The sequence below is a fragment of the Eleutherodactylus coqui genome, chromosome 4 (assembly GCF_035609145.1).
Source record: "Eleutherodactylus coqui strain aEleCoq1 chromosome 4, aEleCoq1.hap1, whole genome shotgun sequence".
NCBI classification, from domain to species: Eukaryota; Metazoa; Chordata; class Amphibia; order Anura; family Eleutherodactylidae; genus Eleutherodactylus; species Eleutherodactylus coqui.
In genome coordinates, this window is record NC_089840.1 from 271,008,545 (window position 1) to 271,080,633 (window position 72,089).

The following is a 72,089-nucleotide window of genomic DNA, read 5'->3' on the forward strand; positions in this document are numbered from 1 at the left end:
CACCGGTGTTACCTGTGCACTTCCAAAGCAGCAGTGGATTTAAAGCCTATTGGGATAGGTGAGTTTACAATCCTTCTAGTTTTATTGCATAGAATCTACTATCGTGAGTTGTTCTGACAAAAGAAGTCGGTCTGTTGGTTCGGTGGGATCATAAAAACTGGCTTCTGACTTCGGCTTATGACATAGGTTACGGGTAGAGATGAGCGAATCTACTCATTTCGAGTATTTACTCGATCGAGCACCGCGATTTTCAAGTACTTCAGTACTGGAGTGAAAAGATTCGGGGGGCGGGGGAGGCGTGGCGGTGCGGGGGGTAGCAGCGGGGAACAGGGGGGAGCCCTCTCTCTCTCCCTCTCCCCCCCACTCCCTGCTGCAACCCCCCACTCACCCACGGCGCCCCTCGAATCTTTTCGCCCGAGTACGAAAGTACTCGAAAATCGCGGCGCTCGGGCGGAAAAGGGGCGTGGCCGAGTACGTTCGCTCATCTCTAGTTACGGGCAGTCCTTTTCTGGAGGAACCAGTCATTCTGGGACATCTGGAAACATTAATTCCTCTGGGCAGTCGAGGAAATTTGGGAGTCAAAAATCTGGTGTGTGCTGGCAATTCAATGAAGGCCAGAGTAACTTCAGCTCTAGATGTAAATTTAAGCATCTCTTCCCCTGATTGGATCCATGAGGGCAACTGAAAATACTGACCTCAGTTCTCCGTGATGTCCTGCAGCGATCTGAACCTGCTGTGGGCTTTTGTGCATAAGCCGATGCAAGGCGCATGCACAGAAGGCCGGAGAGCCCGGCAAATTTAAAATCTCCCTATACCCGGCTGTCAAATATAGCAAAGTGCAGGTAGAGGTCACCAGGGAACGATCCACTGCTTTGTATGTTCCCAGCTACGTGATCACTGTTATCCATTGGATAACAGGGATCATATAAAGTTTTAAAAAAAAGTTTAAAAAGTTAAGTTTCACCCCCCCTCTTACGGATTGTATCCATGTGGGGAGATATTATATATCTAAGGTCCTCTGATTTGTCCCACGATGGGATCTTTATCCATGACCACTACCAAGGCTTCTGCGCATGCGCCCATCAGCAAAATGGCAGACACATGCGCAAATATCAAGGATTGCCCACAGAATTTTAAATCTCCCTGCAGCTGAGAGCCTGGAGATTTCACATGGGGCCGCGGTAAGCAGTCCCTGGTCATGTGATCGCCATTATCCATTGGATAAGGGCGATCACGTAAAAGTTTTTAAAAAAAGTTGACGTTTCATCTCCCCTCACCAATGTGATCAGTGAGGGGAGATGAAACATCTTATCGGAGGCCTCCGCATTTGAATGCAGAGATAATCCTCCTCCACGGACCTTCCCCAGCTTCTGCACATGCACCCGCGGGCAATATGCCAGACACAAGCGCAGAAGCTGGTGATGGCATGGGAAATTCAAAATCTTCTTTCTCCCAGCTAACAAGGGTCGCTGAAATCCCGAAGCAGTGACTAGAGTTCTTGTTGAGTGGTCCCTGGTCACGTGACAAAAAAGGTAGCGATCTACCTTGGTCCAGTCTCACAAGAGCGGATAGGAATTGCGGATTCCGCAAGCGTTTTATCCTCGGCTCAATCAAATGCATTCAATTACACCATTCTGCTCACATTAGGGGGTCAGAATTACATAATGCACTCTCAACAAAAACAGAACACAAAATGTTTTATTTTACTGCGGATATCCGCAACATAAAGCCCATTGTGCTCTATGGTCAAGGATATACCCGCAGCCCATACCAAACTACATTGTGTACGGGTTGCGGGTACCCGCATCATAATTATGTGACGTCGTGGGAAATACAAACTTACAAAAAAAAAAAAGTGGTGTACTGCGCATGACCACCTGTGTGAGTAGGCAAGGCCACGGCCGGCTCACAGCAGGGATCCGGTATAGGCCTCCACATACGGCCATGTGAGCCCAGCATTATTCATATCGCTACCTGTAATGCCTACATAATTTACACGAAGGCCCGGGAACGCTCATCTTCCTGCAGTTCCAGGAAACAGCATGTTAAGCGCCTTCTGTGTCAGACCACCGCACCTCAACAAGCTTACGAAGCCTCAGAGCGCCACTTTTTACACCCCTGCAAATGAAGTCTAGAAATACCCCCAAAAAGTGCCACCGAGGAGGAGGGATACCCGGTTTTATTCCCCATGTGCCCATCCCAACTGGGCCTCCGTAATTACCCCTATTTTCAGACATACCACACAGTTTATATTACTTTTATCTAAGATTTAGGGAATGCCAAAAAGGAGGGGGGATTTTTTTTTTAGGGAGTCAATTTTGTTCTGTGCAATGGGGCCTGGAATTTGTTCATTTGTGCCCTAAAATCCAATGGGTGTTCCCTCCATTACAGGCCTAGCCATGTGTCCTATATGTAGATTGGGGCTAAAATGGGTATGTTTCTGAAAACAGGACAAACAGGGGTATCTATTTTGGGTTGAAAGGCTTCATTCATATGTGAGCTGTACAAAAAAACAACTATTTTTAAAACGACACAATTGCCAAAAAATGAAAATCGTAATTTTTTTCCTTTGCTTTGCTGAGATTCATTCAAAAAGTCTGGGCTCAAAATAGGCATTGAATTAGTTGAGGGGGTCTAGTTTTCCAAATGGGGTCATTTGTGGGGGTTCTACATTGTTTTGGCCACGTTGTGCATACAGACATATTAGGGCCACAATGGGTATGTCTCTGAACACAGGACAAACAGGGGTATTCATTTTGGGGTATACATCCTCATTTTCATGTGCACTATATAAAAAGAATGGTCTTTAAAATTACATTTGAAAAAATATGAAATTTAATTTTTTCACCTCTAAATTGCATTAAAGGGGTTGTCCCGCGAAAGCAAGTGGGGGTATACACTTCTGTATGGCCATATTAATGCACTTTGTAATATACATCGTGCATTAATTATGAGCCATACAGAAGTTATTCACTTACCTGTTCCGTTGCTAGCGTCCTCGTCTCCATGGTGGCGTCTAATTTCAGCGTCTAATCGCCCGATTAGACGCGCTTGCGCAGTCCGGTCTTCTCCCTGGTGAATGGGGCCGCTCGTGCCGGAGAGCTGGTCCTCGTAGCTCCGACCCGTCACGTGTGCCGATTCCAGCCAATCAGGAGGCTGGAATCGGCAATGGACCGCACAGAGCCCACGGTGCACCATGGGAGAAGACCCGCGGTGCATCGTGGGTGAAGATCCCGGTGGCCATCTTGCTAAGGTAAGGAAGAAGTCGCCGCAGCGCGGGGATTCGGGTAAGTACTAAACGGTTTTTTTTTTTAACACATGCATTGGGTTTGTCTCGCGCCGAACGGGGGGCCTATTGAATTAAAAAAAAACATTTCGGTGCGGGACAACCCCTTTAACTCCTGAAAAAAAAATCTGTGGGGTCAAAATACTCCTCACCCCTCAGCGAATACATTAAGAGGTGTAGTTTTTAAAATGGGGTCATTTGTGGGGGTATCTATCATTCTGACACCTACGAGCTTTTGCAATCTTGGCTTGGTGCAGGAAAACAAAGTGTTCCTCAAAATGTTGATAACGGTAAATTTCTACGTCTCCTACATGGTTAAAAAAAAAAAAAAAAAAAAAAAAAAAGCTAAAAGTTTTTCAAATGTGCATCCAGAATAAAGTAAATAGATGGAAATATATATCTTACCAGAAATTTGTACAGTGTTTGCACATATTTAAGACGTTGCAATTAAAAATGTGAAAAAGATGACAATTTTTTCAAAATTTTCCCAATTTTGGCTGTTAAAAAACATACACACATTCTGTCTATTTTTACTACCTAAATGAAGTACAATATGTGACAAAAAAAAAAAAAAAAAACCTGTCAGAATCACTTGGATATGCAAAACCTTTACGGAGTTATTCTACGATATGTTAAAGTGACACGCAAGATTTCCAAAATTTGGCCTGGTCATTAAGGCGTAAACAGGCTTGGTCACTAAGGGGTTAAGGCAGCCATTGTGGTGGCTAGTGGTGAAAAGACAGGTGAAGGTCACCACTAGAGATGAGCGAGCACCAAAATGCTCGGGTGCTCGTTACTCGAGTCGAACTTCCCGCGATGCTCGAGGGTTCGTTTCGAGTAACAAACCCCATTGAAGTCAATGGGCGACCCGAGCATTTTTGTATGGGACCTATGCTCCGCTAAGGTTTTCATTTGTGAAAATCTGGGAAATTCAAGAAAGTGATGGGACCGACACAGCAATGGATAGGGCAGGCGAGGGGCTACATGTTGGGCTGCATCTCAAGTTCCCATGTCCCACTATTAAGCCACAATAGCGGCAAGAGTGGGCCCCCCCCAACAATTTTTACTTCTGAAAAGCCCTCATTAGCATGGCATACCTTAGCTAAGCACCACACTACCTCCAACAAAGCACAATCACTGCCTGCATGACACTCCGCTACCACTTTTCCTGGGTAACATGCTGCCCAGCCGCCCATTTCAGTAATAGTAGCAGTCAAGACAGGCCCCGGTAACAATTCTGAAGCAGCAGTATAGGGGGAGCACAGTATTAGTTCCATTTCAGTAGTAGTAGCAGTCTAGACAGGCCCCAGTAACATATCACTAGCAGCAGTATAGGGGGAGCACAGTATAGGGGGATCATGTAACGGACACAGCAGAGCCAGGAAACAATTATGCGCAAGCCTGTAGTGAGACCTAGGTGCGTATGACTGAGCTACTGGAATTCACAGCGCAGAACCAGTCAAGTGGCCAAAGGCCAGTGGTAGGCCTTAAGTATTTTGCTTCAATTTTTTTAAATGGTGAGGTGAAAAACCAGACAGACACCGTATGCAGCGTATATATGTATACTCTTTCCGTCTGGCGGGATGACGGAGACCATGTAACGGACACAGCAGAGCCAGGAAACAATTATGCGCAAGCCTGCTGTAACGCTTAGCTGGGTAATAATGAGCGACTACTACCCCCAGCAGACACGCAGTAAACTGAAGACAGTCACAGGCAGCCCAAATATAGTATTTTTTTCCAATTTTTGGGAAAAAGCCCACTGCCTATATAGCCTGTATATGGATTTCCTTGTTGGAGGATGACTGTGGTTATTGAAAGCACAGTGCAGCCAGAAAAAATTATGCGCAAGGCTGCAGTAACACCTATCTGGGTATTAATGAGCGACTACTACCCCCAGCAGAAACGCAGTAAACTGAACACGGTCACAGGCAGCCCAAAGATTTTTTTTTCCAATTTTTTTGAAAAAGCCCACTGCTTATATAGCCAGTATATCTCTTTCCCTGTACCACTGTCCCTGCCTCACCAGTACTGCCCCTATACTCAGTAAAATGACTGCAGACTGAGGACGCTATGGTCTGCACACCCGATATACAAAAAAAAAAAATTGCAAAAAACTGCTAAAAGCAGCCTCAACAGTACTGCACACGGTCAGATGTGGCCCTAAGAAGGACCATTGGGGTTCTTGAAGACAAAGATAACAGCCTAACACTCTCCCTATAGCAGCTACAGCAAAACGGCACTTTCTCTAATGTCTCTCAGCGTGCATCTGTGGCGAGCCGCGGCCGGCCCCAGTTTAGATACTCGGGTGTCACCTGATCTCCCCAGCCACTCACTGCAGGGGGGTGGGATAGGGCTGGAACTTCACAGGAGGAAGTTGTAATGCCTTCCCTGTGTTTCTATTGGCCAGAAAACGGCGCAAACTTTTCTGGGAAGAAAATGGAAGTGACTCGAACACTGCGTGGTGCTCGTCTCGAATAACGAGCATCTCGAGTACCCTAATACTCGAATGAGCATCAAGCTCGGACAAGTGTGCTCGCTCATCTCTAGTCACCACCTTTTCAAGATAATTTGTTTTTTACCTAGAAAAGCCGAAACTGTCATTTTGCCTTTTACAGTTCTTTAGTGTAGTGTGTAGTAGAGCTCCATCCCTCACACAGGTGCACACAGATGTCGGAGAGCTGTGTTGGCTCAATTAGCAGACAGGAACAGTCAAGCTTCTCAGTCTGCCCTGAAATGAATGGAGCAAACGGACAGCACTCGGCCTGACCCAGGCACTGCAAACCTGATGGATTGGGTCCATGGGCAACCAATTCTTACAAAGAATGGGGAGGGCAGAAATAAAATTTTGCATTTTTCATGTACTGTAAAATCAGAGGTGAGAGAAGAAAAAAAAAAGGAAGCCAATAATGCAACACCTGATAGACTGCAGGCCAGGCTCAATCGCCGTAGACCCTAGTAGAATGCAGAGAGCTGTACTATGATATGGAGGAGCTACTTGTTCAATGCAGACTAATGCTCACTCGACCCAGCCCAGATTAGGGAGGAGTTACTACAAGAAAAAAAAAAAGTCTGCACACGTGAACGATACCCAAAAGTAGTCAATCACAGATCAGTGCGCCACACTATACAGGAGCGCGACCCCCTTCTGGTAAAGCAGTGGATTGCCCTGTATCTACACAGTGGGCATATTAGCCAACATCTTGGGCTACCCCAAATGTATAGCAAACGACATGCAAAAAATAGTGATACGGGGTGTTAGTTCTGCATTATGGCCAAGACACACAAGCTGACAGGCCATCGGCAAGGCCACCAACGCGTCCATCAATCTACGCCATCTCACTGTTAGATACAATAAAATCACAGAGGTGAGAGAAAAAAATAAGGACATTATTCACTGAAAAGGAAGCCAATAATGCAACACCGGATAGACTGCAGGCCAGACTCAATCGCCGTAGACCCTAGTAGAATGCAGAGTGCCATACTATAATATGGAGGAGCCACTTTCTCAATGCAGACTAATAGTGCAGCCACTCACTCAATGCAACCCAGACTGAAGAGGAGCGACTGCAAAAACATAGTCTGCACATGTGAACGGATACCATAGACAGCGATTGAGTCTGGCCTGCCGTTTATCAGGTGGTGCATTATTGGCTTCCTTTTTACAACAACTTATAAATAAAATGCTAAATCTGTTTGCGCCATATACACATCCACAGTTCAGGTCCAATTTGAGTGAAATTTAGCACCCGTGTTCTTCAGCCCCAGGTGACGAATACTGGAGTAATTAAAAAGCTAAAAACTTACCGACTTTTCCTGTGATTTCTGTTACCAACAGCAACCAATCACAGCTCAGATTTAATTTTATACTGCTGAGGTAAAATGAAAGCTGCACTGCGATTGGTTGCCATTTCTTATAATGCCGAGTTAAAATAAAAGCCGCACTGCGATTGGTTACTAGAGCTCAGCTTTCATTTCCTACACAGCTGGCACTTATGTAGCAGCTAAGGACATTTCAGCTAAAAGAAATATTACTGAAGAGGACTTCACGTAATGTTGATGAGCAAATTGCGCAGCGCCTCAGTCAAATTTTTTGATGTACTAATGATTTGGGACCCCTGCAGAATGCTATAGTAACATCAGTTACGTAGAAGGAGGAAATAACTTTGAAAGCCAAATTTTCAATAAACAATTCCTGTGCTCAGAGCGCCGTGCAACTGTTCAAACTGGTGAGCAGCTATAGTTCGACAGTAGTCTAGCACTACCAGTGCACTGTGAGCATAAGGTAGTCTGAAGATTGCATCGGCCATTTTGAACAGTTGAAAGCCGGACCAAGAGGAGTATCAACACGGAAAACCCACAGCAGGTAATTTAACTGCCCCTTCGGGTCCCAGGCCAAGTTTGTTCCTAAAACTGGAAGGATGCTTTAAAAAGGTCAATGGAATGCAAAATTAAAAAACAAAAAATAGTTAAGGCTGCATTCCCACAAACGTATATCGGCTTGGTTTTCACGCCGAGCCGATATACGTCGTCCTCGTGTGCAGGGGGGGAGGATGGAAGAGCTGCAAGCAGGAACTGAGCTCCCGCCCCCTCTCTGCCTCCTCTCCGCCCCACTGCACTATTTGCAATGGGGAGAGGCGGGGCGGGGGTGGGGCTAATTCACTGAACTTAGCCCCGCCCCTCCTCTCCCCATTGCAAATAGTGCAGAGGGGCGGAGAGGAGGCAGAGAGTGGGCGGGAGCTCAGTTCCTGCTCCTGGCTCTTCCATCCTCCCCCCCCCCTGCACACGAGGACGACGTATATTGGCTCGGCGTGAAAACCGAGCCGATATACGTTCGTGTGAATGCACCCTAAGGATGTACAAGTTTCTCTGCACAGTTACTAAGGCCAATTGTGCAAAAAATGCAATCGTCAAGAGAGGCAACTTCCATAGTCTTCAATATAACCATCTAATTACAGCTTGTTATAATTACGACAAAACACAGTTTTTTTTTTTTAGAAAATAAAAATTTTATTAACAAAAATAGCATTTCATGGTTGAGAAGAATTATAGTGCAAAACTGAACAGCATTGCTTAAAGTGTCAACTGTGCGCCATGTTTACAGGACAGTAAACCCTATATGAGGATAGGAAAGCTTCTGGGAAAGCAGAGTGGAGTTTCTGTAAGTGAGAAAGACCCTGTACATTCAACAATTCTTATAGAGTTCTAAAAAAAACTTCAGAACAAGGGAGGGAAATGGAGTCTAATGACCTCCAAAAAGGTCTGCCATGGGGATAGAAAATAACCTGCAATGTCTCCACTATAGTCTGGACTTCTAGCACCTTTTAAAAAAAAAAAAAAAAAAAAAGGTGGTAGAACTAAAGACCCCCATACAAAGTGTTTAGTTACCCGAACCCTTCTGATAAATGCGGGGCTGGATGAGTCCTTAAATGGGTTATCCCACTTCTAGCTGTTTGCAATCTTCACCTACTACTACTATTTGATCTGCATAGTGCAAGGCTAGTGTTAGACTACCAATGGTCTATATCTGCTCTTTGATTGGCCAGGGCTGCTCAAATGATCAGTGATGGCAAATCACAGAAATCACAGTGATAGGAAACATCTAAATCACAGAACAGCGCACAGTGTGCACTAGATACTTAGAAAATTGATGTATCCATCTTGAACGACCCAAAAATGGGGCATAGAACCGGCATATTAGAGAAGTGGTAGAGAACAGCAACTGCATTAGTCCTTTCCTGGGACATAATTTTGTCCCAAAACCAGAGGGTCACTTTAAATTTCAATGCCTGATCTTTTTATTCCCCAGGAGCAGGAGCCTAAAAAATGGCTGCAGCAGATCAAGTCACACCCTGGTCCTGGAGCTTTATGTAGTCCATAGCGTTTCTGTTCCACAGTTCGATCAACGAAGCTTTATAATCGGGGGTCCCGGTCACATATTTTGCATTGGGGCCTAGAAGTTTCATATAACACCTTTGAGTGATAAGCCATCCTCAGAACTGTCTGACTAGAGCTTACCCCCCTAAACACATAAGCATTTAGCCAAGCCAAGTGTTTATGTGTATGGGGGAATCATGAAGAAGAGCTGTAGCCCAAACAATTGTTCAGCCAACAGCTTTTGAAGGTGTGTGGGCATCTTAAAGTTCTTCGAGTCACCCTGCTGGCATTTAGTGGGGTCATTTGATTAGTTCAATTGTGCCCACTGGTTCAGCCTAGATAGTATCTCAAACAGATCTCCTAATCCAAAAGGGAACCCTGTCCTGGTGGCCTTTAAAGATGATGTTCTAGTATCAACATTGCATAATATCCATTACAGAACTTTAGAAGAGAGTACAAATATCAGAGCAGAACAGAAGCAAGCAGACGTATTAAGCTAAGCCTATGATATAGTGAGTCATACTACATTATGCATGTATAGACAGACTCAGCCAAGATCAATCTGTTCAGAAGAAGCCCAACAAAGATTTAAGCCAAGCGAAGAAAAATACTGAGATTTATTGTATAATAATAAGAAGAGCCATTTGTAAATATTAGCTCTGGGTAGCACCATGTACGGATTAGTAGAATCATTCTTCAATAACTAATCCATGACTACAAACACGAGTCAAGAATTAGATGTACAAACAACACGGATGAGTGCACCACAAGACTGCAAAAAATGCTTAGACAATGCCCTTATACAGCAATATTGCTTATATACTGATCAAGTCATATTTTTTTGTTGAAATCCTACACTATATCATGGCACCAATGGTGAACATATGAAAAAAAGGTATCCCATACGACTGGTATAGGATCTATGTAAAGGGGGGACAGTGGTCAGGTTGGCTCTAATCACTTTTACCTTTTCTGCTCAGGACCAATCCCCTATATATATGCTTATATCTTTCTAAAAAGAATGATTAGACATAGGAAATTTTTGGGTGCACCCAACTCCTCATGTCCTAGAAAACAAATATGTGTATTGGGTGGTACAGTATGAACCACTGACTCCTTGATTAGCCTAAATTAATCACTTCAAGATTTTAAGCAATTGACATAAAATTATTTTTGCATCAGCTGAGACCACAATTTTTTGCTACATATGAATATTTCATTTTAGAACACTATAAAAATATATTTTATCAAAAAGTGACACCAAGTGACTTGGATATCTGAGGTTGCCTTCTAAAAACACCGGGGCCTCAGATTATTCATTAGTTATTTCAGTCAGTTACTTGCATAATAAAAGGCAGTTGAGTAATCTGGTCTAAATTTCATTTACATGGCAGTGTTTGCTAACAATACGGAAATCAATATATCAATCATGTGGAAGCCGATGTCCATTCTAAAATTCAACCTATTTTTAGACGTTGAGCATAAAAGACAGTTAGAGTCATAACTTTCAAGAGAACATTCCTGATGGAGAGTTTAAAGTGCTAGTAAGCCAAGGCAACATGCCAACCTAAGATATTACGGCCAAGTCCATGGATTACAAGTGCCGATGGAGGTTTACTCAACCATGATGGCAAGACTGTGGCGATGAAGAATTCATGTACCTTCCCAGCTTGGCTGTATGAATAAATCCATTTGTGAGGTAATTAAAAAAAGTCTTCTTTAAACAGAGTTTATATTGCAACCTATTTAATCAACGACTGGATTAGGATTTGGCCATCTGTCTGGGAGAAGATCAGATGCTCCATTGAAGCAAAAAGCCAACATCATATCTATATAGAATTAATTCTATCATGATCTTCAAGTAACCAACCAAGGTTGATGGATCACATCCTGAAGTCATGAACAATTCAAGATTGATGAGACGCCCAGTTGTCTCACATTGACTGAAGGACCCGAATTCCAAGTATGGATCCGTATTCCTTGTATAACCCAAAACAGATTAATCCTGGATCCAACAGGTCTTCGAGTTCAGAATAGAAGTAGTCATCTTCACCAGCTTACACGTCATATACTTCCTCAACAACGTCAAGTGCAAGGTTGACTCTGCCTCTTAGTTGGTCAAGTGTAGCTCTTTTAAGAATATTCCACTTGCTCGATTTCCTCAGTGAAAGTTTTCGGAGAAAAGGAGGCGTTTCACATATAGATACCCTCTTAGCTTTGAGCTTATTTTCAGGAAAATCCATAACAGTATTGTCATCATCATCATCTTCTTTATTCTGAAAGGCATCTACAAAGCCTTTAGTCTTAGGTTTATCTAAATCCTTGCGTTCCTCAACTCTGTCAAACAAGAAGAGGACAAATTTAATTAAAGTCTCCAAAATGTTTACTGTGTCGTTATTTGTAAATGAAGACATTCCAACAAGAAAAAGAAATTCCAAGAATTGAATTAATTTTTTTTCTAGATTACATTTAGGACTAAGGCCCTGTTCAAATCTGCACTGGAGGCAACATTCAGAATACTTCATTGTATTTAGCAGGAAATATACAGCAGCAGGCAGCACTTAGTGTCCCGGAAAAATGAAGGGCACTTCAGTGGGACCCAACGAACCTCATTTTAAGTTGTTGGAAGTTATTTGGGTGCCTTAGATGTGACGAATGTTGCAGAGCATTGTGGTTTTTGTCATTGATGGAAAAACCTCAACACAAAAAGGTCAACATAGCCTTATAAAGACAAGTAAAACATTTTGAAATGGGACACGCATCTTATGTGCAGGACCAGGATATATTTTTAGGAGAGCAAAGGGTAAGTACTGAATTCACTTATTGAGGCTGGATATTACACAATTATCAATACACATGGTATAGATATGTCCAGCCACTGCCAAAGGTGGTAGTCTCACTGAGAGCAATCCCTGGTGAAGCCTTAAGAAATGGATGCAGCAGACAACTGCTGCAATAGGCACAGGCCAGATGAAAAACTCAAGAACTCAGGATATGGCAGGAGAAGTATTTTTTTTAACTTTTAGGTTCTTTTTTCCAAAGAACTAGCAATACTATCTTGTTAGAGTCCTTGCTCAACCACACACAAACATGTTATGCAATAAGATATGATTTTTCTTTTGCATGGATGGTAACGAACCTGAGGTACCACGAGTCTCCTAAACCAAATTCCTTGCCACTAATACCGATACGAGGCCAAAGAGCCTTTGGCATCTTTCGTTCAAGCATAAGAGTTGTGGCTACAACCTGTAAAAAATAATAAATAATAATATATTATACAAATCATTGAATTTATTAAGGATTTTGCCTCAAGTTCCAAATTTTGACGCACATCGTTTTTGCAAAAATGTGCAACTTTTTTATTTTACGGGGCACTCCCCACCTTCCAAAAGTAGATTGGGTTTGGCAGAAGGAGTCAGGGCCTCCTGCGACCCAACATATTTACTATAATTTACATCAGGTATTGGCGTAATTATAGAGCAAATCTACACCCGCTCATAGCTACCATAGATTTCACTTTCTAGCACATGCACGGCCAGAGATATGCCAAGTTATTTGGTCCATCTTACTGGGCGAACTTCAGATTAAGATTCTTTGAACAAATCCACAAGAAAGCTCATCCAACTCTTACCGTGCAAGACCCCTTAATGTTTTCACTCTGGAGAAACCCCCAACCCTCTATATTTTAGCCAAAAATAGATACCTGCTTTGCCTATCCTCAATACCAAGCACACATTAGTTTGCCATCCTTCGTGTAAGTAGCAGGAGTAGTTGCAGTTTTTGGAGCCCCTGGCTAATTGCTTGTTCACGGCTCATTTTTTATTCTATCCAGGGGTTTAATCAAGCTTTATGTCTAAATCCCAGCAAATGGCACCGCTGGATGGAATCATTGACCACCATTGATGAAACCTGACATTTCAGCAGTTTTCCTTTAGTTTATGGCAATTTTCCTTACCAAAACAAATAATGTGGACCGTTTGCATCTTAAACGGGAAAGAACAACATGGTCCATGTACCAGAAGCGAATGGAAAGCTTTCAAAAAGGAGACCTTTTGGTCTCAGTAGGTTTCATCAAGGAGTGGCCGATGATTTAGACATAAAGCTAGATGGAACCAGTAGACAGAATAGAAAAAAAAAAAAAAAAAAAAAGAGACATGAACAGGCCTTGATTCTCAAGGAACCCTGGATAGAAAACACTAGAAATAGAAGCTCCATATAAAGTATGCTACACAACTCTCACTTTACTGAGGTGTTCTAATCAAGGAATGCAAACATCCATTGACTGATCTCTTCGATTAGATTTTTCTGGCCATATTGGAGGTCAGTACGGCGGCTATTTTAATATTAATGCCTTTTGCAGAAAATGCATTACATTTACTTAGTGTTTTACAGAGGTCATCATATTTGATTACAGGTTTTTAATCAAGCTGGGTATGATAGCCAACTGCATAACAGACTAGTCTTAAAATATATAATGATTGGTCACATCTGAATTATCTGTAGAATATATTTGTATATTGCACCTTTCTTATTTTTGGTGTAGCTATAGGGGGTGCAGTGGTAGCAGGTGCATCATGGGCCCACAGGCCCTTCTCTCACATAAGATGATGCCAGTATTGTAAGTGTCAAAGCAGATGGAAGCCACTTTACAAATGTTAAAAAGGGTTATGCCAACATGCACAAACCCTCAATGAATGCTCTTGGTATCCCTGACAATCAGCTGATTTTTTGGTGGGAAATTGTGGGTGTCCAACCATTTTCCCTGCAGGGGAAATGTAGGGTTACATCATGGCCTTTCACATGAAAGGTCATCCTGTAGCAACAACATGACACAAGGTCTGCCAGAATGGGAGCCACTCTCACCAAGTGGCCCTGCGTTCTGGATCATCAAAGGGCTCCTGAATGGTGACCCCTATTCTTTGACATTCATATGCTTTAATAGAATATACTGTATGAACAGGGCATGCCATCTTGGTACAACCTCTTTAGGCCTCTTATGTCAGAGACTGTATGGCAGTGCACAGATTCCCTTCATCTCCATGCTATAAAGAATATATAACAGCAATATAGAGGAACCTACCTGAGCTCTCCATAATTCATCTCCTTCATGAGCCACACGAAAGTGTGTGTCCCCCATCATGGCAATTAGAAGATTCAACATTAGAAGTGCGGCGACAATTCCAAATGCAGAGTACATGAAGCTGTACATGACTGGCTGGTCTACGTCGTAATTTGCTGGACCATCAATGAGTGTCAGGAAAAGTTCATATGTGCTGAACAGGGAGATGGGGTAGGTCATAAATTGACCCAGATTTTCAGGGTTTTCAGTTTGAAATATCACATAGAAAGCTGTGGAGAAAAAAGAATTAGGTTATTATTTTTGAGTTCTACTATTGGGTTGTTCATTGATGGTGCTGATGCCCAAATTCAACTGGTGACATATTTGCATGCAGTTGGTAGGTCTCGCCTCCCCATACACAATTGCATTTTTTCCCACCTTTCCCATTTCAAAGACATCCTCAAAAGACATTTAAGGACTATCCATATAAGAGGTGATACGTGTCTGATTGCTGAAGGTCCAACTGCTGGAATCCCGATTAGCACACCCCAAATGACCCCCATCAAGAGTGCCGGTGTATGCATGACCACTGCTCCATTCAGTTCTAAGGCACAGAGAGAGATTGATTTGCTCAGCCATCTTCCTCCATCCCATAAATGTGGAAGAACCGGTGGTCAAGCAAGCACACCTCAACTTCATTTCAAACGGGGCATTTGGGGTATGCAAGTCTTAGCATCAATGAGGCTTCCGGAAGGTGGAACCCCAGGGATCAGACATTTATTTAGTGGCAAAAGCCCTGTAGGGTAACCACTGTTTTTCAGGTTTAGAAATGTGTTATAATGGACTTCCCCAACACCCCCCTGGTGTGGATGAGTTGGTTCAGCCCTGAACTCCTGGACACCCTGAGATTGGGTGGAAAGCTTGATCTAAAAGGAAGGGGTTGGTCTACAGCACATGGGGATCTAAGTGGAAGCTGCCCCTTTTAGTTGGGCAAATATTGTCTAGCAGGCAAGAGGGCTGCAGCATAGTAGCAGGGGTCCATATAAGTAATAGTTATCAGCACTAATTTTTTTAATATATATGTAGGAGATCCCTGTTATTAGTGTGTTGTGATGGAGGTTGGTTTCTTCTTAACCCCTGCTTTTGGGTTAATGAGGAAACCCCATACCTATAATGGGGGCTGGTATATAAGAGTGAGACCTGTCTACTCCAGGCAGATCCAGACCGCATGGGAAGTAGGAAAGGAGCTACTCCCAGCTTCCTAAATATTCCCTCCAGAAAGCCAAAGACCTTCTTCAGACTAGCTGTAACCAAGCAGGTATCAGATCTCAGCCATACCTGTAGAGGGGCTGAGATCCCACTTTACTGAAACAGCTCTGCACTGAACTGAGTGTCACCTTCAGTTTCCCTTGGCAGACCTGCCACAATTATCTCTGCTACATCATTGCGGCTTTCAGCTGTAGTTCTCCATGCTTGGTGCAGTGTATTTCTAGTGCGGCCTGCTTGGCAAATGCTGGAGTCTGAAGCAACTTTGGCTGCTCCTCTTTGGCTCAGTAATAGCCCCAGCCTGATAGTTTCTAGTTAGTGTTATAGATAGGGATTGGTGTGCAGTTCAGGCACTAGTGGAAGGTTAGGCGACCGACGACCCACAGGCAGATTAGTGGTCCAGTCACATGGATAGGATAGACTAAACTAGGGACTAGTATAGTGCAGTCAGGCTTGTTCCTGGATTCAACCCCCTATGTGGAATTGTTGGACCAGAAGAGCTGCTGCACTACTTATCATCATTCTTATCCCGACCTCCTTCGGAACGCTGTTCACACCCTGCAAATCCCACTATCTACAATTAACTACAGAGGGGTCCCCTGTAACGTGACTCTTCTTAGTCTGAGGTATCGTGTCTGAGATGCCATGCACATTTATATATACACATACCCGAGTATATAGTGACTGCGGTTAAATACTATTGGGACTGCTATAAGAACGGAAGTATTTGAGCTATATCTATATTCTATATGCATACTTATTGTAATTCTGGTTCCCATATTATAAAAATGCTATTCCTCTTCCGTTAGTTTGGTATACTTCCTTCTTTGCAGACAAGTAGTATTTCAAATGTCTGCTTATCCATATGTATATGTATAGGTTATTCCCAGGAAGAGACCCTTGTTTTATTAAGGGCTCTATCCTGGGTGGAGGCACTGATTGAAGAAACTCAGTATTATGCCCAGTCTTCCATTAAGCGAAGGTGCCAGGTCCCCCTGTCCCATACAGGTTAGCACCAGATATTGTTCGGAAAGGTCATTACTCATACCCTCCCCCAAGCAAGGTTATACATACTACAGCTATAAATAATTTATATTATATATATATATAATTTATTCGGTGTTGTATGTAAAACTATCGTAGAGCAATAGATACTTTACTTTCAGTTTCTCTGTGCAGGGCTAGTAACCTAAACTCTACTACGTATACTGTTGCGGATCAGTTCTTTTAGGTTACCACTTATTAATGCTTTTCAGGGAAGGGCTTATATTTCAAGCCCTTCCCCGAAAATCATTCTGCAGGGTTTGCTACAAACCACTGCTTTCAATGGGACCGGCAGCAGCGCCGATCCCATTAAAAGCAATAGGATGGCATGCTGCACTTCTGCCACAGAAGTCCGCTGGCCCCATTGAAAAGACTGGCAATATTAGGCGTCTTTCTTGCGCTGCAAGAGTTTTCACGTGTTCTCGCAGCGCAAGAAAGAATATATAGCCAGTGGGTGTCAGCCCTAATTCTCGCATATTCTTGATGTGTTTATCCTGGACTTTAATTTCCTACTGAAAAGCCTATGGAAAAAAAAACCAAAAAACAAACAAACAAACACCAGATCTAGAACATACTATCTTTTGACAAAAAAAAATTAAAAAAAAATGGCATGGATCCAGAGAAAAAAAATGCAGAGAACTTCTTACTGTTTCTCGTGGAAACGCATAAGGAAACATCTAAAATGAAAGCTCACCTGAACCAAACCCAAGAATAACCACAGCCATCAGCCAACAAAAACGCAACAGGTCTCCAAAGATCATCTGAAAAAGAAAGAAGATCGGAATTCAATATCAGGAGACATTCATTGTACACAAGATGATATTTTTGTTATTTGACTGTCCCAGAAAACCATTTCCCTGCTCTGTACTGATGAGGGGCGATAACCCCGAAGCAGTCTGCCTAGAGATGGATCTTTGGTTTGGGTGACATGCTCCATTTGCATACTTTCTCCCATGGTGCATTGCCTTAAAATAAGTCTTCACTGGGTCTCGTCAAGAAGAAACAGTACCCGCTCCCCCAAGCTACTTTGTAAATTGGAAACCTGACCATTGACGTAAAAAACATTTTGGACAGGTGTTCATTTCTTCTAAGCATTATTTTTCTTGCACTATTGGTGAATGCAATGAAAAAAAATGAACATTTCAAGACTTGTGAGGGGGTAAGAGTTTATGATATAATATGATCTTGCATGATCTATTTGATCCTTTACCTTTTGTATCATGATTGTAAATGGTCCAAGCATCTGAAAACCACGTGTGAAATACATGATGTAACACCAACCCAGCACCAAAGCTATTGACATAGGAACTGCTTCCCCGTCACTGTCTCCAGCATGGTTGGTTAACCTCATGACCAGAACGGCCATCACCATACAGGCAAAAACAATTCTACAAAAAGGAAAAAAAAAAATTCAGATATTAAAGCAAAATACAAAAATCATAAAAAGGACAAAAAAAACAAAAAACATTATCACATTCAACTATAATGTTCTTACATGATTATATGAAATGGACCACCAAGAACAGTTTGCCCAAAATATCTTGTGGCTCCAACCCTAAGCAGATCAGGAATCTAGAAACAGAAAATACATTTATTTAGAAGAAGTGACCGCAAGCCAAAGCCGTAAATTGTGAAGATTTGGAGGATTTCTTACCATAAGAAGCAATATAACAATTGCCCCCAAAACGCTAATGAGCTCTCCAACTAGACGGAGGTCATCTTCATAGGTTTCGTATGCTTCCTGTTAGGAGTCAATAAAAAGAACAGTCAAATAGAAGGACATTTAAGTAATAGTTTCCCCCAAAAAACCTCCGTCCATTTTTTGTTCACTTACAGTAAGAGATTTTTGCATTAAGATGGTTGCATCTCGAGAATCATTCTTCGGATGTGGAATAGCTTTAAGAGGTCTGTAAGTGCAACACATGGTCACGCAGATCATATACAGGACATAGATTGCCGCTAAAAACCAAAAGTATGGTCGACCACACCGCCTCCACTTCAGACTGACAAGTTCTTTCACGGGTGTAAAGTCAAGAATATGGCGAGCCTACAACAAATATAGGGTGAAATGACCATATTAGAGAATGCACACCACAGGAAAACAAATGTGCAAAACCTCGTGAACCGATACACTTACCGCTCTCTTTCTCGAAGACACCACAAGTTCTAGCACGGACTGATCTTCATCCCGAGAGTCTATACCCGAAAGATCATATAAGACAGAATTCACTGGGCCAAAACTCCACTGGACTTGTTTCCGTTTATTTAATAGATGCTCAAACATCTGAGACGTCAAAAAGAAATATAAAAACCGTGAAATTTAACTTCACATACAAAAACAAGCATGTTACACGACTGAAAAGTGCTTTTAAGATCTAGACCAGAATTTTCAAAAGGTTCTTCTAATGGATCATGTTAATTCTTAAAGGATCGCTAAACCTATCAAATGCATCTCCGCTAACCCTGTATCTCTCCATTTCCTTTGATCCCCTTCCTCATCCTCATTGCCCTGTGTCTGAATGTAAGACAACTGGCTGAAGCAGGAGCTAGCACAGTGAAGTATTCCAATATGTGCCCATGAGAGGGTGTATTTCTTTGAACATGGACAAGAACCCATGGTGTTCCTATCCTATAGAAGATCATCATTAGAGAAGTCCATACCAGAGCCCCAACATTTTGATGTTAGAGGTTGGTTGAGGCCCCAACTAGCCCCTATAGAATTATGCGTATTTCCAAGGAACCCTTGGTCCCCCACAAGTATGGTTCTTCAGTATCACAAGAAATAAGCTGACTTGCTAATTGGTGAGGGTCTGACCACTGAGACCAACACAGATCCTGAAAACAGGGGTCCATTGCATCCCTGAATGAATGGGCTGTCAAGCATGTGCACCTCTGCTCCATTCATTTCAATACGACTGCTGGAACTAGCCAAGTTCAAGCACGAATAAAGTCTCCCAGCAGTACCATTGAGATTAATGATCAGCAGTCCACATGCTAGACCACCACTATCAGTGGGGGGTCCTAGGGATGAAACCCTACTGATCAACAAGTTATCTTTTATCAAAAGGGCAGGGGAAAAAAAAAAATTCATGGGGAAACCCATTTAAGCCCAACCCTTTGGCTAAACCATACCCTTACACTCAGGCTTGGAGTCAGCACCCAGCTGTTCACCACTGACTTTCACGTCATTCGATCATGTGACAAACACATGATCACTGTAGTCAATTCCTGGCCTCACCATTAGTGAGGAATGTCTGTGGCAATCATATGAAAGTGAAAGTCAGTGGTGGACAGCAGCACCTATTACAGCAGCCTGAAAGCGACAGTGTAGGGGAGCATGTACGGTCTTCTATTTTTTTAAATAGAGGAGGGAGCTGGGAGAATAATAATGCCCCCTCTGAATAATAATAATGAGGCAAATGGTGCAAAGGAGAACATTATTTCTGAAAGGGGGCACACAGTGGTATTATTTCTGAGAGGGGATATTAGTGAATGGAGACATAAATCACTTAAATGTTCTGCAAAACACCTATGTGCAGTCCAGTTTCTGGACTCTTTGTCTATGTATCTCCCTATCGGTATATGTTTATCTTGTATGCCCTTTGCTTTGTGCTTCTGCCTCTGTGCATCAGTTCATTTGCTCCCAGTCTTTTGCATCATTCCCATCTCCTTGGCAAGTCTGTCCTGTTTTGGGTCCCCTGTGTTCACTTCATTGTCCCAGTTACCTGTCAGGGATAGTCAGCCCTGAGGTTCCAGCACGGGGCCATTCTTATCAGGATGATCGCCCTACTTGTAGGCAGAGGTCTTCTCTTCCTTATCAGCTAAGGGCTAGACTCCTCGTCTAACATTACCTCCCACCACTGGGGTCAGCTGCCAGCCACACCATTTCTGGTCTAAAAGCCAGGCAGGTTGGTTAGCACAATGGGTCCAACCTCTCAGTCCATAGCAGAAACAATACAGAAGAGGCCTACTGAGAATTTGTCACCCAAGGGCCCACATAAACCTTGAGTCAGCCCCACCTCCATTGTTCCGGTGCTGAAAATGGAATGGATCTGCAGGAGCTTAACCCTAGTGTTCTCTGACTGAGCAGTACAACAGACTTCAGCCCTATGCATTAGCCCTTAGATAGACTTGGGGCATTGTAAAAGTTATACTTACAACTGTATTTCCCTCGGCAGCAGATAATTTGAAGGCAGTAAGACCCATGTAATTAGTCATCATTAGGATGTCGACATCGTTATTTTCTGAGTCATCATAGGACAATAGAAGATCAAACATCTGGCAGGAAAAAGTCTGGTTAGGCTGTAGAGCCAAGATGTGCAGTATGGTGTTACCTACCAAATAGAAAGGCCACAATTAAAATACTTCTTATCAATATTCATAGTAATTGGTGGAGACCAGCCAAGGACATGTTGGACACCAAAGTACCAGCTATATGGAAACCACCCATTTCCAAGAACTGCAGCTAATTAGAAGCACCAATGTCCCTACGATGATGTACGTGGACAATTATTTCATAAGATTGTCAAAAACTGTCTTGACGTCAATAACGTATTATAATAAATTCTTAACATTGGCTCCTACCATAGGAATCTTGAGCCCGAATGCTGGCACCATTCTCAATAAGCAGGCAGACAATGTCCTCATTGCCAGTGCAAGCAGCAAAAGACAGAATATGTTCACCTAAAAAAAAGAAAGGGTCAGAGGGTTTTCGTGGAAGGGGAGATTTTTTTGTTAAATCATGTTCCTAAAAAGTGTGGCTCCTGATAGTTGCACTAACCAAAGTAAAATAGGTTGTCCGGGCTGTGAGAGAAGAAGCTGCCGATGGCTCGAGGAGAACAGACGTCAGCACCTTTTTCAATGAGCAATTTCACCAAGTTCAAGTTCTGATTGACAGCAGCAATATGCAATGCAGTTTGTCCTACGAGCAGACAATATATGATAAAGATAAATATGTAAACTTTTACAAGAACGAGTTAAATACTGTATTCCATGGTGGAATTTAGCAGATCGTGCTAGAAATCCACACCATAGCCTTATGATAGATTTATATGGCTACCTATAAGGGGTTAACACAACCTCGATGTAGTCACCAGCTCGGAGTCAGTGGCCATAATGGATATTTGTAGCTCCCATTGATTTTAAGGAGACCCCAGCCTGCAATTATGAGCGCCAGCCACTACACAGGGATCGGAGCAGCGGCTCCCACTCCGATCCCGGTGTAGCCTGTCACTGACAGCCGGCGCTGCCTGGAAAACCTCTTTAATAAACCAGTTTTGCAGAATACATTCACAATAATCTAGTGGAGGTAAAGAAAAAGCTCAGGGAAAGTCAAGTCAATTCTATATTAATCTGTTAGGAGGAGTTAAAGTTATAAGAGGGGACTGCTCCTGTAGAGTGATTGAAGAGTAGGGCATGTAACTCATGTGAGCAATACCTACATATCCCATTTCTGGGAATGAAAAAGCAATTGGAGCCCACTGAAAAAAAGACTGATAAGGGGCGACCAAATAACTATGTATAAATACATTAGGGGACAATACAAGGATCTCTCCCAGGATCTGTTTATACTCAGGACTGCGGCGGTAACAGGAGGGCATCTGCTACGTCTAGAAGAAAGCAAGTTACATCAGCAACACAGAATGAAGTTCTTTACTGTAAGAGCAGTGAGACTGTTGAACTCTCTGCCTGAGGAAGTGGTGATGGCAAAATCCATAGAGAAGCTTAAGAGGGGACTAGCTGTCTTTCTAGAGCGCCATGATATTACAGGATATAGACATTAGGTGTCCAGCAGGGTTGCTGATCTCAAACGTTGATCCAGGTATTACTCTGGCTGCCATTATGGAGTTAGGAAGGAATGTTTTTCCTCCAAATGAGCTAAATTGGCTTTTTTCTGCTTTCCTCTGGACCAACAAGAAGGGGTGGGGGAATTGAAACAGGCTGAACTTGATGAATATTGTCTTATTTCAGTCTAACATGCTATGTTACACTATTGCAAGACCCTAAAACTACAGAAACTGATACTTCAGGGCAGAGTCAACCTAAAAGGCTAGATAGCCAGAAAATCTACAATATGGAGTCAGTGACAAAACCACCAAAACAAGGAGAACCCCATAGGCTGTACCAGCAAGAACTACCTGAAGTTGGACAGGATAAAGATAGTAACCCTCGGTGAAGAGTAATTACATACACTGGGAGGTACAGTAGCACAATAGTTTGAGTGAAGGGAGAGAAACAGCCCCCTGCACTACCTGTGAAGCACAGTGTTGAGGTTTCAGGAAGTCAGCCACCTGAAACATTGTCCCCATTCCAAGTCATCACTAGCAGGAATAAAGAGTGGCTTTGGAGGGTGAAGGTGTTAAAGAAACCCCTCAATCTCAGTTGACCAAATTGATCAACCACCACAAAGCACCCACAGTCCTAAAATATCTCCTTAGTAGAAATGCATGTATCTGACCTTCATACAGAGCAGAGGTGACGGGTTGGTTGATGAGGTCTGGTGCAGCTTCTAGAATTATTGTGGCAGCCTCCAGGCTATCATATGTAACAGCCACATGAAGTATGGTCTCTCCCACGGCTCCTGATAAACACAGAAGGATAATGCTATGGGTATGAACCTAGGAAGACTTCAATAACTCATTACAGTCAATATAAATTTTTGCCTTTGCACCTGTTTTTATATAAAGCCCACCTCGTGGTCACACTCTTAAACAGTTCTACCCACCTACCTCTTACATATAGATCAGTTGATGCACAGTCCAGCAGTTTTCTAAGAGCCCCAATATCATTGTCTTTTACAGCAGTGAGTAGAGGACACTCTCGAATCCTGAGAAATAATAAGACACATGCATCACAAGAAGTAATTTAAACAACCACAGAACTTAAGAAACCATTACTGAATAACTTGAACCCCTAAGAAGAGAAGACATTCTAGAGGCTCATCACTGATATGGTCATCAAGAATCCTGCAGGTGTTGCATTTGACTCCACAAGGATCTAGTCAATGGGGCCAAATGTGGGAGACGCATGGGTTCTACAAGCAAAATGGCATATTTATAAAAATGTAATTGCAATATTCAGTCTACATAGCCCCTACAATGTCGATCCTTGGTGGAGGTGAGTTTAAGAAGTTTTAATGTTTAGGTGTTGGTAAATCTGTGCCGAAGCACTTCCCTTTGAGTGCCCACCCCTGCTTAACACACATGCAATGAAGTGGTCAGTGAAGCCACAGCAGCCAGTCATTAATTTTCACACCATATTCAGTACAACTAGCCCAAGACAGGCAGAGATTTTTCTTAAGTAGGACTCAAACTTGACTCTCTGATTTTGGAGGACATTTTAATGAAAAGACAGACACTTCGCAAAATCCCAAATATAGTAGAATCATAGGGTATGTAAACAATAGTAAAGAATCGAATTTTTTAAAATTTTATGCAAAAAACATATTAGAAAACAGATTTTCATCTGATATTTCATTTATGTGTCAAGTTTCAAGAATCAGAATATAATCAGTTGAAAGTGACCTCCAGGGTCATTGGGTCCAAAGCAGGATTCACTAAATTATCCCAGACAGATATTTGTCCAACCTCTGTTTGAAAACGTTCATTGTGAATGCGAACTCACCACCTCCCGTGGTAGCCTGTTCCACTCATTGATCACCCTCACTGTCAGAAAGTTCTATCTAATATCTAATTTGTGTCTCCTGCCTTTCAGTTTCATCCCATTGCTTCTAGTCTTTCCTTGTGCAGATGAGAATAGGACTGATCCCTCTGCACTGTGGCAGCCCTTCAGATATTTGTAGACAGCTATTAAGTCTCCTCTCAGCCTTCTCTTCTGCTAAACATTCCCAGATCCTTTAACCGTTCCTCATAGGACATGACTTGCAGACCGCTCACCATCTTGGTAACTCTTCTATGAACTTGCTCCAGTTTGTCTATTTCTTTTTTAAAGTGGGGTGCCCAGAACTGGACACAGTATTCCAGATGAGGTCTGACTAAAGAAGAGTAGAGGGGAATAATGACCTCACGTGATCTAGACTCTATGCTTCTCTTAATACATCCCAGAATTTTCTCAACGAGGATGGAAGTTTTTAAAGAATTTTTTTGCATACATGTTCTCCGTAATTACATCATTGTAACATGCTCAGTTTTGAAATAGTGCCTGGCATTGCTCCAAGCTCTATGATACAGCCTTAGGACAGGATAAGATAAATTAACCCCCTGTGGGCTTATTCTAGTAGTTGTCAGCATAATGTTTTATAGGATTCTTACCGGTTTAAGCATTTGTGCTCCATCAATGCCTTGCTATCAAAGTGCTGAGGTCGAAGTGGCAAGGAAGTATTTGCATCTGGCTCCTACTTTGCTGTTACAGCTATGCAAATATATACAAACTAGATTGTATACTGTATAATACTACACAAAGTAGAAGATTTTTAAAAATTTCACAAGTCACATTTATTCTTATGGGGATTCATACTTTGCAGCCAAACCAAATCCAGCCAGGAATGACCCTTCAGGAATAAATAAGTAAAAGGTTCTATCCAGCGGTAAACTTAGGCCTTCTATTGCCTAATGTGAACTATAGGAAGCTACCTCCTTCCATTCTGCAGCGCATCTTTCATGTGGCCAGATGAGCCACTCACCTCAGCCAGCGCCCCCTTACATAAACCAGGTAGTGTGAGTGAACTGTTTATAAGCAGTCTGTCAGGACAAGCTGCATTTAGAGTATGATATGCAGTAAGTGGATTGCAATGGCAGTCTGGGGCTTACTGAAGGCTCCTAAACTTGCCATGTAGTTCCTACCTGTAGCAGGGCTAAATAGGCTGCCAGTAAAAGTATAATGAAGTATTGCAGTGTATTATGCAAGTAATCAGAAGATCCCCAGTTCAAGTCGCCTATGTGGATTTAAAAATGCACACGATTACACTTATTTTACAAGTTTTCGGAGATCTATTAAAATTGACTCCTCCCAAAGGAAAAACAACAAAATCCGTTCCCAGTATATGCAAGATGGTGGTGGTTCCATACTGGTGTAGGGTGTATTATCATGGCATGGGTTGGGTCAGATGGTCCACCTAAACAAGTCATTGGCAGATGCCTGCTAAGTTTCAATGCTTGATGACCATTTACAGCCCTTTATGGATTTCATGTCCCACCACACTGAAGGGATATTCTAGTAGGATAATGCACCATGCCGATTGGGCCCAAGAATTGGTTTACAGAGCATTCTGGAGATTTCCTATGAATGGCATGGCTTGCATGCATGCCCAACATTAATCCAACTGAGCATTTAACGGATCTAGTGCATTTGCATTTATGGGAGCCATTAACACCTGAGATCCTGCACCTACAAATACCAAGGAGCTGTGGGTGGCTATCCAGACAGCATGGCTCTACATGCCTTCAGAGATCTTCTGTCCAACTAGTGCAATCAATGCCTTGTCAAGTTGCTGCACGTTATCTCCTAATTTATTGACAAACACATTATCCCCTCAGGAATAAAATATTGCTATGATTACTTATCATGATTTGTAGAGTCTCCAAAGCCCTGCGGCAGAGTCGCTACACGAGCCGTCATCTGTAGATTCCTGCTCACATTGCATCACAGCACACAAGTTCATGTAACAGTGAAAAGGTAAAACAATAAAACACGACGTCCAACCAGAGCTGAATTTACATAAAGATATTACATATCACTGCTATGATGCTTGTCATCTGCAGGTTGGCCACGATTATCAGGTCAAATGGCCCCACCCACTTGTTAACAGAGCATCTAGTTGATTGGTAACATGCATGGGCTAGTTGCCAAACTCCTCTTGCAAATCATGTTCAGAGAATACTAAAGAGGGACACTTGACTACTGATCATCGCTCTCTCACATGGCAGCTATTTCAGATTCTCAGGTGCCTCCTTACCAGAAAGAGGGTAAGAGCCTCCAGGGATATCAACACTTGAGATAGGTTATCATGAACTACAGTCATCTACAAAAGTAAAGACTTCTCATGTGAAGTTTTCTGTATAGCGCAACATGTGGGCGGATTAACATTAGATTTTTATCGGGCAGTATAAAACAGCAGGGACCTGACATTCAGTCATAGGGCATGCAATCACGACAGCTAGGAAAGGGGCTTGCTAAGATTCCCAGGCGAGTGATGCCTTGAGAGCAGGCTTCATGCTCACCACTTACACAGCCAGGATGTTGTAGCCATCTGGCTTCCAGAAAACTCAGACAGTGCAAAGCCTGCACAAAGCTTCAGGAAGACGATCCAGTTGCTGGTCATAGTAATGGAGTAAGGTGGGTTTCAGGTTTTTTTTCTCCCTCTGTGGGTTGCAACAAGAACAGTGCTTAGATGTGGGATTTAAAGGGGGCACCAATTGTGGGTAAAGTAAAAAAAAAAAAAAGAAAAAAGAAGAGGGCTACTGTTACCGTGTTGAGCATTATTACAATCTTGAATACTATGGATGGAAAGTTTGTGTAACGTTGGGGGAAAGATGATGACATTCTGAAAAAGTGAGGAACCCTGGAAAAAAATTGCCTGCGCATTAAATTCTGCAGAAATGAGTTGTAACTGAAAGAAGTAATCATGGTAGCCTGGGTCAGATGGAGAAGGAAGAGTCAAGGAGTCCAATTGTAAGGGGTGGTAAGGTAGCAACATGCCAGCCCTGTAGCCATTTTATTGCAGAAAGCTGCTGACAACATTAATACAGGCCTGCAACCAGGACAATTTTGCCAAGTACACCCTGGGGCTGAATAGCAAACTAAATATCCCTCTGTTTGAATCCTGGGAGGAGAGAAGTCTGTCCCTGCCTCTGGTGGGACTCACCAAGGTCTCAGATCACTTGCCTATTCTGTAGGAGAACCCCATCTCCATCCATGGACCATCTTCACAATCATAGGAAGTCACCTGTGAGTCACTCGATTTAATCTTACTACATGGTCTGTATAATTATATATGTTAGGTGCTTTATTTCATTGGGAGGGTATATATCTTTATAGACAAGACCATTGGGACCAAAGCAACACATTTGTGGGGGTGGGGGGCAGGGGCAGGTCCAAAATTTGCTTTGGGGACCCTAGAACTCTAAGCACAGCCCTGATAAACCGAAAAAGGTAATGAAGAAAAAACTAACAAGTTAATATTACAACAACTAATCAAAACTGAAAATTCAGGTACATTATACCATTGTTCACTCCTCCAGGAAGAAGTTTTTCGGCCTTGCAATATTTGAAGGGTTCTGGCTTGAACAGATACATTCACGACCCCCACAGCCTCTTGAGGTTTTTAGATCCAGACTACAACTTGGCCATTTAGAAACCTTCCATTTTTATTGCCAGTCATTCCTTGGTGGAGTTACTCGGTTACTTCGGCTCATGTTCATGTGCCACATTTGGCTGAGCTTCAATCTTCTGACAGATGGTCTCGCATTATCTTCACGTTTCTTCTCGAGACCAGAAGAAGCCCTCGATCCCCTTCCCATTTGACCAGTTTCAGTTTTTTACAACATTGGCCTCCATGTTTGGAGACCCTGAATTAATTATGGAGGTGAATTTCCAATCTTAAGAACCTTTTTGGTGGACACCAAACATTCCAGGAGCACAAAGTGTAAATGGCAAAGGCCTCAACTGCACCACATTTAGTTAAATTAAAAAGAAAGGTTATAATTACTGCTGTACACACAAATCACAAGAGAGTAAACACGGCAAAACAGAACCAAGGCGCGCTTAGTTATTCAGTTTATAAAATATGTACTAAGGAAGAACAAATGCTTTCCCAAATATAGGTCACTATAGCACAGGTTTATTTCAGGCTATTAAAGCGCAACTTTGAGACAGAATCCCCCTTTTTGCAGCCGGACCAAGGTGTGCACCACTTTAAAGTCAGGATATTCTTCTAACTCCGAACATATAGAAGCTCTCTCATTGCAAAATGGCTGCACGATATTATACCCAATGACGGCAATACTGTGTGGCCTTTGGCTTTGATCTGGGCTAAATTACAAGGGCTCTCCAACTTGAAAGTCGTGCAAATTTGGGTGCAAGATGTATAAAAGGCATAGTGTTATAGAAGTTCCACTCTTGCACGTCGAGAGGCAGTAGTACACTAGTTCCACTCTTGCACGTCGAGAGGCAGTAGTACCCATTCCTGTCAGGCTGATGGAGGTCCACTATTGGTGTGTAGAAGGCATTCTTGGCATACCCTGGGTCCTACGATAACTGTAGAAGGACAACAATGAATTGCCGTGGCTCCGGAGGTCCAATGTGCTACTAGGTGGGGCTCATTATATGTAGTTACCTATTTATATGCTTTTTGGAGCGTGGGAAGAAGCAGGAGTACCTGGAGGAAACCCACACAATCATGGGAAGAGCATACAGACTCCAAGCTGATGTTGTGCTTGGTGGGTTTTAAAACCAAGAAAACTGCCCATTATTGTTGCTTTCTTCACTGTAGCAGGCCATACATTTTATACCAGTGATCCCACCAGCAACAGTAAGGGCAGACTCAGACAAGTGTAATTTAATAGCGTCATATTGGCAAACTTTGATCCAGCATCCTCCATTATGAATGATCTTTTGCGCAACTTTTTCAAGCAATGGTCATCCAATGGTCAAGACTATCCATTTCAGGCGAATATCATCATCATGAATATGGCCACCTATATTCTTTCTGAATAGAGATGAGCGAACACCAAAATGTTCGGGTGTTCGTTATTCGTAACGAACTTCCCGTGATGCTCGAGGGTTCGTTTCGAACAACGAACCCCATTGAAGTCAATGGGCGACCAGAACATTTTTGTATTTCGCCGATGCTCGCTAAGGTTTTCATGTGTGAAAATCTGGGCAATTCAGGAAAGTGATGGGAATGACACAGTGACGGATAGGGCAGGCGAGGGGCTACATGTTGGGCTGCATCTCAAGTTCACAGGTCCCACTATTAAGCCACAATACCGGCAAGAGTGGGCCCCCCCCCTCCCAACAACTTTTACTTCTGAAAAGCGCTCATTAGCATGGCATACCTTTGCTAAGCACCACACTACCTCCAACAAAGCACAATCACTGCCTGCATGACACTCCACTGCCACTTCTCCTGAGTTACATGCTGCCCAACCGCACCCCCTCCCCCCCACAGCGCACACCAAACTGTCCCTGCGCAGCCTTCAGCTGCCCTCATGCCACACCACCCTCATGTCTATTTAGAAGTGCGTCTGCCACGACGAGGGACCGCAGGCACACACTGCACAGGGTTGGCACGGCTAGGTAGCGACCCTCTTTAATAGGGGCGGGGCGATAGCCCACAATGCTGTACAGAAGCAATGAGAAATACAATCCTGTGCCACCGCCATCAGGAGCTGCACACGTGGGCATAGCAATGGGGAACCTATGTGCCACACACTATTCATTCTGTCAAGGTGTCTGCATGCCCCAGTCAGACTGGTTATATGCACCTTAACAGTAACCGCGTTGGTGGTAATGTGGTGGTGACTGCGGACCTAGTACCACGGTTGTATTTTGTTGGTTTTCGGAATGTGGCCAGGATTAAGTGGGCCGTGGCGGGGGGATGGTGGGGGGGCTCTCTTGTAGTGTCGGTAAAGGTGAAATTCTTGGACTGCCACCAGACGAACCAATGCAAAGGCATTTGCCAACAATGTTTTCCCTGTTGGAGGAGGAGGGGGATGTTTTTGAGGCACTACGTGTCCTCTCCACGTGTCCGTGGTTATATGCACCTTAACAGTAACCGCGTTGGTGGTAATGTGGTGGTGACTGCGGACCTAGTACCACGGTTGTATTTTGTTGGTTTTCGGAATGTGGCCAGGATTAAGTGGGCCGTGGCGGGGGGATGGTGGGGGGGCTCTCTTGTAGTGTCGGTAAAGGTGAAATTCTTGGACTGCCACCAGACGAACCAATGCAAAGGCATTTGCCAACAATGTTTTCCCTGTTGGAGGAGGAGGGGGATGTTTTTGAGGCACTACGTGTCCTCTCCACGTGTCCGTGGTTATATGCACCTTAACAGTAACCGCGTTGGTGGTAATGTGGTGGTGACTGCGGACCTAGTACCACGGTTGTATTTTGTTGGTTTTCGGAATGTGGCCAGGATTAAGTGGGCCGTGGCGGGGGGATGGTGGGGGGGCTCTCTTGTAGTGTCGGTAAAGGTGAAATTCTTGGACTGCCACCAGACGAACCAATGCAAAGGCATTTGCCAACAATGTTTTCCCTGTTGGAGGAGGAGGGGGATGTTTTTGAGGCACTACGTGTCCTCTCCACGTGTCCGTGGTTATATGCACCTTAACAGTAACCGCGTTGGTGGTAATGTGGTGGTGACTGCGGACCTAGTACCACGGTTGTATTTTGTTGGTTTTCGGAATGTGGCCAGGATTAAGTGGGCCGTGGCGGGGGGATGGTGGGGGGGCTCTCTTGTAGTGTCGGTAAAGGTGAAATTCTTGGACTGCCACCAGACGAACCAATGCAAAGGCATTTGCCAACAATGTTTTCCCTGTTGGAGGAGGAGGGGGATGTTTTTGAGGCACTACGTGTCCTCTCCACGTGTCCGTGGTTATATGCACCTTAACAGTAACCGCGTTGGTGGTAATGTGGTGGTGACTGCGGACCTAGTACCACGGTTGTATTTTGTTGGTTTTCGGAATGTGGCCAGGATTAAGTGGGCCGTGGCGGGGGGATGGTGGGGGGGCTCTCTTGTAGTGTCGGTAAAGGTGAAATTCTTGGACTGCCACCAGACGAACCAATGCAAAGGCATTTGCCAACAATGTTTTCCCTGTTGGAGGAGGAGGGGGATGTTTTTGAGGCACTACGTGTCCTCTCCACGTGTCCGTTCCATGTAAGCAATAGTAGCACTCAAGACAGGCCCCAGTAACAATTCTGAAGCAGCAGTATAGCGGGAGCGCAGTCTTCGTTCCATGTAAGCAATAGTAGCACTCAAGACAGGCCCCAGTAACAATTCTGAAGCAGCAGTATAGCGGGAGCGCAGTCTTCGTTCCATGTAAGCAATAGTAGCACTCAAGACAGGCCCCAGTAACAATTCTGAAGCAGCAGTATAGCGGGAGCGCAGTCTTCGTTCCATGTAAGCAATAGTAGCACTCAAGACAGGCCCCAGTAACAATTCTGAAGCAGCAGTATAGCGGGAGCGCAGTCTTCGTTCCATGTAAGCAATAGTAGCACTCAAGACAGGCCCCAGTAACAATTCTGAAGCAGCAGTATAGCGGGAGCGCAGTCTTCGTTCCATGTAAGCAATAGTAGCACTCAAGACAGGCCCCAGTAACAATTCTGAAGCAGCAGTATAGCGGGAGCGCAGTCTTCGTTCCATGTAAGCAATAGTAGCACTCAAGACAGGCCCCAGTAACAATTCTGAAGCAGCAGTATAGCGGGAGCGCAGTCTTAGTTCCATTTCAGTAGCCTTAGTATAGCCAAGGCACAAGTGACATTTATGTAGCTAAAGTGTAGGCCAACCCCACACACCTTTCTGTACCATGAGTGCAGGCGAAGAACATAGAAATTACTATGATTACACTGTAGGTGAGGGCCCCAAAAAATTGGTGTACCAACAGTACTAATGTACCTCAGTAAAAATTGGCCATGCCCAACCAAGATGGCAGGTGAATCGCTTTGGTTAATGTGGCTTAAGTGGTAACTAGGCCTGGAGGCAGCCCAGTGTAACGAAAAATTGGTTCAAGTTAAAGTTCCAACGCTTTTAAGCTAATTGAAACTTATAAAAATTGTTCTGAAAAATTATTTGAGTGAGCCTTGTGGCCCTAAGAAAAATTGCCCGTTCAGCGTGATTACGTGAGGTTTCAGGAGGAGGAGCAGGAGGAGGAGGAGGAGGAGGAATATTAGACACAGATTGATGAAGCAGAAATGTCCCCGTTTTGGATGGTGAGAGAGAACGTAGCTTCCATCCGCGGGTGCAGCCTACGTATTGCTTAGGTATCGCTGCTGTCCGCTGGTGGAGAACAGAAGTCTGGGGAAATCCAGCCTTTGTTCATCTTGATGAGTGTTAGCCTGTCGGCACTGTCGGTTGACAAGCGGCTACGCTTATCTGTGATGATTCCCCCAGCCGCACTAAACACCCTTTCCGACAAGACGCTAGCCGCAGGACAAGCAAGCACCTCAAGGGCATACAGGGCTAGTTCAGGCCACGTGTCCAGCTTCGACACCCAGTAGTTGTAGGGGGCAGAGGCGTCACCAAGGATGGTCGTGCGATCCGCTACGTACTCCCTCACCATCCTTTTGCAGTGCTCCCGCCGACTCAGCCGTGACTGGGGAGCGGTGACACAGTCTTGGTGGGGAGCCATAAAGCTGGCCAGGCCCTTAAAGACTGTTGCACTGCCTGGGATGTACATGCTGCTCGATCTACGCACATCCCCTGCAACATGGCCCTCGGAACTGCGCCTTCTGCCACTAGCGCTGTCGGCTGGGAATTTTACCATCAGCTTGTCCGCAAGGGTCCTGTGGTATAGCAACACTCTCGAACCCCTTTCCTCTTCGGGAATCAGAGTGGGCAGGTTCTCCTTATACCGTGGATCGAGCAGTGTGTACACCCAGTAATCCGTAGTGGCCAGAATGCGTGCAACGCGAGGGTCACGAGAAAGGCATCCTAACATGAAGTCAGCCATGTGTGCCAGGGTACCTGTACGCAACACATGGCTGTCTTCACTAGGAAGATCACTTTCAGGATCCTCCTCCTCCTCCTCCTCCTCCTCCTCCTCAGGCCATACACGCTGAAAGGATGACAGGCAATCAGCCGGTGTACCGTCAGCAGCGGCCCAAGCTGTCTCTTCCCCCTCCTCCTCATCCTCCTCATGCTCCTCCTCCTCCTCCTGTACGCGCTGAGAAATAGACAGGAGGGTGCCCTGACTATCCAGCGGCATACTGTCTTCCCCCGCCCCCGTTTCCGAGCGCAAAGCAGCTGCCTTTATGGTTTGCAGGGAATTTCTCAAGATGCATAGCAGAGGAATGGTGACGCTAATGATTGTAGCATCGCCGCTCACCACCTGGGTAGACTCCTCAAAATTACCAAGGACATGGCAGATGTCTGCCAACCAGGCCCACTCTTCTGAAAGGAATTGAGGAGGCTGACTCCCACTGCGCCGCCCATGTTGGAGTTGGTATTCGACTATAGCTCTACGCTGTTCATAGAGCCTGGCCAACATGTGGAGCGTAGAGTTCCACCGTGTGGGCACGTCGCACAGCAGTCGGTGCACTGGCAGCTTAAAGTGATGTTGCAGGGTGCGCAGGGTGGCAGCGTCCGTGTGGGACTTGCGGAAATGTGCGCAGAGCCGGCGCGCCTTTACGAGCAGGTCTGACAAGCGTGGGTAGCTTTTCAGAAAGCGCTGAACCACCAAATTAAAGACGTGGGCCAGGCATGGCACGTGCGTGAGGCTGCCGAGCTGCAGAGCCGCCACCAGGTTACGCCCGTTGTCACACACGACCATGCCCGGTTGGAGGCTCAGCGGCGCAAGCCAGCGGTCGGTCTGCTGTGTCAGACCCTGCAGCAGTTCGTGGGCCGTGTGCCTCTTATCGCCTAAGCTGAGTAGTTTCAGCACGGCCTGCTGACGCTTGCCCACCGCTGTGCTGCCACACCGCGCGACACCGACTGCTGGCGACATGCTGCTGCTAACACATCTTGATTGCGAGACAGAGGTTGAGGAGGAGGAGGAGGGTGCTTTAGTGGAGGAAGCATACACCTCCGCAGATACCAGCACCGAGCTGGGGCCCGCAATTCTGGGGGTGGGTAGGACGTGAGCGGTCCCAGGCTCTGACTCTGTCCCAGCCTCCACTAAATTCACCCAATGTGCCGTCAGGGAGATGTAGTGGCCCTGCCCGCCTGTGCTTGTCCACGTGTCCGTAGTTAAGTGGACCGTGGCAGTAACCGCGTTGGTGAGGGCGCGCACAATGTTGCGGGAGACGTGGTCGTGCAGGGCTGGGACGGCACATCGGGAAAAGTAGTGGCGACTGGGAACTGAGTAGCGCGGGGCCGCCGCCTCCATGATACTTTTGAAGGACTCCGTTTCCACAACCCTATACGGCAGCATCTCAAGGCTGATGAATTTTGCGATGCGGACGGTTAACGTTTGAGCATGCGGGTGCGTGGCGGCGTACTTGCGCTTGCGCTCGAACACTTGCGCAAGCGACGGCTGAACGGTGCGCTGAACTACACTGCTGGATGGGGCCGAGGACAGCGGAGATGAGGGTGTGGGTGCAGGCCATGAGGCGGTAGTGCCTGTGTCCTGAGAGGGGGGTTGCATCTCAGTGGCAGGTTGGGGCACAGGGGGAGAGGCAGGGGTGCAAACCGGAGGCGGTGAACGGCCTTTGTCCCACCTTGCGGGGTGCTTGGCCATCATATGTCTGCGCATGGTGGTGGTGGTGAGGCTGTTGGTGTTGGCTCCCCGGCTGAGCTTTGCGCGACAAAGGTTGCACACCACTGTTCGTCGGTCGTCAGGCGTCTCTGTGAAAAACTGCCAGACCTTAGAGCACCTCGGCCTCCGCAGGGTGGCATGGCGCGAGGGGGCGCTTTGGGAAACACTTGGTGGATTATTCGGTCTGGCCCTGCCTCTACCCCTGGCCCTGGACACCGCACTGCCTCTTGCAACCTGCCCTGCTGATGCCCTTGACTCCCCCTCTGAAGACCTGTCCTCCTGAGTAAGCGTTGCACACCAGGTGGGGTCAGTCACCTCATCGTCCTGCTGCTCTTCCTCCGAATCCTCTGTGCGCTGCTCCCTGGGACTTACTGCCCTTACTACTACCTCACTGCAAGACAACTGTGTCTGATCGTCATCGTCCTCCTCACCCACAGAAAGTTGTTGAGACAGTTGGCGGAAGTCCCCAGCCTCTTCCCCCGGACCCCGGGAACTTTCGAATGGTTGGGCATCAGTGACGATAAACTCCTCTGGTGGGAGAGGAACCGCTGCTGCCCAATCTAAGCAGGGGCCCGAGAACAGTTCCTGGGAGTGTTCCCGCTCCTGAGCAGGTGTCATTGTAGTGGAGTGAGGAGGCTGGGAGGAAGGAGGAGCAGCAGACAGAGGATTCGGATTGGCAGCAGTGGACGGCGCAGAACTGCGGGTAGACGATAGGTTGCTCGAAGCACTTTCTGCCATCCAGGACAGGACCTGCTCACACTGCTCATTTTCTAATAACCGTCTCCCGCGTGGACCCATTAATTGGGCGATGAATGTGGGGACGCCAGAAACGTGCCTCTCTCCTAATCGCGCAGCAGACAGCTGCGACACACCTGGATCAGGAGCTTGGCCTGTGCCCACACCCTCACTTGGCCCTCCGCGTCCTCGGCCACGTCCACGTCCACGTCCTCTAGGCTTACCCCTACCCCTCAGCATGCTGTATTACCAGTGATTAGATTTCCCAGGCAGGAAATAAATTGGCGCAAGACTGCAGGCCAAATATAATTTTTGCCCTTTTTGGAAAACGAAAGGCCCCACTGCCTCTAGTGAATGAATTATCAAAGTTTAATAACTGTGCTGTGTCCCTGCTTATGTGTCACAGAACGTGAGGGTAGCAGAGTTATTAACTGTGGCAGAGCAGGTATTTTTTTTTCCCAATTAAGGAAAGCAAATGGCGAACCCAGCAGTAAAGCGTAGCTGGGTGCGTATGATTTAGCAATGTTTTTCACGCAGCTCACACGTCTCCACAGGCGTAAGGACGGACAGAGGCTGGACAAATAGATTTGTTTTCAGTTTTTTCCCACCAACAGGCAGCACTGCGTATATTCAATGAACCGGAGAAGTTTAATAACTGTGCTGTGTCCCTGCTTATGTGTCACAGAACGTGAGGGTAGCAGAGTTATTATAACTCTTGGAGAGCAGGTATTTTTTTTCCCAATTAAGGAAAGCAAATGGCGAACCCAGCAGTAAAGCGTAGCTGGGTGCGTATGATTTAGCAATGTTTTTCACGCAGCTCACACGTCTCCACAGGCGTAAGGACGGACACAGGCTGGACAAATAGATTTGTTTTCAGTTTTTTCCCACCAACAGGCAGCACTGCGTATATTCAATGAACCGGAGAAGTTTAATAACTGTGCTGTGTCCCTGCTTATGTGTCACAGAACGTGAGGGTAGCAGAGTTATTATAACTCTTGGAGAGCAGGTATTTTTTTTCCCAATTAAGGAAAGCAAATGGCGAACCCAGCAGTAAAGCGTAGCTGGGTGCGTATGATTTAGCAATGTTTTTCACGCAGCTCACACGTCTCCACAGGCGTAAGGACGGACAGAGGCTGGACAAATAGATTTGTTTTCAGTTTTTTCCCACCAACAGGCAGCACTGCGTATATTCAATGAACCGGAGAAGTTTAATAACTGTGCTGTGTCCCTGCTTATGTGTCACAGAACGTGAGGGTAGCAGAGTTATTATAACTCTTGGAGAGCAGGTATTTTTTTTCCCAATTAAGGAAAGCAAATGGCGAACCCAGCAGTAAAGCGTAGCTGGGTGCGTATGATTTAGCAATGTTTTTCACGCAGCTCACACGTCTCCACAGGCGTAAGGACGGACAGAGGCTGGACAAATAGATTTGTTTTCAGTTTTTTCCCACCAACAGGCAGCACTGCGTATATTCAATGAACCTGAGAAGTTTAATAACTGTGCTGTGTCCCTGCTTATGTGTCACAGAACGTGAGGGTAGCAGAGTTATTATAACTCTTGGAGAGCAGGTATTTTTTTTCCCAATTAAGGAAAGCAAATGGCGAAGCCAGCAGTAAAGCGTAGCTGGGTGCGTATGATTTAGCAATGTTTTTCACGCAGCTCACACGTCTCCACAGGCGTAAGGACGGACAGAGGCTGGACAAATAGATTTGTTTTCAGTTTTTTCCCACCAACAGGCAGCACTGCGTATATTCTATGAATAATAACTGTGTTGTGGCCCTGCCTATACAATTCTTTCCCTGCAGTATCAATGGAGGGTGGAATGCTCTGCAGAGGCGATTTTGAGAAGCCCAAAAAAAATGCAGCACAGCCAACAGCAGCCTGGACAGTACTGCACACGGATAAATATGGCCCTAGAAAGGACCGTTGAGGTTCTTGAAGGCTACACTCACTCCTAACACTCTCCCTGCCTATGCAGCACTTCTGTCCCTAATGCCAGGTGCAACGGTCTGCAGAGGCGATTTTGAGAAAAAAAAAAATCCCACTGCTAACAGCAGCCAACACACAGCTATCAGTGGCCCTAATAAGGACCTTTGGGGGGTCTTGAAGCCTACACTAACTACCAATTCTTTCCCTACAGCAGCTCCGGTATAAACAGCACTGTCCCTCATCTAACTCACACCGCATCTGAGGCGAGCCGCGGGAGGGGCCGACTTTTATATTAGGCGAACACCTGATCTCGCCAGCCACTCACAGCAGGGGGGTGGTATAGGGCTTAAACGTTGCAGGGGGAAGTTGTAATGCCTTCCCTGTCTTTCAATTGGCCAGAAAAGCGCGCTAACGTCTCAGGGAAGGAAGTGAAAGTAACCAGAACACCGCATGGTGTTCGTCACGAATAACGAACATCCCGAACACCCTAATATTCGCACGAATATCAAGCTCAGACGAACGCGTTCGCTCATCTCTATTTCTGAACTGTACCATTTACATTTTTTTAAAATTCTGTCAAGACTTGTCCTACTTTATGCCAAGTATAGCCAGTTCATTTGGCCAATTACACAACTTGGCGAGACCTTTCTAGTAGTAGCGCATTTCCCCCGGGAACATAGGATTATATTCAAATCCAGCATACTCAATCTTTCTTTAATCTAACATGTGCCATCAGCGAGGGGTCAGTACACCCCTATATACATTGGACAGTCAAGTTGATCCCGCTGAAGTTGGCATGTTTAGCCAATATTTATTTGATGTGTTTAACCACCTTTGGCTGATCTATATGGCTAGCTGGAATTCTTCCCCCTGAGCTGTGTGATTGACAGTCATCTGCTTTGACGAATCTTTGACCAACTCAACGGTTTTGGAAGATTAATTAAAACTAAATAAATAAATAAAATGCATCTACCTAGCCAGCTCAATCACTGAAAAGAAACTCATTACTGGCAAAAGGGTTAGCAAACATCCTTCAAAAGGCTTTGCTCCTCTACAAAAACTTATGAGAAAAACAAAAATGGAGACAACTTCTTCAAGAACAGTGACAAATGTTTGTAAAATATTATGCTAACTGTGAATAAAAAGTCAATGTCTTGCCGATTTCCCTTCGCAGTGATGTACACTTTTTGTACACTCCTCGAAGTCTTCAAAGACAATAAAAAAGTCCTCACTTCTAGTAATTCTTTTTAGAGGACTTGTCCCCTCACTTGTGTTTGTTAGAAGCAGAAAAAAGGAGAAGGATTCTAATGATGTAGTGAAGGAAGCTTGTGTGAGCATCGTACATTCTCCAACTACCTTTGTCGCACAAGATCTTTTCATTTTCCTTTCCACAGTTCTCATCTTGGTTTGGACAATCATTGGAATTTTCCTATGCCTCTTCTTTCTTAACCCTCACTCGTTTGTCCTCTCTTGAACACGTCCATGTGCCAATTATATTAGCATAACTCATTGCTGAATCATTTAGAGATGCCAGTTTTAAAGTTCAATGGAAAAATCTAAAGGTGCATTTAGAGACAAAGATAATCACTCAAATGATGGCTTTTGAGTGATCCTTTTTGCATAAACTACTACTTGGTACTAATGCCTATTCTCCATTTGGTTGCCATTTAGTGTATTATATTGTCTCTTTATCAGATATCGGACCACCCACTGTTCTCTGAATAAATTCCCTTTGTTCTGCCATGAGGCTGAAAGCTGAGACAATGTAATCGGCGCTTCCCGGGGAGAACACAGCATGCGGTCCTTCTTATCAGCTGTTCTGCTGAATGATGGATTTCATGCCAAACTGAAATCAATCATAGCTCAAAAGATAGCCTTTGAGCGAATTTTGAGCAATAATCATTGTGTCTAAATGGGTCTTTACTCAGGAGAGCAAGAGGATTGTTTTACCAAAGTAATCTTCTAATTGTGGACCAGAAGATCCATACAATATCAGTGCAAAGCACTGGCGTAACTACAGGAGATGCGGTTGCACCCGAGCCAAGGAGTCTTCAGGGGGCCCATAATGCCTCTCTTCTCCATATACAGAGACCATTACTATGAATAAAGCATTATAGTTGGGGGCCCCTGTTAGAGGTTGTGCATTGGGGCCCAGGAGCTTCAAGTTACTCTTCTGGCACAAGGTTACACATTTTCAGGGCTATAACATACAGCCCGTGTATGTCCTCACCACTAACGAGTGAGTATGCAATGGAGAAGAATTGAGATGTGATTAAGATAAACTCAGGATACTCAATGCCAGTGTGATGCATCAAAAGTCAACAATTAACTACATTTTCTGCATAATCCCAGTAGTCTGAATGACTTGACTCACTGAGCATTTCAGGTTAGGATATATTTAGTCTTCTGAGTTCTCCTGTAAACACTTGTCTTGAATGTCAGGTGTGCAGACTGTATGTGGCAACAGTGTTACAGAGCTGTATAAACAATGTAGCCTGAAAGCAGATACATGCTGGGTAAATATCCCTCTTTTGGTCAAAGTATTGAGACACATGGGTGGGCTGGATAAAGTCAGACATGACAGTTGTTATAGCAATTACATGAACTGCCACTGTAGAAGGCATGGCAATGGTCACAGGAGCAAGAGAGCAGTGTTAAATGAGGGAAGTTGCATTTCTATAGTAGGTGAGGAAGGATACAGACGTGAGGGGCCAAAGATATCTGGGCAGTAAACTTTGGAATCGTCAAGAGAAGCTATCATGGTGGTCTGGGCCAGATGAAGAAAACTAAATTGACAGATTTCAGTCAGAGAAGATGCTAGGATATGCCATCACACTATGATCAGACCTCTGGGGCCTCCACTAATCCTTAGAATGAAGAGACATAGCACTGATTTAGCTTTGTATCCTCTTTAAAGCTGCCTATATACCCTACAGCTCTTTTCCCTGGGTGTTCTATACACATGAACATTTGGCTTGGCACAACATTCATGCATTAGGGAGGCAAGTGGTATACAATTTATGGTAATTAGGCCATTTGTAGCATGATTGAGAGGACTGGTAGGGAGGAAGCATTCAAAAGGGCTATTCCCACAATTGATCGACAATAGTGCCTAGAATTACATGCCCTCCTCACTGCACCACCTGAAAGGAAGAGGAGTGCACTGGCTGAGCATGTGTGGCGCTGCTCCATTCAACTCTATGGGACTGCTGGAGATGGCCAGTGCTTGTTTTTAGCCATCTCTGGCAGTCCCACAGGGTTGAATGGAGCAACAGTACACATGCTCAGCCACCACTCCATTCAAGTTCCCTTTCTTCTGGGGAAGTGCAGTGAGAAGAACATGGGACACCATTCTGGGGATCAATGGAGGGGTGATCCCAGCAGGGGGATCTCCCACCAATAAGACTTATCATGAATAGCTAATAAAGGAGAATTCCAATGATTGACTTAAAATGGTGAATGTTGTTGCACATGTACATGTGGGTGGCAGAACCCCCCCCCCCCCTTAAAAAACACAAAACAAAAAAAAACAGCTGAGGGTTGGGCCCCCTGAATCACTTTTACTGGTGGTCCCTATGCAATGTTATTAGGGCTTTTCAGAATTAAGCCTCTTAAAGAGGTTGTCCAGGTGCAAGATATTAATGGCCTATATTCAGGATAGGTCATCTTTAGTAGATTGGTGATGGTCCTGTTCAGCAGACCCCTGCCAATCAACTGTTCACCAGGCCAATGCATTTGTCCACAGAGCTGATTTTTGCAGGAAGCAGACAGCTCTGTACTCACTGCAGTGGCCAGGCTTGGTATTGTAGCAAAGTTCCCATTCATTTCAATGCCTGCAATACCAAGCCTGGTCATTTGGTATTGGGAATTTAACTGTCGGCTTCCTGCACAAATCAGCTTAAGGCATGAGCTCAATGGCCCTACAATCAGCTGATTGGTGGGGGTCCTTGGTGACAGACCCCCAGAGAGCTACTATTGACCTATCCTGAGAATAAGCTTAAAGTGGCTGTCTACTTGTAAGTTAATGATCACCTCATTTGTAGAAACATTTGGTCATTAAGGGGTTACTTATCACTCTAGTCTTACATCTTGCAACATGCAGAGAGCTTTTCATTGCCCTTTTAAGCAGCAGTTTAATTAAATAACATTGTGCAATCCATAGTCTACAGCACTTTAATGACATGGCTCATCTGATCCTTGGGCAACTACAGTATGCAATTAGCATAATTTACATGACATAGGAAGAAGTTCAAACTAGGAGAAAAACAAAGTAAAACAGCCACTAGTCTAGTAGTATTATACTGCAGTGACGCTCCATGTCCCCTCTTAGGCCTCATGTCCATGGGGAAAATAAAATTAAAATCGGCAGCGTTTTTCCCGCACGCGGATCCGCGCCCCATAGGGATGCACTGACCACCAGCAGGTAGATAAATACCCGCGGATGGTCAATAAAAGTGAATTAAAAAATTTCTGGGGCATGAAAAAAAATGGACATGCTTCATTTTAGTGCGGATCAGGCGTGCGGAGCTCATAGAGCACATGGCTACACTGATCTCCTGCATGAAAAATATAAGACAATTACAGGGCATCCGCAGCCCAAATCCGCGTTACAAATCCGCAGCGGATCTGATTTTCCCCGTGGACATGAGCCTTTACTCATTTGCTCAGTGCATTTGCATTCAGTCAGGGAAAGCCTACCATAGACACAACGGCCAATCTGAGGAGGCAAAACAGCAGGGAGTAGAGAGCGAGTGAGCAGCAGACTGAATACTTTTTTGTATGCGGGTTAAACATGATACTTTGAACTTTTATGGATGTGGCAATACCAATAATGTGGTTTCTTATTGTATAGATTTTTTTAATGCAAGAAATTGGAAAAGGGCTTTTATTTTACAAAGTTTTGTCTTTCAAAATTGCAATTTTTGGTAACATTTTCCTTTTACACTTTATATCTTTTAAAAAGTTTTACAATGGGACTTGAACATGCAATCGCTTCTGAATTGCAATGAATTGTGTCCTGGCTGGCCTTAACTAGGTGCAACCCGTGAGGGCACCCAAAGCACTACCTACTAGGTAGTAGAGGAGCACCAGGCAGTTGTAGGCTGGGGGCGATTGCCCCCATTAGGTCTGTCTGTCCAGATGATCATCTCCACCCATGTGATACAGGATTCTGAAGCGCTATGAAGCATCCTCTTCCTGGCTTTATCTCCTCCCCTCTGATATTCCAAAGGCACCACTGCCAGCCCATCACACCCCCTACAACATGATCACTTTGTTCTGCTACTGTATCTGTGTTAAATGCAGCACCTGAGCCAAGCTTATATGAACTGAGCTTAAGTTATGAGTTTAGTTCTATTACTCTATTTAAGCTATAAGTTTAGCTTTTTTGCTGCATATTATAAGTTTAATTCTAATTCCCAAAAGCAAAAAAAAAAAAACAAAAAAAAACAAAAAAAAACCTATGGTTAATATCCCCCAGAATATATTATAATTACTTTGTCTTTTTTGAATAATAGACAACATTGAATGACATTTTAAATGAAGGGGCAACATTTGGAACTTGGCCATCCAGGCCCATGTTTTGGGGCTTATTCCCACAAGCGGATATTGGGCAGTGTTTTCACGGCCGCCCGATATAAGCTTCCATCCAAACAGTTCCCCTTTCCCTCCCACTCACCGGCTCTCTGCCGCTCTTCTCCACTCCTGCGTTTGCAATGGGAAGGGTGGAGCTAAGCTCCGCTCTGTCCGGCCCACTCCCATTGCAAACGCAGGAGTTGAGAAAAGAGGTAGAGAGCCGGTGAGTGGGAGGGAAGAGGGGACTGTTTAGATGGAAGTGTATATCATCCAGCCATGAAAACACTGGCCGATATGCGCTCGTGGGAATAAGCCCTAAAACATGGGCCTGGATGGCCAAGTTCCAAATGTTGCTAAAAAGACAAAGTATGTATAATATAATAGCTGCACCCACTTCCACTGCAAATCACTCAGAGGGGAGAAGAGAAGCAGAGAGTCGGTGAGTGGAAGGGACAGCGTATATCGGCCGGGCATGAAAACCTGGCCGATATACGCACGTCTGAATAAGCGCTTAATGTGTATATGCACAGTTACACATGATACTACTTGATGACTGCCGGTTACATCTCATTTGCCACCACCATTTACCTCTATTTTAAATAGCAGTCGATGTTGTCTTTTTTTTTTTAATAATAAAGTATCTATATTATTTTAGGGGATATTACCTACGGGTATTTTTTGCCTTTGTGTTTATATAACCCGGAGTACTCCTAGGGCAATGTCATAATAAGTTAAAAGCTTGGTTCTGGTGCTGTATTTGCAACGTGCAACAAATGGTAGGAGGCCTGTGCTCTGAGCGGTTTCCAAGAAGTGGCTGAAAAGCCTTGTCACAGTAGCGATGAGTGCAGCACACCCTTTGTAATTTTGTGCACCATTGAGGGTATACAACAGGATCTGGATGACTACTGGAATTAGGTGATCGTGATGCCAGTGCCTGGATTAAAAGCACTTGGTAGCAAAATGAGACAAACACATGTATGTAAGCAAACGACAGGCACACCATTTACTTTCAGGCACGTGGCTATCTGCAATAATATTAAGCCCCAGCAAATTACATATACAACTTGCCTATACACAGTGTAATCCTTTTTGCACAGATAAACCAGCCTTGGGGAGGCAGCATCTGAGCTAAGGGGGAGCTATAGAGAGACAGACTAACTGAACATTAACCCCTTTATCAACCCCACTAACAGTTTTGCCAACCTGAAACACTAACTAATATTTTCTAGTACTCTCAAAATTCCTATGAAGATTCTCTACTGCTTGTCTTTGGAGCAATGAAAGCTTCCTCAACTGATTTAATGAGACGTTCACAGCAGTACTAGCATCCGAGTCCGCTTTATGCCCATGTTTGCTGAGGGTGTGGGCAGAGGACGAGGTCCTGGGGGGGGGGGTGCAACTGTGCCAGGTTTGGCCCGTGGAACGTCTTCGTGGTTCATCACAGCTCAGCAGCTACACAATTTACGATGGGGCCGAAACATCCTTAACTCTTTAGTTCCTATCCTGACTCCCTCTTATTAAATGAAGTCCAACATAACAACCCTTTGTTAAATGAACTGGTAGTAAGAACAGTTGCTCTTAACTTGCAGGTAAAGTACTTCTACTCTGTAATACCAGTCTAGGTCACTACATATTTATGTACAGAAATTGGCTCCGGTGCTGCATTTATGTACCGAGCTAAAGTTATAAGCTTAGCTCTGGTGCGTCATTTAAGTTATGAATGTGGTTCTGGTGCTGTATTCAAGTTACAAGTTTGGTTCTGGTACAGTATTTATTCACTTAGGTGTTCTGGTTTGGATGTGCTGCTATCATGCCGAACGTTTATCATTGCAACACATGTAGTTCTTTTGTTATCATGGGGAGGTCAAAAAAAAAAAAAATCCAGCACAGGATGTCATTTAACCTAAGACCAGTATTGGATCGTGCCTGTCAGTCTTAGCTCATTAAGTCCTGCATAGGCTTCCGTGAATTGCAGACCTGTCAAGTCCTGGGCTATTAAGATAGGATCATTGGGTGCCGAGAAGCTGTCAGTGGCAGAGGTGGGATGTGGGGTTGTTCAATCGGCTGACAGAAGAAGCCCCATCCCACTAACTGTTTTGATGTATTTTTACTGAAGTGACAAATACACAATGACAGCCAACATCCTTTCCCATTTTTGCTATTGGAGCAGTTATTCAATGTGCGGAATACAGGCTGTCATAAGACATGCTTGTTCTGCTAACAATGCGGGGGGGGGGGGGGGGACTGCTGCAGAGAGAGAGACTGAAATCCCCTCTTTTCCTCGCCTCTTTTACCCAAATCTCTCTGGTAAAACAAGCCTTAAAATTCTAAAAAAGTCAGAGCCATCTAGTGGCAACGAAAACAGAAAGGCAGTCTATTTACTTGGTTCTATATGGGATGTTTTTAGCGACACGATGTTACCCCTATAAAAAACAGTATATGATGGTTGGAACAGGTCAATATGCATTTTATAAGCCTTAATTACAGCTGATAACCCTGACTTTATGACATTCAACCAAATTGGCCCCATATAAAATGCGTGTGTGAACTCTGTCAAGATTAATAAAGCTTATATTACCCTCCACAAAAACTTTTGGCTAGTGCTAGAAGTTGAGTCAGCAGAGGGGAAATTAATTTCCTAAAAGGTTTTAGACCATCAATAGTTTTGTGGTACATCGTTAGGATAGGCCATCAATGGTTAATTTGCAGAGGTCCGCTGCCAGGACCCCTGCCAATCATTTGTTCCCTCAGGTCTGATGTATGGAGCTACTGTGTTGCAAGAAGCAGGATAGGTCATCAATAGTTAGTAATCGTACAACCCCTTTAAATGGGTTGACCAGTTGTCCACTATTAATGGTCTTTAGCATAAGCCCTCAATAGCAGATTTTTGGTGTCTGCCGTCTGGGATCCCCTCTGATTAGCTGTTTGCCAGTGCACCGAGACGATTTCTGCAGGAAGCAGACAGCTACGCTCTCGCTGCAGTGGCCGGGCTCGGTATTATGTGCCAAGTTTCCATTTAGTTCAATGCATGTATCACTGAATTGAGAACGGAGTTGTCTACTTTCTGCAAAAATTACCTCAGTACACAAGCACTCTGGCTCAGCAAACAGCTGATCAGTGGGGGTCCCGGGCAGAAGATCTTTGCTGTTCTACTATTGATGATTTATCCTGTGGATAGACCTTCAATAGTTTACAACTAGATGGCCCGTTTAAGGAAATTAATTTCCCCTCCGCTAACTATTTATAACCCTAGTCTATCTTGTGCATAGGTCAATAGTTAGAAGTGGTAAAACCTTGTTAAGGTGGTGGTCCCCCAATGGGTCCAAAACATTGAATGTAGAATCCTCGGGTGCCCAACCACTCAGTCTGCCCCTAGTTGTAACCCAAGAGAATATGCTGGAATGTGTACTTTAAGAGATCATTAGCCTCCATAAGATACAAGTAGGGTCGAGTTGGAAATGTTTGCAGTCATCTGGTAAGATATGATGGGAGTTGTAGTTCTTTGTGTAACATTTAGAGAAGCCATCACATGCTTGTAAAGATATCAGGTTTACATACTTAACATTGCACTGCATCTTCTTGTAACGTCAGCTCCCCACAATCATATAGGTAATTACTTCCACACTGAACTTATGACACTTTCATATTTTTTAAAGACTTCCGAGCTTATCTTTACAACCATCTAAATGGCCAAGGGCGATCAGCTGATCCTCACAGCATGCCAGCCAAGTGCCACAGAACTTATTTGCTTCTCCAGTAGCCAGTTGACTTTATTTACTACTTCTGTGGCATTAAGTTCAATCAGCAACAAATGTTTATCCTTCTCCTCTAACCAGAAGCTAAAGGAGAGTGACTGGAGCTTTTAAGGATAAGAGCTATAAGGAAAGGATTTCTAATGACACTTGGTGGACAACATCTTATATACCCACCAACAGAGAATTATCACCACTACTATTTTAGAAAAGCACAATGTCGAAGGTTATGGAACCCAAAGTTGACCTCTAATATCCTAATTTACCTAGACCCTGTTGCTGCTTGTCCTTTCTTAGAGTATTTTTGGTAGGTACTAAACACTATCTACTGGGAGCACCTCAACATGACCAGCCGCTCTGGAAATGCTCTGACCAGCTGTTTACACATCTTAATTTGATTCTTCGCTTGGTTCCTTGCTTTCTTAAAGTGATGTGGCAATGATTAGAGTGTATAATTATAAAATGCAGAGAGGCTCAGGTGAATAATAGGATTTTAAGAGAAAAAGAGGAAACTTCATGACATGGGGAGGGGCAAAAAGAAGCAGCAGCTGGAGAGGAAAGGCTAAAAGGAGGCGGGAGGTCCAAAGGGGGAAAGGTGGTGGAGAATCCAATGAAGGAAAGAGTTGGAAAAGCAGTCCAAAAGAGGAAAGCGGCCTGGGAACCCAAGGGTGGAGAGGCAGGAGAAGGAAAGAGGGCAAGGCATGCCAAGGGTGGAGAGGCAGGAGAAGGAAAGAGGGCAAGGCATGCCAAGGGTGGAGAGGCAGGAGAAGGAAAGAGGGCAAGGCATGCCAAGGGTGGAGAGGCAGGAGAAGGAAAGAGGGCAAGGCATGCCAAGGGTGGAGAGGCAGGAGAAGGAAAGAGGGCAAGGCATGCCAAGGGTGGAGAGGCAGGAGAAGGAAAGAGGGCAGGGCATGCCAAGGGTGGAGAGGCAGGAGAAGGAAAGAGGGCAGGGCATGCCAAGGGTGGAGAGGCAGGAGAAGGAAAGAGGGCAGGGCATGCCAAGGGTGGAGAGGCAGGAGAAGGAAAGAGGGCAGGGCATGCCAAGGGTGGAGAGGCAGGAGAAGGAAAGAGGGCAGGGCATGCCAAGGGTGGAGAGGCAGGAGAAGGAAAGAGGGCAGGGCATGCCAAGGGTGGAGAGGCAGGAGAAGGAAAGAGGGCAGGGCATGCCAAGGGTGGAGAGGCAGGAGAAGGAAAGAGGGCAGGGCATGCCAAGGGTGGAGAGGCAGGAGAAGGAAAGAGGGCAGGGCATGCCAAGGGTGGAGAGGCAGGAGAAGGAAAGAGGGCAGGGCATGCCAAGGGTGGAGAGGCAGGAGAAGGAAAGAGGGCAGGGCATGCCAAGGGTGGAGAGGCAGGAGAAGGAAAGAGGGCAGGGCATGCCAAGGGTGGAGAGGCAGGAGAAGGAAAGAGGGCAGGGCATGCCAAGGGTGGAGAGGCAGGAGAAGGAAAGAGGGCAGGGCATGCCAAGGGTGGAGAGGCAGGAGAAGGAAAGAGGGCAGGGCATGCCAAGGGTGGAGAGGGAGGAGAAGGAAAGAGGGCAGGGCATGCCAAGGGTGGAGAGGGAGGAGAAGGAAAGAGGGCAGGGCATGCCAAGGGTGGAGAGGGAGGAGAAGGAAAGAGGGCAGGGCATGCCAAGGGTGGAGAGGGAGGAGAAGGAAAGAGGGCAGGGCATGCCAAGGGTGGAGAGGGAGGAGAAGGAAAGAGGGCAGGGCATGCCAAGGGTGGAGAGGGAGGAGAAGGAAAGAGGGCAGGGCATGCCAAGGGTGGAGAGGGAGGAGAAGGAAAGAGGGCAGGGCATGCCAAGGGTGGAGAGGGAGGAGAAGGAAAGAGGGCAGGGCATGCCAAGGGTGGAGAGGGAGGAGAAGGAAAGAGGGCAGGGCATGCCAAGGGTGGAGAGGGAGGAGAAGGAAAGAGGGCAGGGCATGCCAAGGGTGGAGAGGGAGGAGAAGGAAAGAGGGCAGGGCATGCCAAGGGTGGAGAGGGAGGAGAAGGAAAGAGGGCAGGGCATGCCAAGGGTGGAGAGGGAGGAGAAGGAAAGAGGGCAGGGCATGCCAAGGGTGGAGAGGGAGGAGAAGGAAAGAGGGCAGGGCATGCCAAGGGTGGAGAGGGAGGAGAAGGAAAGAGGGCAGGGCATGCCAAGGGTGGAGAGGGAGGAGAAGGAAAGAGGGCAAGGCATGCCAAGGGTGGAGAGGGAGGAGAAGGAAAGAGGGCAGGGCATGCCAAGGGTGGAGAGGGAGGAGAAGGAAAGAGGGCAGGGCATGCCAAGGGTGGAGAGGGAGGAGAAGGAAAGAGGGCAAGGCATGCCAAGGGTGGAGAGGGAGGAGAAGGAAAGAGGGCAAGGCATGCCAAGGGTGGAGAGGGAGGAGAAGGAAAGAGGGCAAGGCATGCCAAGGGTGGAGAGGGAGGAGAAGGAAAGAGGGCAAGGCATGCCAAGGGTGGAGAGGGAGGAGAAGGAAAGAGGGCAAGGCATGCCAAGGGTGGAGAGGGAGGAGAAGGAAAGAGGGCAAGGCATGCCAAGGGTGGAGAGGGAGGAGAAGGAAAGAGGGCAAGGCATGCCAAGGGTGGAGAGGGAGGAGAAGGAAAGAGGACAAGGCATGCCAAGGGTGGAGAGGGAGGAGAAGGAAAGAGGGCAAGGCATGCCAAGGGTGGAGAGGGAGGAGAAGGAAAGAGGACAAGGCATGCCAAGGGTGGAGAGGGAGGAGAAGGAAAGAGGACAAGGCATGCCAAGGGTGGAGAGGGAGGCGAAGGAAAGAGGATAAGGAATGCCAAGGGTGGAGAGGGAGGCGAAGGAAAGAGGATAAGGAATGCCAAGGGTGGAGAGGGAGGCGAAGGAAAGAGGATAAGGAATGCCAAGGGTGGAGAGGGAGGCGAAGGAAAGAGGATAAGGAATGCCAAGGGTGGAGAGGGAGGCGAAGGAAAGAGGACAAGGAATGCCAAGGGTGGAGAGGGAGGAGAAGGAAAGAGGACAAGGAATGCCAAGGGTGGAGAGGGAGGAGAAGGAAAGAGGATAAGGAATGCCAAGGGTGGAGAGGGAGGAGAAGGAAAGAGGATTAGGAATCCCAATGGTGGAGAGGGAGGAGAAGAAAAGAGGATTAGGAATCCAATGGTGGAGAGGAGGCGGCGGCGGACCAAAGAAAGGGAGGAAAGCGTATCCAAAAGGAAAGGCGGCGGACCAAAGAAAGGGAGGAAAGCGTATCCGAAAGGAGAAGGCGGAGGTCCAAAGAAAGAGGGAAGCGTATCCGAAAGGAGAAGGCGGAGGTCCAAAGAATGAGAGGGAAGCGTATCCGAAAGGAGAAGGCGGAGGTCCAAAGACAGAGAGGGAAGCATATCCGAAAGGAGAAGGCGGAGGTCCAAAGACAGAGAGGGAAGCATATCCGAAAGGAGAAGGCGGAGGTCCAAAGACAGAGAGGGAAGCGTATCCGAAAGGAGAAGGCGGAGGTCCAAAGACAGAGAGGGAAGCGTATCCGAAAGGAGAAGGCGGAGGTCCAAAGAAAGAGAGGGAAGCGTATCCGAAAGGAGAAGGCGGAAGTCCAAAGAAAGAGAGGGAAGCGTATCCGAAAGGAGAAGGCAGAGGTCCAAAGAAAGAGAGGGAAGTGTATCCGAAAGCAGGAGGTCCAAAGAATCAGAAGGAGGAAAATCAAAGTGTGGGGGAGGTGGGGTGGGGAATTCCAATGGAGGAAGGAGGTCCAAAGAGGGAAAGAAGGAGGGGAATACAGAGGTTGGAATGGAGGTCTAAAGTAAGTAGTCGACGAAGAGGGTCAAAAGAGGAGTAGAAGGAGGAGAAGAGCAGCATCCAGAGAAGAGAAAAAGAGAAGAGGTTTATTTGTGAAGCACTAGTGGAGTGATAAGAAGCTGCATCACCCGTTCCATATTACTGGTGCATTTTGGTGTCAAAATGTAACAATTATATAGAGATTATTTGCAGTCTTGTTGCCATTACATATCACTCTTACAGATTTTTAACTTTTACTGGAATCTCATAATGAACTTCCTATCCATTTCTTCCCTTCTCTCTAGCTATTGCTCTAGAGTCTGCATAGTCTCTTCTACAGCCACGTGTGACTCAATACAAGAATGACAGCATTTAGGAGCTTTCATCATTCATTTAAACCATCTCCATTCTTTCTGTAACACTCATCACTGGAGCACTAATTGGGCTGCTGGCATGAAGACACTGGTAAATAGTTCTGACTGCCAAGACTCTGGCCTCCTTAGTATCTTCCTACATATTTATCAGGATCAGTAAAGAAGAATCTACAAGTGCAGGAATATTACACCATCTCTCCTGCTTTTCAGCAATAATGCACACATTATAATCATATCATGGAGTTAGAAGGGACCTCAAGCAATTCCTGGATAAAATATTAAAGGCAGGAGGAGAATTACTGTTTCATGTAGATGACGTCAGAAGTATACAGGTGCCATCTAGGGTAGACAATACCCTGTGATGTGTTTTAGGTCTGTAGTGCATTGATAAAACAGAAGCGGCTATTAATGGTGCCTCTGTTCTTCTCATGACTCCTATATGACATTAACGGTATTCCCCAACGTTCTATGTATATCAGTGTACTTGATTGGGACTGAGCTGCCATGCCAGGCACAGGTGCCTGTACAGATAAGCTGCTGTGCCCGTTGACCATGAAGGGGATGCAATGCTTATTAGAATGCTGCATTCAGCATGCTTATTTGCAGCAGTCCTGGAGGTCAGCCCACCACTGATCCGCAATGTTCAACTCCTGGAGAACCCCTTTAGTATTACTTTGTCCAGGATTTTATGCAGAATCTCTGCTGAAGGCTCCAAACTGCCTGTGATGCAGATGTGAACATATTCTGCAACTGTTGTAGAATATTCCACCCCATGTGAAAGGTCCCTTATAGTACCAGCCATGTGGATGAGGCTTTAATAAATCTCATCCACAAGGTGAATAAAACAATCCATACGGAATCCACATAGGAAGTAACATATACTACAGATTTTATATCCACAGCATGTCAATTCTTTGCTATGGATTTCATCCTCTGTAGTGTGGTGAAAAGGGTAAATTGTGAAATCCAGAATCCATACCATTTGGTGCAGATAATCCAACCCATCCGCACATACTGACAAGATTCAAGAGCAATGTCAATGTGTTTGGTGCTCCGTGGACAGCCCCAAGAAGTGTTAAAGTGGAGTTTATATGCCAATCACATCACAACATAAAGCTTTAGGAGCCCAAAGCAAATAATCCCTCTTCCCCCACATATCATCTGCCATCCTTTGAACCCCCTTAAGCAGCTATCGGTGACCCTGATCCAGAGATATTGCCCCTAATGGGTTCCTGAAGTTTTACAACAGTGTGCCATTCACTTCTGTGGGACTGCTGGAGATTGCAGCACACTTGAACTTGACTACTACATTTTCAGCCATGCCATTGAAGTGAATGTGCAACCACCGATGTCAACATTTTGTGACCCGCTGGTGTAGATTTCTCTGAATCAGTGGAGTCCCAATAGTCATACCCCCCTCCAACTGGCAAGTTTTGTCCCCTGTGCATAAGGAATAACTTTCCAAGATAGGAACTGCCCTTCACTCCTTTCCCCTATTGCCCCCAATTTATATGATATTCCCCTAGTGTTGCTGAGATAAGATTTGGAATCTCGCTGGGGAATGGATCTGATGAGACTTGCTACCAACTACATCAGTACAATGAAGCTGTTGTAAAACTACAACTCCCAGCATGCTCTGAAAGACAGCAAAAGTTGTAGTTTTGCAGCAGATGAGACACAAGCATTGTATATTGGGAGTTGTTACAATTGTATCCAGTCTAGAAAATCTTCTGTGATGTAAACAGAATGATACATTGTAACAAACTCCCAGGAAAGGAGGGAGATTTGTGCTGCTAATGTGTTTGGAAACAACTGTAGCAACCCATCAGCAGCGGCTCAGGATCAGTATGATTGCTGCATTGTTGCCTCCTGAACATGCAGTGTTACAATTGTGGAATGCAACATCTGACCATTCACTTCTAAGGTGTTACATACGTTACTGCGCCGATTGTATACACACTTTTGACAATCAGAACCTCACAGTTATTATACATGTTCAGTCTGCACACCAGAAACTACAACTCCCAGCATGCTCGTCGCTCAACAGCCAGAGGACCACAGGCTGCAGACCACCTGCTTTTGTCACCTATACATTGTTCAGTCACCTCCCACATGTCCAGTACTTATTAATGTTACCTCTTGTCAAACATCTCTCAACATGTGCCAAATTAGATTGCAAGCTCTTGGGCCCACACAAAGAAACAACCTTAAGGCTACGTTACACACAACATGTGTGCTATGGACAATCTCATGCATTTCTGCAGATGGCCAGACTAATGGATGCTTCACACGGGCACATGTGTATTTTGGTCCATGACTATGCAGCCTGTTCACAAACCGAAATATGCAGATGCCCTGACCGTTTCTGCGTGTAACTAAGCTGTGGATTTACGCATGCAAAGAATGCACAACTCCCGCAAGTATGCAATGAATATGCTGGTTTCCTGCAAGTTTCTGCACGCCGATCGATTTTCAGTGGCGTGTAATAACCAAGATTGGACAGATTGGGTTGTGTGGGAAAAAAAAAATGCAAAGTTGCATGTGCAAGCCATTTTTGTGTCAAAAACATGTTACATCACTTCAGGGAAGCAGCAATCCTCCGCCGCAGCCAAAATGGGAAACCTCGCATTGCATCGGACTTTCATGCACATCATGCGATGTTTTGCAGACCCCATTGAAAGCAACAGGCAATGCAATAGGAGGCATTCCGAAGGAACGCCCAAAGATAAGACATGCCGCACCATGGGAAAATAATCGCCTCTGTGTATGACCCCATTCAGAAGTAAGGGGTTCATATTCATGCAACGCACAAATCTCACTCGATTTTCTCGGCCGTGTGAAAGCAGCCTAAGCGTTTGTTCACGTTAGTGTAAATAGGCTGCATAGTCGCTGTGGATTTCTGCACAAAAGCAATGGGATTTTTGTTGTGTCTTTTTGAAAACAAATTTACATGTGCAAATATGCTCAGCAAAAAAACAAACAAAAAAAACGAAAAAAAAAAAAAACACACTACAGAGACACACAAGGGATCAGCATATTGTGGCCCATGAATGGGCTTCATATCCACTTAACTTGTACTGTAAAAGCAGAAATCCCGCAGATTTTACTGCCCGTGCGAGGGCAGCCATAACGCTCTTTCACACGGGATGGAATATTCCGCAGGACGCTGCAGAATACGCCACTGGCAAAATCTGCAGATCTAAATGTGGATGTTGACACAGAATTGCGTGGAGAATTTCGCCATTTTTAATTTCACACGAGATATGTGGATTTTTCCACAAGGTGCAACATTCGGCAGCATCCATGCCTTGTTAATGAGCCCCTACATTAGAAGCCAGACAACAACCCACTTAATCAATGTAACAGGTTCTTACTCACCTCTTCTGCTGTAGCATGTTTATCTCGTCCAGCTCCAACCCCTCATGTATTCGCTTCTTGATCTGACTCGTAATCCCATTCCATACGTTACTGGAGATGCCAGCGGTCTTATCGCAGTAGAAGAGCCCCATGGCTAAATCAGGGTCACCGTAAAAAATTTTTTAAAAAACTGCACCCCTTTCCTTTATTTAACGAGCGTGACAGCAAAGACGTCTCAGATTGCCTTACTTCATCCTAATACCTGTTCACTAAGGGGGTCACAGATTGTTCTAGAAGAATTCACTTCAAGGAGCAAAAACTAGATAAAGTGTCTAAAATTGTAGGAATTAAAAAGTGTTTAGCATAAAACTTGATAAAAGTTTCTAAAATCAAAAACTCTTAAAGTTCTGGAGTCTTAGAATTTGCTACAATCTTACGGTCATCAAAAACAAAGCAAAAAGTTCCCTGCCGCTTCCTTCTCAGGCTCCTTGAAGAGCACTGGCAGGGCTGGATGCAGGGCTAAATTAAAAACTATCTCCTCATGCTGTAATTAACAAGTGGGCAGAGACTTGGGAGGTTCCTACTCTACCTGTGGGGAAGAGAAGGAGCACAACACACCTACCCAGACAATTAAAGAGATAGGCGCTCTGTTTAATAGCAAACAGCCCTCCAAATAGGAATAGGGAAGGAGGGTCATGTCGCTTTATTTCTGGGGGGCTGGGATGCAAAAATAATAGCAAAGGTGGGAAGGGGTGTTTTTATTTTTTTATTGCTTGATGGTGCTGAGAAAATGCAAATAGATGTAGCAGAGCTGAGATTGTTAGTAAACTTTTTTGTTGCACTTCTGGGGTCATTGGAAAATAATGGAATTTGTCGCCGTTTCCCAGCAATCACCTCTTAAAGGGTCCTTGTACACAGAGCAATTCATCGATGGAACAAGCAAACAATGTCCATTTACACTTGCAGATGATCGTTTACATATTTTTCAGCAGTTTATCGTGAGAGCTCGTTGAGCCCACTGTTGGTCTGTAAGGAGAGTTTGGAGTTGCCTGTGAATGGTCTACGAATGACTGAATGATCGCTTTTTACATGCAACAACTGGTAAATAACGGACAATGATTTTCACATGAGTTCAGCAGTTGTTGGAATGATGTCCATATACAGAATCACTCATTCACTTAAATGGAGCTGAGGTGCAATGCCAGAAACAACCAAAAACAAGGGTGGCGCTATTTCCGGAAGAATAGTGGAGTATTTTATACTAAGATTGGAGAACCTTTAATCCTTTAAAACAAAGAGGATAGCTTCTGATTTTTAAGACATTAAAATCACCTACAGATTTTAAAGGGCAAAGTTTATCTATCTATCTATCTATCTATCTATCTATCTATCTATCTATCTATCTATATCTTATCTATCTATATATCTATCTATCTCATATCTATCTATCTCATATCTATCTATCTCATAGCTTTCTATCTCATAGCTTTCTATCTCATATCTATCTATCTATCTATCTATCTATCTATCTATCTATCTATCTATCTATCTATCCACTATCTATCTCATATCTATCTATCTATCTATCTATCTATCTATCTATCTATCTATCTATCTATCTATCTATCTATCTATCTATCTCATATCTATCTATCTATCTATCCACTATCTATCTATCTATCTATCTATCTCATATCTATCTATCTCATAGCTTTCTATCTCATATCTATCTATCTATCTATCTATCTATCTATCTATCTATCTATCTCATATCTATCTCATATCTATCTCCTATCTATCTATCTATCTATCTATCTATCTATCTCATATCTATCTCCTATCTATCTATCTATCTATCTATCTATCTATCTATCTAATATCTACCTATCTTTCTATCTATATCTTATCTATCTATATATCTATCTATCTCATATCTATCTATCTATCTATCTATCTATCTAACTTTCTATCTATCTCATAGCTTTCTATCTATCTATCTATCTAATATCTACCCATCTATCTATCTATCTATCTATCTATCTATCTATCTATCTCATATCTATCTATCCATCTATCTATCTATCTATCTATCTCATATCTATCTATCCATCTATCTATCTATCTATCTATCTATCTATCTATCTATCTATCTATCTATCTATCTATCTATCTATCTATCTATCTATCTATCTATCTATCTATCTATCTATCTATCTATCTATCCCCCATAGCACATATATACACAGCAGGTTATTATAACAATTCTTTAGTATTATAAAACCATTTCACAAAGCAAACGTTTGGCTCGGTGTTCCCAGAACAAAATGTTAAGCAAAACAGAATGATCTTGCAGATATGATAATATTTAATGGCTTTCGAGGCGACCAAACCTGCTGCAACATCACTAATTTTTGTTAGCCATTAAATGGTCTCATATCTGCAAGATTATTTTGTCCCTCTTGCTGAGAGCGATAACAACGACACAAACAACCTCCAAATCTCTGTGTTCAGATGTTATTATTGCTAGAACTTTTTCTTTCTGCTGACTCAGCTATATGAGGGATTTTTTTTTTTCGCAGAAAAAGTTATTTTTTAAATATTAAAATTGTAAATGGCGTAGAATGGAAAAAAAACCAAAATTTTCCTATTGTTTTTTGAGCATCATGTGCTGTAAAAATGGCGTTATCTTTATTCTGTGGGTCAGTACAATTATGAAGATATGAAATTTGCATATATTTTTTTGAATTTGTGCAACTTTTTTAAAAATAAGAAAACTTTAAAGAATGCTTTCTGTCTTCTCCTTCTGACTCCCATTAGTTTTTTTCCCCCTCTATGAATCTGTGTAAGATCCTGCCTTTTGAGGGATGAGCTGTAGCTTATATTGGTACTATTTTTGATGTACATACATGTATAACTTTTGGATTTTTGTTTGAGACCCATAATTCTCTCATTGTGAATTTTTTACTGATTTTAACATGCGAGATAAAAAACGGGACATTTCAACAGTTGGGATTTTTATATATGCGGCAATATTAATTATATATATTTTGTTTTGATTTTGTTATGGGAAAAAGCGTGAAAAGCTTTTTTTTTTTAACTTGGAAGGTTTTTCTAATATTTAAAAAGATCTCTTTTACACATTTTTAGTGCTACTAGGGATATTATGTACTTTGTGTGATGCAGAGTGGTAAGGAAGCAGAAATGCAGTCCTAAGCTCTCGCCCACAACCTGAAGGTTGTGAGTTCAATCCCCGCGTGCTTCAGGTAGCCGGCTCAAGGTCAACTTCGCCTTCCATCCTTCTGAGGTTGGTAAAATGAGTGCCCAGCTTGGTGGGGGGTAATAAATAAAAATTACTTGAAAGCGCTATACAAATAACAAGGTTTATTTTTATATTGAACATGCAATCATTTATACAGTATACTGCAATACTTCTATACTGCACTCTATTGTGCTTTTTATTTTTAATCCTATTAAGCCCTGGCAATGACAAAGCTTAACAGATTTCAATACATTGTAGGAGAATAAGTTTGGGCTACCATGGCAAACTATTGGCACCCCACAATCTGAGGGGGTGATGAGATGATGCATTGAGCTCCTCCAGTCAGCGACTTAGATGCTAACCACAGCATCTAGGTGGTTAAATGGCTATGATTTGAGTTGTCTTGTGGCTACGGTAGGTGATTGTTAGCCATTTAACACAGCTACAACAGCTGTGATTGGAGATAGCTCTCTCTGCCAAACCACTTGGATTTTTTTTTTTTTTGGCATGAAAGGTGTGCTTTGTTGCCTTTATGTACTTTGGTTCCCACTTTTGGAAGCTTATGGCAATTTTATGGTGTACATACAGTATGTAGTTTTTAGCAGTTCTTCACTCTGAGTTGCAGTGGGAAGGCGACTCGGCTCTATAACTTTTGAATGCCCTAACAGGTCATATGAACAGGAGTGATGCAGAAGGGTTTATATCCTCAGCATTCTTTCATATCCTCATTCCCTTTATTTCAGCCTTTTCATATTGAAATGCTTTATCTACAATAGGAGTGAGCCCCACGGCACGATAAAGCCCCACGGCACGATGGAGCGCCACGGCACGATGAAGCCCCAGGGCACGATGAAGCCCCACAGCACGATGAAGCTCCACGGCACGATGAAGCCCCAGGGCATGATGAAACCCCAGGGCACGATGAAGCCCCAGGGCACGATGAAGCCCCAGGGCACGATGAAGCCCCAGGGCACGATGAAGCCCCAGGGCATGATGAAGCCACACGGCACAATGAAGCCCCATGGCACAATGAAGCCCCACAAAGCCCCACGGCACGATGAAGCCCCATGGCACGATGAAGCCCCCCGACACGATGAAGCCCCACGGCACGATGAAGCCCCATGGCACGATAAAGCCCCACAGCACGATGAAGCCCAACGGCACGATGAAGCCCCACGGCACGATAAAGCCCCACGGCACGATAAAGCCCCACGGCACGATGGAGCGCCACAGCACGATGAAGCCCCACAGCACGATGAAGCTCCACGGCACGATGAAGCCCCAGGGCATGATGAAACCCCAGGGCACGATGAAGCCCCAGGGCACGATGAAGCCCCAGGGCATGATGAAGCCACACGGCACAATGAAGCCCCATGGCACAATGAAGCCCCACAAAGCCCCACGGCACGATGAAGCCCCATGGCACGATGAAGCCCCCCGGCACGATGAAGCCCCCCGGCACGATGAAGCCCCCCGGCACGATGAAGCCCCCCGGCACGATGAAGCCCAACGGCACGATGAAGCCTCTATCACTCCACTGTCTTCCAGCTAAAAAAAAAATTGAATAAATTTGGAGGAAATTAACCCCTCTGTCCTCTTCAAGTGTTTTCAAAAGGCTGCAACACCTAATCTAAAGGTACCTGTACATGTGAAAAGTTTCCTTTAATCAACACAACACAAACTAATAAAGGTGATGGAAAGTGTTACACGGCACAACAACATTGTTTTAGATCAACATAATATATTTTATTGAAAGTCAATATCATAAAATTCGTCAAAGAAATTAAATCCTGCATAATCTCCTTTGTCCAACTAGTAGTTAGGTGAATTACAGTAAAGATCAGATAAGAGAACACGTCTGCAGCAATCTCTATGAACAACATCATTGTACCGCCTCTAGCTTGGATACAAGATGTGATACAGGCGGGCATGGGGGCTCTAGTACCCTGTTGTACCGCCTCTTGCTTGGATACAAGATGTGATACAGGCGGGCATAGAGGCTCTAGTACCCTCTTCTACTGCCTCTAGCTTGGATACAAGATGTGATACGGGTGGGCATGGAGGCTCTAGTTTGCTGTTGTACCACGTCTAGCTTGGATAGAAGATACGATATGGTCGGGCATGGAGGATCTAGTACCCTGTTGTACCGCCTCTAGCTTGGATACAAGATGTGATACCGGTGGGCATGGAGGCTCTCCTGTTGTACGGCTTCTAGCTTGGATGCAAGATGTGATATGGGCAGGCATGGAGGCATATAGGTTTCGTATGGTATCCTGCGTGATATCACTTCACATTTGCTGTAAGTGAGCCTCAAGATCATGCAGACTCGTAGGTTATTGAATTTGGTATTCCACATGTTCCCATACATGTTCTATTGGCAATAAATCTAGACCGGGCAGGCCATAAAAGTGTGTCAATATTGTCAAAGCATTCCTATGACATCCTGTGTGCGGCTCAGGATTATCCTGCTGGAAAATGCCTCTCGAAAGTCCTGCCATCAGAGAAACACATGTGGCTGCAGGATTGCTGAGCTGTTATTGTCCTTCATTTCACTGTTGTCCAGTCGTTTGGCAATACATGAGTTTTTTCTATGCTGTCTTCTGTAATTCTGCTTTTTCTATGCTGTTTTCTATAATTATAATTTATGCCGTTGTGTCCTGCAGTTCCCATACATATTTAGCCAGAAACTTTAGTTCTTTGATGGATGGAATGTTTTGCTGCATAGATTTACCTACACAATTAGATAAACTAGGAGGGTTGGGCCCCTTCCACGAAATTAAGAGCCAAAGATATGCACAGATAAATTCCAAAGGAAGCATTTAGTCCACCCAGTCATTCATCTTATCTGATTACAACCCTCTTATTGTAAATTCTAGGCTAGTTTTATATAAGTGTATCTTGTATACAAGGATCAGCCAGAGCAACGAGACCGCCGGCCTAATGTGTTGTAGTTTTTTGCTCATGCTCTAATCATGTAGTTGTTGCTCATGCTCTAATATTGCAGTTATTGCTCATGCTCTAATACAGTAGTTATTGCTCATGCTGTAATCCTGTAGTTGTTGCTCATGTTTCAATCCGTTGAGGCTCGGACTCCACCAGATTTCTGTGGTGTCCTGTGACATCCAACACAAGACCTTAACAGCAGATCCTGTAAATTACTTGCTGTGGCCACCATGGACAGGACTTGTTTCTGTCGAGCAGATAAGAACTGGGAGGAGAAGTCATCATCTTCATCTCTTTGTCATGTTCCTCAGTAGTTTTTGCAGTAAGGCCAGGCGCATTATCCTGCTGAAGGCACTGCCATTAGGGAATCCTGCTGCCAGGAACACGAGGTACCAAGTATTCAGCAGAACATCACACTTTCCCTACTGGCTTGTCTTCTTCCCATCCTGGTGCCATCTGGATATCCACATGATGTAAAACATGGTTCATCAGACCAGGCCGCCTTCTTCCACTGCTCCAAAATCCAGGTCTGATGCTCACGTATCCATTAGTGTAGGTTCATTGAGGCCTGGACTCCCCAAGACCTCCGAGATGTCCTGTGGCATAAGATGTTGGCAGCAGATCCTGTAACTCCCGTAAGTTGTGTGGTTTGGCCTCCATGGAACAGACTTGTTTCTCTCAATTTAATGAGATCTGGTAGGAGAAGTTGTCACCTTCGCCTCTTTGTCCTGTTCTTGAACAGTTTCTGCAGTGCAGAGGGGGGCATTAGAACTACCGATTGAGGGTGCTGCCTGTAGGGAATCCCACTGCCGGGAAGGGAGTATTTGTCTGTACAATGCTAGGTAGGTGGTACGTGTCACATCATCCACATGATGCCAGGATTCAAGAACCTAGAAGAACCTTGCCCATCACATTGTCTCTGCCAGCTTGTCTTCTTCCCATAGTCCATCCTGGCGCTATCTCTTCCCCAGCTACGTTTGGCTGTCTAGATGACGTAACATGTGACCCATCAAACCAGACACCTACTTGCATTGCTCTGTAATCCAGGTGTGATGCTTATGCGCCTATTAGCAGTGGACACTGGTCTTAAAACAAGGACATCGCTCCAAGGTAAATTCATATATATTAAATCAAAATTTTCCAAACCTTAGGGGACTCACTTGGTATGACCAGTCTACTCGTAAAAGGCAACTGTCACAGCTCAGTCCAAGTTTGCTACAAACTATAAATCCACCAAATTGCCAGAATGAACCCTTCGTCACTTAGGACATCCAAAAACGGAGAACGTCAACAGGAGAGCATCCGAAGGAGAAGCCACCTCGGTCATGAATGTGCAAAGCCACAAAGAAAATAAATGTAATTGCTCCAAGGGTCTAACCAGATCAGAGTTGAAATCAGTTTTACAGCCTATATGAACACAAGGAAGTTACTTTGTAGGGGCCGCCAAATAAGAAGACACCCTAAATCCAGGTATGCTGAACTATAATCTCGTACCCATGTTTTAGGATAAAGGGCCGTTGAAGTTAGGTAAAGCCAATTTATTCAGTTGGCATGGGAATGACAGTTGGCAGGGCTTGTCAGGAGGGCTTGTGGCCAGCTGAATCTTCAAATTTGTGTACAATGTACACCAGAAATGTATGTCAGATTGAACCTGGCGTACATTTCTGTGGAGGTGCTAAAATGCGCCTCTTCATGTGTCAAGGTCCATCCACACTGACTATTGCAGCATCCGTTTAACGTATAGTCACCTGATGTGCATGCCGGCCTGACTGCGGGTCTCCACGCATGTGATGTTCACAGTTTGGGTCCGGAGATTGTAGTCAGATCGGCACACACATCAGATGTCCGTACATTAAAAGGATGCTATAAATGTAAGGTTATGCACATGGGCAGGAGAAACGGATGTCACCAATATACACTAAATGGGGTACTGCTAGGGAAAGGTGATATGGAGAAAGACCTGGGGGTACTAGTGGATTGTAGATTTAACTGGAACAATCAATGTCAATCAGCTGCTGCAAAAGCTAATAAAGTTTTGGGGGGCATTAAAAGAGGTACAGGGGGTGAGGGATGAGAACATTATCCTCCCACTATATAAGGCACTTGTCAGACCCCACATGGAATACTGCGTACAGTTCTGGTCACCGGTGCTCAGGAAAGATATTGCAGCGCTTGAGGGGGTTCAAAGAAGGGCAACTAAACTAATAAATGGAATGACGGGACTGGAATACCCAGAGAGGCCATCAAAATTGGGATTTTTTACCCTGGAAAAAAGATGGTTAAGGGGCGATCAAATAACTATGTATAAATATATGAGGGGACAATACAAGGATCTCTCCCATGATCTGTTTATACCCAGGACTGCGACGGTAACGAGAGGGCATCCGCTATGTCCAGAGGAAAGCAGGTTTCATCACCAACACAGAAAAGGGTTCTTTACTGTAAGAGCAGTGAGACTGTGGAACTCTCTGCCTGAGGACGTAGTGATGGCGAAATCCATTGAGGAGTTTAAAAGGGGACTTGTTTTTCTAGAAGGGAAGGATATTACAGGATATAAATCTTAGGTTAATTGTTAATCCGGGTATACAGGCAGGTAGGAACTATTAGAGGTTGATCCAGGGAACAGTCTGATTGCCATTAGGGAGTCAGGAAGGATTTTCCCCCAAATGGGCTAATTGGCTCTTGCCTCTTGGGGTTTTTGCCTTCTTCTGGATCAACAACACAGGAGGATAACAGGCTGGACTAGATGGACATTGTCTTCATTCAGCCTTACATACTATGTTACTATGTTACAATAGTCAGTGTGGATGGGCCTTTAGGTGCATCCTAAAATGCTGGTCTTAATAAAGTTCCACCAGAGTTTCTAGTTATTACTGGCATTGAAAGAGTTAATAAGTAGAGATGAGCGAGCATACTCGTCCGAGCTTGATGCTTGTTCGAGTATTAGGGTGCTCGAGATGCTCGTTACTCGAGATGAGCACCACGCGGTACTCGTCTCGATTAAACGAGCACTGACCATTGAATTCAATGTAGCCGGCAATACAGCCGGCTCCATTGAAAGCAATGGGCTGCCGGCGAGCGCGGGATGAATTTTCGGGAAGGGCTTAAAAATATCATCCAGAAATGTGTAAAAAGTTAAAAAAAAATATACTCACCTTGTCCCGGCAGACGGAGTTCAGCCACGGCCGGCCGGCAGTTCTCCTGAACTGCTCTGAGTAGTATTCAGCAGCCGGGGATTTAAAATCCCCGCCTGCTGAATGAGCTGCCTCTGATTGGTCACAGCCTCACCAATCAGAGGCAGCTCTCATTTACACCCATTCATGAACTCATGAATGGGTGAGTGAGTGCTGCCTCTGATTGGCTCAGCGCAGGGACCAATCAGGGGCAGCTCTCAGCTGTCATTCAGCTGAGAGCTGCCCCTGATTGGTCCCTGCGCTGAGCCAATCAGAGGCAGCACTCACTCACCCATTCATGAATTCATGAATGGGTGAGTGAGAGCTGCCTCTGATTGGTGAGGCTGTGACCAATCAGAGGCAGCTCATTCAGCAGGTGGGGATTTTAAATCCCCACCTGCTGAATACTACAGAAAGCAGTTCAGGAGAACTGCCGGCCAGACGCGGCTGAACTCCGGCTGCAGCGGAAAGGTGAGTATACTTTTTTTTTTTTATTTTTACACATTTTAAGATGATTTTCAGGTAAGGGCTTATATTTTTAAGCCCTTCCCGAAAATTCATCCTGCGCTCGCCGGCAGCCCATTGCTTTCAATGGGTTAACATCGTTCTTCTCTGCCACAGCTGTTACAGCTGTGGCAGAGGAGAACGATCTTTATGCTGACAGTGCGGGGGGGGGGGGGGGTCTCACTCTTGCCACTATTGTGGCTTAATAGTGGGACCTCGGAGCCCGAAATGCAGCCCTGCATGTTGCTCCTCGCCTGCCCTATCCATTTCTGTGTTTTTTACATGATTTGCTAAGATTTTCACAAATGAAAACCTTAGCGGAGCACCAGTCATATACAAAAATGCTCGAGTCGCCCATTGACTTTAATGGGGTTCGTTACTCGAAACGAAGCCTCGAGCATCACTGAAAGTTCGACTCGAGTAAGGAGCACTCGAGCATTTTGGTGCTCGCTCATCTCTATTAATAAGCCTAACTGTGATGGAGATAGGACACTTTTTTCTCATCAATCTTACTGGATTCTGAGGTTCCCTAGGAGACTCAATTATAAGTGAGATTTATTATACAGTTATAAGCCTTTAATACCTCGGCATTTATTTATCATATATTTACATGTGTTACATGTATGTTTATTTGGAAGATTAATCATGCATGTGACATGGGGAGGGAGCGGGGTTGGTCATCGTCTGGAAGTTGCTGGACAATCTGTAAAAACAGGGCACTTTTTTCCAGTGTCCATGAAAAAGTTTATGAAGTTCTTGAGACTGGTTGGTACTTCAGCTGGTTAGGCGTCATTCACACGGGTGACAAAGTCACGCGATTTTGTAGCGTTGCTACAAAGCTACAAATTACATGTATGCGAAGCCCATGCTTTCCTATGGGTTCCTTCACACCTGCGATGTTTTGTAGCCTGTGACATCCCGACACAAAAACCTCTCGGGTCCGGCGATATGCTCGCAACTTATGAGGTTTTGTAGCCCATGTTCCCCTATGGAGCCTTCCTCTCTGTTGCATCGCTTCGAACAAAAACATGATTTTCATGCGGTGCGATACAACTTTATATTAGGAAATCCTACTGTCAAAGCTATAATCTAAGCACTGGCTGCAGGGAAAAATTTTCAAAAATGGTATACATCACTATAGAAGCGCTGTCAGTCTGGCCGCAGGTTCTCCCTGGGTCCCGGCACTATTCTCCTTCATCTCTTCTGGCCAGGAATTGAATAATCCCCGCCTTCTGGAAGTGCTGCCTCTGATTGGCTGACACTTAGCCAATCACAGCCATTCATCAAGCACTAGCTATGATTGGCTAAGCATCAGCAAAACACAGCCAGCGCTTTCAAGAAGCGGGGATTTTTCAATCCCCGGCCAGAAAAGATGAAAAACAGCATCGGGGACCGGGAAGAAGATACAGTGGAGCCGGACAGCCCTTCTAAGGTGATATATACTTTTTTACAAAAAACATTTTCTGCAGGTAGGGCTTATATTTCAAGCCCCAACCCCAAAAATCCTTACACTACAAAATCGCAGGGTTCGTTCACATGTCCTTTTTTTTTAACATCGCGTTAAAAAATACGCAGCTTGTCCTAATTTGATGAACATTACGTGCCGCGGTAAAGTAAAATGCGCCGGCGCAAATACATAGTGAAAACACAGGAAACCTACATATTGGTGCAACGAATCAGTAGTGCACAAAATCCCGTAGGAAAGCGCGAAATACACAGGGAAGTGCAATTTTAGGTCGTTTGAATACGCAGCATATTTATGCGACTAAGGGCTTAAACAAATGGGGGGGGGGGGGGGGGTTTGTTCCCATTTTGCAGCCGTGAAAATAACAATTTTTTTTTTAGTTAGAATAGTCAAAAAAATAAACTTGATTCCTTTGCTAATACGTTCCTTAGCGGCGAATGTATTAGTGCAGGCGCCCATCTGTTGACACCCTAAAAACACATACGATACCCTAAGGCTTTGTTCACACAGGACGGATTTGCCGCGGTTTTGCTGCAGTTTCTCCGTTGTGGCTTTGCCACAAAAGAACAGTTTCTGCGTCAAAACCGCTCCAAAGGTTATTTTTGTCTTGCGGATTTTGTTGCGTATTTTTCTGCAGCACTTTTTTTTACTTTTGCAGCATATTTTAGTGTGGATTTTGCTGCGTTCATGGAGATCTACGGACAAAAAAGCGCTACAGAAAAGCCAAAAGAATTGACATGTTGTGTCTTCAAAAACCGCCTCGCAGCTGCATTTCCGCACTGCGGCAGTGAGAACAGCTCTTTGCCCAAACAGTGATACAGTGTGGATATGCAACGGCAAACTGCAGCAAAACCGCGGCAAATCTGCCCTGTGTGAACCCAGGCTTAGGGTAAGTAACTCGTCGCAGAAAGTTTTCACAGTCCAGATAAACTTTGCTTGATCCGTACAGACATATAGATTTCTATAGATCTCACTGGAGACTCCAACAAGCTGCGCTAATCTCAGGAGGGTGGGGGGATGAGGTTACGCTTTTAAAAAAACTTTTTTTGCAGGTACTGTTGCCATGCTGACATTGCCCACTAGAGGGCGCCCTCACACTCGTGTCTTCTCACCTTTTCACTATTTCCAGTTCAGCGCAGGTAAAAGAAGGAAATCCAGATTCATCTGGAAATGTCGCCGTCCGCGTTAATCACAGACAATCATCGTGTTTACAGCGCTGAACAACATATTATGTCAGAGCCGGAATATTCTGGGCATCCATTCATAAAGCCGTGAGAGGTGAGCGCTCCGCTATCAGACGCTTCAGCCCATGGAAGGGCTCGTTCGGCTGTTTTGCGCATTATGCAGTGATTGGAGTCCAATTGATTTCAATGGGTTCCTTCAGATGAACGTATTTTTTCATGCAGTGCGCGAACACGTGTAAAAACACGCGGCATGGTCTAACTAGCGTGTATTCGCGCATCACAAGAGCCCATTGAAATCAAATGGCATGCGGAAATTCGTGTGACAGAAAAGCTGTATATTCGCTGCTCAGTTACGCTCAGAATCAATGGGATTTTCTGCATATTGATGGCGGCCTCACACGATCGCATTCGCGGCTACAAAGTGCCGTGCATGATTTGGGGCAGATGGGGGCCTTTGGTGCGCATGAAAATAGAGCATGCTGCATGTTTTCCCCCACATTTGCATGGAAACCACATGTAAAGGTACCTAAGGGCGCCATCAGGTGAGCGTTGGCACAAAAATAATCGCAAATGAACATGTCCAGTGGGCGCAAAAAGTACAGTTAAATACGCCGGTATTCGAAAAAAAAAGCATAGTTCGTTCAGCAAAAATGCAGCACTGAGGCGCGAGCAAATATACGTACGCCCGTGTGAAGGACCCTCGCAGAAATGTTTATTTTTTATAACAAATGAGCTTGGAGGATGAAATACCAAAGATTTAGTCATTTGCATGAAGTTAGCCCATTACTATGGAAACATCCGACAACCGGACTGCCCTAACTAAAAGTAGGAACAGCTTTCATATTTAACCCCTTAAGTATGCGGCCGTCAATTTTTTTCCTATTTTGGTTTTTTTCTCCCCACTTTAAGAAAAAATCTGATATAAATAGCTAATTAGCCTAACGAGGTGCCGAGGATCATGGGTATGCACAGCTTTAGCGCATACCTGCACATGCAGATGTTTGAGCACCTCCCATAGACCTCTATGTGCCTCTAATATGCACAAAATAGAACACTATAACCTTTTAATTGCTTTATTGTTTAAGGGCTCATTTTTTTGACGGATCATCCTGATTTTTTTTTTTCTTGGAGATAGGGGGGGGGGGGGGGGGGGGGCAAAAAAAGCGCAATTCTGACATTGTGTTGTTTTTTTTTGATGATGTTTACCATGCGGGACAAATAATGTGTTAGTTTGATAGAATACACTTTTTAGGGACACAGCAATCCCAAATATGTTTTTGTTTTTAATTTTTTTATTATAAATATTGGGAAAAAATAGTCTTTTAAAAACTTTTATTACCTTTAATTTTTTTTTAGGAATCAATAAAACTTTTTTCACTCATTTTTTAACTATATTTTTCGGCCCCATAGGGAACAAGAACTTGCGATGGTTTGATCGCTTTTGCAGTATAATGTAATACTGTAATATTAGATTATATCGCGATCTGACAGGCAGTCTATCAAGCCACCCCACAGGCATTGGTTCACAGAGAATCTACAATGGAATCCCTAGGAGCCTTCAGAAGGAAGGCAACCGAACAGCCCCCACAATCTCATCACCCCGCGGACGCGTATTCCTGCAATAACACTTTATAAGTTCCTGGCTCGTCTCCAGCCACGCTTCTGTAATTTTCGTGTTTGCATGAGCACATATATGGTGACCGACAGGCCTGCCTTTTTTCTGGGGTCCAGAGGTGCGCACACAAGTGGGTTTTTACCAAGGACCGCCCTCAACTCACAGTTTTCCCGGTGTACTCGGTACCTCCGAGTGAGGGAGAAGTCTCTCGAAGGAGATGATTAAAGCAACGCGTGACAGGACCATGTCTCTTTAACAACCTCAGCTCTCTTGGCGAAGGTTTCTGACATTGCGGTTGTGCAGACAGTATCAGCCAGCACTCTCTGTCATAGGATGCCGCTGTTTACCTGTCTGTGTCCCGCTGTTTAGCTCTGCTGCGTTTCCTCCCTTTCTATGACGTAGCTTCTCTCTGCCACCTCGCAAAGACCTCAGACCCCAGAACATCCTCTTCCTCTCTTACGGCAGTAACTTAGTAGTACTCCTCATATGCAGTAAAGATGTTCCCAGTAGTGCCCCAGGCTCTCCACAATAAAAAATGCCTCCAGTAGTGCCCCCACACAACAAGGATGGCAGTAGTGGTTCCCCCCTACAATAAAAGTGTTTTATCGTAGTGGTCTCACACAATACAGATGCCCCTAGGAATGCCCCCACACAATAAAGATGCTTGAGTAGTACTCCTCAAATGCAGTAAAAATGTCCCCAGTAGTGTACTAGGCTCCTCACAATAAAAGTGCCTCCAGTATTGCCTCTACACAATAAGGATGCCTTAGTAGTGCCATCCAAATACAGTAATGATACCCTAGGTTGTGCCCCCAGTAGCCCCCCTCGAATGCAGTAAAGATGCCCCCAGTAATGCCCTTCACAATAAAAATGTCCCAGTAATTCCCTCTACACAGTAAGGATACCCCCAGTTGTGACCGCCAAATGCAGTAAAGATGCCCCCATCATACCCTGCAAACACAGTAAAGATGCACCCAGTAGTGCCACCCACACAGTGAAGATGCCCCAAATAAAGCTCCTCCAACGCAGTAAAGCTGTCCTCAATAGCACCACCGCAGTAAGTGTCTCCAGTAGTGCCCCCCACACAGTAAAGATGCCCCCAGTAGTTCCCCCTTACGTAGTTAGCTCTTCTCAACTTATGATCTACTGTATGGAAGAAGTGCTGCCCCACTGCCTACATCTAATGGAGGAGGGGAAAACAGGCGCCACCAGGGGATACAATATGACAGTCCGATGCAGGGCGCTGTGTAATGACATGGCGATGTGGCGACAGAGCCCGAAACATACGCCCAACTGCCCACGACAGCGTGGGGATTGTCCTGCTTGGTCCTGGACAGCTTGGAGCTCTGCGGTACATGGAGGTCCCTATCAGATATGTATGGCACTTCGTGTGGTGGATTGGAATGCCCCTAAAACAAACACTGTGTGTGAGGGCCAAGCAGAGCGCCATTGCTGGCCCTAAATCAGGTGTTCTTACTAAAAATGGGTATTTTCAGCCAATTATTGTGAATTTCTACAATCATCACCTATGAGTTCGGTGCGTACCGCAACCAATAGAATAGATTTCTCTGACTCATATATATGACTGCTGAGCCGCCGCACTTTATCTGTCATCACTAATTTGTGGATATATTAGCCAAATTATTAATCACTAATTCTGGAGCTCCCCGCAGAATTAGCTCTGTCTAATCTTTTAATGTCCGTGTGTTGCGCAATTCTCCACTTTCACTCACAGCGGAAACAACTACTGATTCATTCACTGAACTCTGACAACTCTCTCCCATCACTGAGAACAAGTCTCTCCGCCTAACTCGGGCGCTCTCTGCACCTCCCACATGTGGACGGCTGGCACCGCGCCCAGCTGGCAGTGAAGAGAATCTTCTTTCATCATTGCACTGTAACAACCTGATAATATTCAGCCTCATTAACCCCAGGCTGGCCCCGTGCCTGGATGGTGAACGCAATGAACTCAGGACGATGGCGCATTCCCATAGCTGTCCACTAGAAGGAGAAGAATTAATAGTTACTGCAATGCAATGGATCTGTTGTCTCGCCGAAGACTCAAGCCAAAGATCAAGAATTTTAAACTCATGATAAGTAGTTGCATTTTTCTAATGCACGCCCTAGCTGCTGCAGAACCTCACTGCTTAAAGAAAAGTGAAGCTTCATGTCAATCTGCTGATTTGGATTATTTAACCCTTTTCTGCCCCATAAGATACTCGTACTGTACATCATGGCAGGGAAGCAGTAAGTCTGGGATCAGGGGCATAACTAAAGGCTCAGGGGCCCGGGTGCAAAAGTTTATCTGCTCCCCCCTCCTTCCTCACCATCTCTATCCATACCCAGAGGCGTAACATGAAGATTCGGGGCCCCAATGCAAAATCTATAACAGGGCCCCGCAACTATAATTCTTTATTTATACTACTAGGTTCCCTAAATGGAGAAGATAGGTATTATAGGTGCCCTAGGGGTTTTGGGCCCGGGTGCAACCTTATCCCCTGTATCCCCTATAGTTACGCCCCTGTTAGAATGCTGTACATGTATAACATGTAGATGGCTAGGGCTCAGAAGCTGAACCCATACCATCAACAATGGGAGCTGGCTGTAACTAGAAGTCAGGGTCCTGCTGCCGTTAACCTCTTACATGCTTTTATCAATATTGATCGTGGCATGTAAGCAGTTAACAAAGAGAGTGAGCTCTCCAATAGTGCAGGACTGATGAGTAGCAACTGGAGGCTTAACATTGGCCTCTAGGTCTGTCATGGCTTCTATTGTGAAAGATAAGTGATGATGCAATGCAGTATAGAAGTACTGCAGTATATGATCTGAAAAATCTTAAAAGTGCAGGTCCAAGCCCTCTACAAAGATGTAAAAAAAAAAGGAAAAAAAGTGTGAGATTTAAAAAAAAAAAATTACAAAAAAACTTTCTTGTGTACTTTTGCATATTTCTTTATTGAAAAAAAATAAATTAAAAAACATGTTTGATATCTCCACAGCCATAATGACCAATACAATACATTTTTCATTCCGCATAGAAAATGCTTTAAATGAAAGGCAAAAAAAAGGAGCCAAAGTACTCAAAAAAGTCATATGTATCCCAAAACAGTACCAGTAAAAACTACAGCTGGTCACACAAAAAAACAAGCCCCCACACAGCTCCGCCCATGAAGAAGTAAGAAAGTTCTGGGTCTTTGAATGCCACAATACCAAAAAAACTATTATTTTCCCCTAAAAGGCTTCTAAGGCCTTAGTTAGACGGGCGTTTTTTCGCGCGATTTGCGGATCACATGACGGATGCGCATCCGCAAATCGCGTGACCGGTGCGCGCAAGTCGCCCGCAAATCGCCAGAAAATCTGCTCCTAGCCGCGTTTCATTAGAAACGGGCCGGAGCTGTCCAGCGCATTGCATTCAATGGAGACGGCAATAGAGCCGCCTCCATTTAAAGCAATGCGCTGCGGGCGAGCCCGGGATGAATTGTTGGTAAGGGCTTAAATATATAAGCCCTTCCCTGCAATTCATCCTAAAATGTGTTAAAATAAAAAAAAATTGTATACTCACCTTCTCCCGGCAGCCGGAGCTCCGTGCGGCCGTCCTGCAGTGGGTGTGAAGGGGGTGTGAGT

At 44.8% G+C, this 72,089-nt stretch overlaps 1 protein-coding gene across 1 annotated transcript; it reads right to left on the reverse strand.

Annotated features, from left to right (window-relative positions):
• Positions 1-10,139: 10,139 nt before the first annotated feature.
• On the reverse strand, positions 10,140-54,800 carry LOC136626352 (transient receptor potential cation channel subfamily V member 6-like). The gene is made up of 15 exons (XM_066601338.1): positions 54,347-54,800; positions 23,261-23,358; positions 22,990-23,112; positions 21,313-21,453; positions 21,117-21,215; positions 20,691-20,866; positions 18,670-18,816; positions 18,367-18,579; positions 18,187-18,273; positions 18,028-18,104; positions 17,743-17,920; positions 17,227-17,293; positions 14,244-14,512; positions 12,303-12,409; positions 10,140-11,500 (listed from the first exon to the last, which is right to left on the reverse strand). The coding sequence occupies exons 1-15, from the start codon at positions 54,475-54,477 to the stop codon at positions 11,221-11,223; spliced, it is 2,193 nt and encodes a 730-aa protein (XP_066457435.1). The 5' UTR covers positions 54,478-54,800; the 3' UTR covers positions 10,140-11,220.
• Between the last annotated feature and the right edge of the window lie 17,289 nt (positions 54,801-72,089).

Coding starts and splice junctions, on each gene's coding strand:
- LOC136626352 (XM_066601338.1), bottom strand. CDS start 54,477: ATGGGGCTCTTCTACTGCGATAAGACCGCTGGCATCTCCAGTAACGTA. Junction 21,216..21,312: donor GGACAACCTATTTTACTTTG/GTTAGTGCAACT, acceptor TCTTTTTTTTAG/GTGAACATATTCTGTCTTTT. Junction 17,294..17,742: donor TTACAATCATGATACAAAAG/GTAAAGGATCAA, acceptor TTTCTTTTTCAG/ATGATCTTTGGAGACCTGTT.